At 54.0% G+C, this 71,815-nt stretch overlaps 2 protein-coding genes across 2 annotated transcripts; both read left to right on the top strand.

Annotated features, from left to right (window-relative positions):
- The first annotated feature begins 19,394 nt into the window (after positions 1–19,394).
- Positions 19,395–47,423, top strand: LOC116953361 (opsin-5-like). Its single transcript, XM_032973501.2, has 6 exons — positions 19,395–19,572; positions 25,466–25,585; positions 30,336–30,506; positions 31,157–31,515; positions 36,756–36,994; positions 47,250–47,423. The coding sequence occupies exons 1-6, from the start codon at positions 19,434–19,436 to the stop codon at positions 47,401–47,403; spliced, it is 1,182 nt and encodes a 393-aa protein (XP_032829392.1). The 5' UTR covers positions 19,395–19,433; the 3' UTR covers positions 47,404–47,423.
- A 5,079-nt stretch (positions 47,424–52,502) lies between these two features.
- Positions 52,503–68,262, top strand: LOC116953359 (solute carrier family 35 member F2-like). Its single transcript, XM_032973499.2, has 9 exons — positions 52,503–52,754; positions 53,306–53,478; positions 54,830–55,002; positions 55,873–56,000; positions 57,391–57,550; positions 58,584–58,740; positions 64,217–64,269; positions 66,153–66,307; positions 66,868–68,262. Exons 2-9 carry the CDS (start codon positions 53,327–53,329, stop codon positions 67,186–67,188), a joined length of 1,299 nt encoding a protein of 432 aa, XP_032829390.1. The 5' UTR covers positions 52,503–52,754; positions 53,306–53,326; the 3' UTR covers positions 67,189–68,262.
- Positions 68,263–71,815: the final 3,553 nt, after the last annotated feature.

Here is a 71,815-nt window from a genome sequence, read left to right as displayed (position 1 = left end):
TAGCGGTGCCCCCCCCCCACCCCCCCCCCCCGCGGTGGTCGAAGGCGGCCACAGCCGCGAGGGTGCCCTCACCCTGGGCCGCGACTCCCGTGTCCAGCGCCGCCAGTAGCGGGACACCCGTGCATGCCGCCACGACGGCCGGGCATCGCAGGGCGAGGTGAGCCTGCGTGTTGTGCGCCACAGCCAGCGAAGTTATCTGGGCCTCCTCCGGGATGGACAACACGATGCCCAGCTCAGCCGCGAGGGCCAACAACCTGTCGAGGTCTAGGGTGTGGACATGGCGGCCGACCCCGGCGTCGCACGCAACATGGTGCCCAACTCCAGTGTCGCGCCCGCCGATGAGCTGACGCCGACTCCGGATTGATCGGGAGATGAACCGGCGGGAACCCCGCGCAGCCCGTCGAACCCTGTGGCCGGTGCGGATACGCGACTCCCCACCTCGGCCATGGTGATGACGAGCTGGCCCAGCATGTGCTGGAGCAGCTCCAGCTGCCCCGCGATGGCCCGCCACGCGTCCGGCGGCGGCGCAGCAGCTCCTGCAGCCGGCTCCACGAGGCGATGTTCCGGGTCCCTCCCCGACACCCTCCTCGTCGCGGAACTCCGCCGCCGACGTGAGTCTTCGTCTCTTGCCGGGTCGTGACATTGGCGGCGAGGGACGAAGCCACTCCTGACACCAGTTGTTGCCGCGTAAATAAGGACTCGGAGGCGGGTCTTCGTGTAGGGACTTGCGCCAGTTGTTTTATTAAAGACCTCTCTCGCACACGACTCCATGTGCTGCCCACCCACTGCCTACAATCCACACCCCAAGGGAAGGGTACTGGGGATTCCCTAGCACCCCCACAGGCTACCCTAGCCTGGTGCCAATTTCCCGCTACCCTGGGTATTCCCTAGCACCCCCACAGGCTACCCTAGCCTGGTGCCAATTTCCCCCTACCCTGGGTCCCGACATTCACCCTTCACGTGTCCGGACTCTCCCCACGAGCCCCCAACACGTGATGGGTTCCAGCTTAAATCCCCCAGGGGGACACCACGTCACCGTCCCGCCCCCTGTGCATGACGTCACCATCCGTGACGTCATCGTACCAGAGGGCGAGCGTGACATGACGTCACTAACTACTACTCTACACATATATAATGTTAATGTACAACGTTACGGGATGCTATTAGCATGAATGACGCTGCCGCATTAAATGATGAGCACGGCTGAGCCGCGCGCGATGCGAAAGAAGTTCACCATACTTCTGTAGTGACCGACTTGGAGACGTAGCTTCTTGGAGGCAAATCTTTAATCAATCACCGAGCACGCCGTTACAGCCTCTCTGCTGTTACACAACGCTCTGTCCCTCTCGCCTAAATGCAACTCCACGCTGGTTGCCGGTCTACGACACACCGCGAGCCGTCTGACACTGACGGCGCTGAACTAAGACAGCCAACCGTGTCTAGCAGCGCAATTATCAAGTGGATGACGACAGCGGCGATGGCGAAGATCTTCGACAGCAGCGACAACGACGAGGGGATCCCGCCCCAAACGACGGCCCCGATCTACCGCTCGGGGTCCCCTTTTTATCCTGTTACCGTGGCCTCGCTCCGCCCCGGCCTCGACCCCCTTCTGGAACCTACAAGCGGGGCTCTCGGCGCGTCCCTTCCGTAACCTTTACCCAAGATCCCTCTCGGGTCTATCACGTGGCCTGCTGTCAATCAGGGCAGTTTCAAGCTGCAGATCCCCTTCCCCGCCAGCAGCCAGCGCTGTGCTACGTAGTGACCAATTCTACGTCACTACACATCCTTGAAAGTGTTACGACTTATTATGATGACTGTTACCGTACCGCAGGATTTTGGGGAGGCACTTCGGGGCACGCCGCCGGGCGCGCTGCGTGCCCCTTGAAGCGTGCCGCAAGAAAGTCCACAGCCCTCGTCTTTGTCGCCTCGTTGGGCACAGCGCGAGCCTACGCGGAGCGCGCAATGCCCGCTGGGGGGAACTGGGTCAGCTGACAGCCTCCGTCTGCACGCGCTCTCCGCTTGCAGACGCGTGCGGATGTTTGTACGTGCGTTGGACTTCTTTCGCGCCGTGCGTAGCCGTCCGTGCTCGTCGCAGGCGCCGTTGTTGTATCCGCATCTCCGTTCGTCTGTGTGCGTGAAGTGCTCGACTTACGAGCCGCTGTCCGTTCCCGGGGCCCGTTCGTAAGTCGAGCGGCTCGTAAGTCCGACCACAATGATGTACCGTATTTAAATGCACGTACGGTCAGTGTCATGAAGCGTGGTACGGTTCAACAAAGGGAGGCGTTGTTAAACTCGTTGAAAAGAAGAAATACTGTACATTTACATGTGACACTGTAAATCGTCCGATGGTTAAAAATAAATATCGTGTGAAAGATCGTTAGCAAGCGTGGATGTTCGTAAGTCGGCGTTCGTAAGTTGTATCTGCGTCTATATTCCTATCGGTCTGTGCTGTGTCTATATTCCCGTCCGTCTGTGTCTCTGCGTCTCTGTCGCCCATGCGGCGTGTCTCCCTGTGACTGTGTCATCTGCCTGCGCGGGGACATTGTCAGGAGATGCTGGTGCGTCCCCAGCGATTGCCAATATCGCCTCGTTCCCATCGGCCGCCGGCGACACGCGGTCATTGAACTGCGGCGGTCGTTCCGCTGCTCGGCAGTGGAAAATTCCACGCAACAAACATCGTCGTCGTATTTGTCACACGATAAACAAACTCGACGCGTCCCGTCAATGAAAACACTGCCTTTAAAATGAATAAATATATAATGGGGCTAGGCAACCGGAGAAGCGGAACGTCGAGAAGAAAACAAACAGCGGGCAGAGAGGCACTCGAGTTCGGAATCGAACGCAGGTTCTTCTTGCTGTGAGGAGCGAGTGTCAACCCTGCCCCCCAACACCACCACCATCTGCTCCGCCACACCTCCAACCACCACATCCACCACACATCCACCACCACCATCTGATCCATCACAACTCCACCACCACCATATCCACCTTAACTCCGAATAGCAGGGGTCGCTACGTACGGTGCGAAAAAAGTTTCACATACATACACCTCGACACCTCCTCCTGCACACCTCCTCCACCCCGCAGTTCTACCACCACCAGCATCTGCTCCATCACACATCCACGACTACATCCACCGGACCACCACCACCTCCACCACCACTACCTCCTCCAACCCGCACCTCCAACAGCAACTGCTCCATCACACATCCACCACCACCTCCACCACCCATCCACCACCACATCCACCGCACCTCCACCACCACCTCCTCTGCACGTCCTCCACTCCGAACCTCTATCACCTCCACCACCACCATCTGCTCCACCACACTTCCACCGCCACCTCCTCTATCACATCCACCACCATCTGCTCCACCACACCTCCACCGCCACCTTTTCCAGCCCTCCTCATCCACACCTCTGCCACCGCGACCTCCTCCTCATCCACGACCACCTCCACCACCACCACCACCACCACGACCACCACCACCACGACCACCACCACCATCACCACCTTCACAACCACCACCACCACGACCACCACCACCACCACCACCTCCACCTCCCCTGGGCCAGGTCCCGCAGTCGCTGCTGCTGCCCAGGCGACCTCCGCGCTCTGCTGGTGGCCTCGCACGACGCCACCAGATGCTGGGAATGAAAGGAGCGGGCGATGCCTCCTTCACACGCCTCTGTCCCTCCGCGTAAAGTAGATTTTTACAAAGCTCATCGGCCGCGAGGGCTTTCCTCCCCGGGAGTGCATGATTTCAGTCGGCAATCTGTCTCAGCAAAAGCAATAGCAAATAAATAAATAAACACTCCGCGACGGTTTCGATATTCAGTGTCTCATCAGCAGAGTCAACGCTTGCCTCGGAATCAACAAGAGCTCTGGTCTCGGGCTCTTCCCTCCCCCTTGCCCCCCTTGGTCGAGCCGACATTGCCCAGGGTAAAATGAAATACGTCGAAATGTTCAATAGTGATGATGGTGCGTACGATGATGATGCTGATGATGACACTGTGCATTTGACTCATTTAACCCTGGCTCTTCCTGGTGATGCCTCTGACGTGATGCTCGCCATGGCTATCGACGGGACGCGAGGCACGGATAAAGGTCGAGTTAGACGAGACAAATTAGCCTGACCCCGCACAACGCCCCCCCCCCCAAACCTCCACACTTATTCCTCCATGGGAATGAGCCCCCATCCCCCCCCCCACCACCACCCATCAACTCCGTCCGCAGCGGGATATGGTGGGGAGATGAGAGGTGAGAGAGGGCTGTGTAGAGACAGAGAGAGAGAGAGACACACAAGTTCAACTTGTTTTGTTTGGATTGAGAGATAGAACAATCGATCGAGAGGCATTTGCAGGAATTGAGCGGTTGCAGTTGAGCGAGCTGAGTTATCGGAGCGGAGCGCGTGGCACTGCGGGGGGCCGGGGTGGTGGTAGGGGGGGGGGGCTCGCGGGAAATGAACGCGATAAGAGTTGGGGGGGGGGGAGTGGTGGTGGTGGCAGACTCGAGGGACGATGGTTGCAGAGAGAGACACACACAATAACAGTGTGTGGTGGAGTGATTAGCGCCCTGCGCTATGAACCCGGCGACCCGAGTTCAAGTTCCCGGCTCGCGGCCAACGTCACTGGCGAATTTTCTACCCCGTCCCAGGCCTCTCCTAGGTCGACTCGACCTCAAGTGAGTGCGGCGTGTGAAACATCTTCCCTGCGGGGTGGGGGGTGGGGGGGGTGGCGGGTGACAAAGGCGGCCGGGAGTGGTGCTGGCCAGCCACCCCGCCTACCTTGTGCTTTGGCGGCCTTCGTAGGTGCTGCTTCTCGCTCCCAGCACTTGCCCCAACGGTCTGGTGAAGACTGCAATGGTGTGAGGAGTGTGACATAAGGTGGGGGGGGGGGGGGTGTAGCAATAAAGATGTTGGCGTCGTGGTTGTAGCGCGCCATGAAGAAGGAGCATTGCCCAAAACGTCACCCATCATATTCATTATTCTTATTATCTTCTTAAGGCCACACGGTGTTGATGACGACACGTGTAGGGCTTGCGTGGTGCACGGGGGACGCGTGTGACCGACCGCACGAGCGCCCTCATTCGCTGCCCATGAAGAGCCGTTCCGGAGTTCACGAATATATGCACGGGTTCGTAGTGCAGCGCGCTAACCACTGCGCCACCGCTCCCCACGCGTACTCTATATACAACACACATAGCCCGCCCCCCTCCCCCCCCTCCCCCCCGGGTATTCCTTAACAGACTGTTGGGGCAAGTGCTGTTAGCGAGCACCTATTCAGGCCGGCACGGCACGTGAGAGGGGGTGGGTGGCCAACACCACGCCCGGCCGCCTTTGTCTCCCCAGTGGCGATGCTTACACACCGCACCAGGTTACTCATTCGAGGCTGTCGACCGAGGGGAGGCCCAGGACCGATTCAGTTCGCCGTCACTGTTATTGCTGGAAGAGCGGAGGATCGAACTCGGGTATGCCGGGAGTGCGCTCACCACTGCGCCACCGCTCACGCACGTGAACGCGCGCGCGCGAACAGACGCCATCGTCAGCGGCCTTGCGGGCACGAGCTCGCGCGAGTCTAATCCGCTATAATTTGACGATTTCCGTCAAGGTTTTAGACGATTAGTAATTATCTGAGACGGATGCCACTTGCATTCATGTCTCGCGCAGGGGGCGGGGCAGGGGTGGGGGGGCAAGGGGAGGGGTGGGGGGCAAAATACCCCCCCTTCCCCCCTCCTTGGCGGTAACGAGTCTTAGTGGAATCCGGATAATCACCGGGAGATTATTGAGGCAGCCAATTATCGGTGCCCTTTACCCCCCCCTCCTCCCAGCCCCCCCCCCCTCCCTACCGCCCCCCACCCGCTGTTGGCCTCCCCATCACCTCTACCCCTGGGTCTCCGTTACCCCAAGGGTTCGAGTGGATGGTGCCGGGTGGGTTGAGCCTCGGCAAGGTGAGCCTTAGTTCGTAGCCTCGCAGCCACGGCCGTGTCGAGAGAGATATTACGGCTGTGGTGTGCCGGCTACGGAAATCTTTCCCGAGGCTCATGGTGGAGACTGGAGCAGGTCGCCAGCGAATCGGAAATCCACGGCCATCGCGTACTGGACGCGGCGTGCCCTGGAGCGGAAATTCACTTTCGGATTGGCTGGCGCAGCTAAAATAAAGTCAGCGATCCTCAGCCCGGGCGTGGGAAGGGCGAGTCTCGCCGTGGGACACCCACGGTTAACTTTACCCACAAATTGGTACTTACTTTATCGACCCCCCCAAAAATGTATGATGGGCTGAGTCAACCAAACGAACCAACCAACCCGGGTTTGAACTCGTAACCTTTCTGATTGCGAGCGGCTCGCTCCACCGCAGGGCTGCGTGCGAGAGAGACCTCGCACACAACTGAACCAGACTCATCGGCGAATCCCCCCAACGTAGGCAACAGACGGTCACTAAAGTCCCCTCGCGAGGCTCTGAGCAGCGATGCTAAATTATTCATGGACTCCTGCCACCCGGATTAATGAAGCCTCGAGCAGATAACAACCATTAACCAAGCAGGCGATTACACTCCTTCCCATAGCTGTCCCTAAGCATAACAATCCAGGGACTCCTCTATTCATGAACAGTGGACTTCTGAACTTTTAGATATTTGAACAAATCTGTCCGTATGTCCAGTTTGCCGGTTCAGGCTGAGAGTCGTAAGTTCAGCACCATCTACATCTGCAGAACGTGAAGAACCATTGGCATCTACATCTGCAGAACGTGAAGAACCAGTGGCATCTACATCTGCAGAACATGAAGAACCAGTGGCATCTACATCTGCAGAATGTTAAGAACCAGTGGCATCTACATCTGCAGAACGTGAAGAATCAGTGGCATCTACATCTGTAGAACGTGAAGAACCAGTGGCATCTACATCTGCAGAACATGAAGAGCCAGTGGCATCTACATCTGCAGAACGTGAAGAACCAGTGGCATCTACATCTGCAGAACGTGAAGAACCAGTGGCATCTACATCTGCAGAACGTGAAGAACCAGTGGCATCTACATTTGCAGAACTTGAAGAAACAGTGGCATCTACATCTGCAGGACGTGAAGAACCAGTGGCATCTACATCTGCAGAACGTGAAGAACCAGTGGCATCTACATCTGCAGAACGTGAAGAACCATTGGCATCTACATCTGCAGAACGTGAATAACCAGTGGCATCTACATTTACAGAACGTGAAAAACCAGTGGCATCTACATCTGCAGAACGTGAAAAACCAGTGGCATCTACATCTACAGATCGTGAAGAACCAGTGGCATCTACATCTGCAGAATGTGAAGAACCAGTGGCATCTACATCTGCAGAATATGAAGAACCAGTGGCATCTACATCTGCAGAACGTGAATAACCAGCGGCATCTACATCTGCAGAACGTGAAGAACTAGTGGCATCCACATCTGCAGAACGTGAAGAACCAGTGACATCTACATTTGCAGAACTTGAAGGAACAGTGGCATCTACATCTGCAGAACGTGAAGAACCAGTGGCATCTACATCTGCAGAACGTGAAGAACCAGTGGCATCTACATCTGCAGAACGTGAAGAACCATTGGCATCTACATCTGCAGAACGTGAAGAACCAGTGGCATCTACATCTGCAGAACGTGAAAAACCAGTGGCATCTACATCTGCAGAACGTGAAGAACCAGTGGCATCTACATCTGCAGAACATGAAGAGCCAGTGGCATCTACACCTGCAGAACGTGAAGAACCAGTGGCATCTACATCTGCAGAATGTGAAGAACCAGTGGCATCTACATCTGCAGAACGTGAAGAACCAGTGGCATCTACATCTGCAGAACGTGAAGAACCAGTGGCATCTACATCTGCAGAACGTGAAGAACCATTGGCATCTACATCTGCAGAACGTGAAGAACCAGTGGCATCTACATCTGCAGAACGTGAAAAACCAGTGGCATCTACATCTGCAGAACGTGAAGAAACAGTGGCATCTACATCTGCAGAACATGAAGAGCCAGTGGCATCTACATCTGCAGAACGTGAAGAACCATTGGCATCTACATCTGTAGAATGTGAAGAACCAGTGGCATCTACATCTGCAGAACGTGAAGAACCAGTAGCATCTACATCTGCAGAACGTGAAGAACCAGTGGCATCTACATTTGCAGAACGTGAAGAATCATTGGCATCTACATCTGCAGAACGTGAAGAACCAGTGGCATCTACATCTGCAGAACGTGAAAAACCAGTGGCATCTACATCTGCAGAACGTGAAAAACCAGTGGCATCTACATCTGCAGAACGTGAAAAACCAGTGGCATCTACATCTACAGAACGTGAAGAACCAGTGGCATCTACATCTGCAGAATATGAAGAACCAGTGGCATCTACATCTGCAGAACGTGCATAACCAGTGGCATCTACATCTACAGAACGTGAATAACCAGTGGAATCTACATCTACACAACAAGAAGAACTAGTGGCATCTACATTTACAGGAGATCATACAACCTTTAAAGCCATTCCCCGTGTTTAGTTTACATGCCGTACAACATCTTTGGAATCGACAGGAGTAAAGTTGCACTTACGAATAAATCGACTTACGATCAGACCTCTGGAACCCAACTCGTTCGTAAGTAGATGAGTCCCTGTTGTATAATCGTTGTTGTTGTTGTTGTTGTTTTATTTACACGACACATCCCATCGGGCACGAAGCCTTCTGGGAGTGCCACGCGTTCACGCTGCACTGCTTTTAGAACGCGAGCGAAACTCTGGACCGGTTTCGACATTCAGCATCTCTCATCGGCAGCGTCAGGCGTTATGTGCGTTGCGTTGCGTGCGTTGCGTTGCGTTATGTGCGTTGCGTTGCGTTTGCGTGCGTTGCATTGCATTGTATTGCGTGCGTTGCGTGCGTTACGCCTCCAAAATGAAACTCTGCACACGGGAACTTCCCCCCACGGCGTGTGGGGGTGTGAGGGGGGAGGGGCTGTGTGGAGGGTGGGGGCGCTATGGGGGGGGCTGTGTGTGGGGGGCGACACGGAGGGTCGTGAGGCACACGCCTGCGCCCGACTCATCATCATCACCTCCATCATCATCATTATCAACATCATCAACATCATCAACATCACCTCCATCATCATCATCACCTCCAACATCATCATCATCTCCATCATCATCACCTCCAACATCATCATCACCTCCATCATCATCATCACCTCCATCATCATCATCACCTCCAACATCACCATCACCTCCATCATCATCACCTCCATCATCATCACCTCCATCATCATCACCTCCAACATCATCATCATCTCCAGCATCATCACCTCCAACATCACCATCACCTCCATCATCATCATCACCTCCAACATCATCATCATCATCACCTCCAACATCATCATCACCTCCATTATCATCATCACCTCCATCATCATCACCTCCAACATCATCATCATCATCATCTCCATCATCATCACCTCCAAGATCACCTCCATCATCATCATCACCTCCAACATCATCATCATCATCACCTCCAACATCATCATCACCTCCATTATCATCATCACCTCCATCGTCATCACCTCCAACATCATCATCATCTCCATCATCATCACCCCATCATCACCTCCATCATCACCTCCAACATCATCATCACCTCCATCATCATCAACATCACCTCCATCATCATCATCACCTCCATCATCACCATCACTACTGCTCTTCGTCTTTACATCTCACGTGGTGTACCCCCCCCCCCCCCCCCCACAAGGGAGTGAAGGGGGAGGGAGTGAGGGGGAGGGAGTGAGAGGGAGGAGGGGAGTGAGAGGGAGGAGGGGGAGGGAGTGAGGGGGAGGAGGGGACTGAGGGGGAGGAGGGAGTGAGGGGGTGGAGGGAGTGAAGGGGAGGAGAGAGTGAGGGGGAGGAGGGAGTGAGGGGGTGGAGGGAGTGAGGGGGAGGAGGGAGTGAGGGGGTGGAGGGTGTGAGGGGGGGGAGGGAGTGAGAGGGAAGAGGGTGTGAGGGAGAGGAGGGAGTGAGGGGGAGGAGGAGGAGGGAGTGAGGGGGAGGAGGGAGTGAGGGGGGGAGGGAGTGAGGGGGAGGAGGGAGTGAGGGGGAGGAGAGAGTGAGGGGAGGAGGGGGGGGAGGGAGTGAGGGGGTGGAGGGAGTGAGGGGGTGGAGGGAGTGAGGGGGGAGTGAGGGGGAGGAGAGAGTGAGGGGGAGGAGGGAGTGAGGGGGGGGAGGGAGTGAGGGGGAGGAGGGAGTGAGGGGGGGGAGGGAGTGAGGGGGGGAGGGAGTGAGGGGGGGGAGGGAGTGAGGGGGAGGAGGGAGTGAGGGGGGGGAGGGAGTGAGGGGGGGGAGGGAGTGAGGGGGAGGAGGGAGTGAGGGGAGTGAGGGGGAGGAGGGAGTGAGGGGGTGGAGGGAGTGAGGGGGAGTGAGGGGAGTGAGGGAGTGAGGGGGAGTGAGGGGAGTGAGGGGGAGGAGGGAGTGAGGGAGGGGAGGGAGTGAGGGGGGGGAGGGAGTGAGGGGGAGGAGGGAGTGGGGGGAGTGAGGGGGGGAGGGAGTCAGGGGGAGGAGGGAGTGAGGGGGAGGAGGGGGAGGAGGGAGTGAGGGGGAGTGAGGGGAGTGAGGGAGTGAGGGGGAGTGAGGGGAGTGAGGGGGAGGAAGGAGTGAGGGGGGGGAGGGAGTGAGGGGGGGTAGGGAGTGAGGGGGAGGAGGGAGTGGGGGGAGTGAGGGGGGGAGGGAGTCAGGGGAGGAGGGAGGAGGGAGTGAGGGGGAGGAGGGGGAGGAGGGAGTGAGGGGAGTGAGGGAGTGGGAGTGAGGGGGAGGAGGGGAGTGAGGGGGAGTGAGGGGAGTGAGGGGGAGGAGGGAGTGAGGGGGAGTGAGGGGGAGGAGGGAGTGAGGGGAGTGAGGGGGAGGAGGGAGTGAGGGGAGTGAGGGGGAGGAGGGAGTGAGGGGAGTGAGGGGGAGGAGGGAGTGAGGGGAGTGAGGGGGAGGAGGGAGTGAGGGGAGTGAGGGGGAGGAGGGAGTGAGGTTATTTTTTGTTCAATCGCCCCGAGTTAACTTTGCGAATGGAATAAATCACCTTGTGGTAATGGTGGGGTGGGGTGGGGGCGGAGAGGGGTGGGGGGAGAGGTGGGGGCGAGGTGGGTGGGGGAGACAGAACTCGGGAAGAGGCTTGCGAGGAGTGGAGCTGTGATTCTCATCCGCGTGCGGAGAGGAGAGGCAAGAGGAGAGCGTGCCTCTTCTTCATCCTCGTCACAAGGGCTGGTGTCCGACGCCACGAGGAGTCGACGTGAGGAAGGATCCCTTGAGCACCTCTCCACACGTGCGTATTCGCGTTGTGCCGCGCGTTTGTTGTCCGACGTTTAAGCCGCACGTGCTGGGAGCGTAACACAACCGTGGCTGTCGCTGCGAAACGTCGGACATCGTGTCGATCAACGCGCAGAGCGGCACAGCCCGAAACACCCGTGGAAGAGCAGCGTTTTGCATGTGCGCTAACCACTAGCGCCACCGCTCCACTCATACGCATCACGCAAAGCCTGCTGGGGCAAATGCTGTCAGCGATCTGCGCCTATGGACGCGCGCACTGTGGCACACGCAGGGGGTCTGGGTGGCCAGCACCACGCCGGGCCGCCTTTGTCTCCCCAGTGGTGATGTTCGCACACCGCAGCCAGGTACCCATTTGAGGTCGGGTCGAGCCAGGGGCAGCGTCTGCGGTTCGCGAACGGAAGGGATCGAACTCGGGTGAGCGGCTTCGTGGCGCAGCGCGCAAACCGCGGGGCGCCCAGTCACCCACAGGCGCACACGCGTGTCAATCCACTGCTGGATGAGCGCCTTCCTGAGTGTTTTTTTTGTGTTGTGCCGACCATACGTCACCACACCGACGAGCGTTGTGTAGGCAGGAGGGGTGACGGAGGGGGAGGGGTAGCTCAGCATGGCAAATGTTGTCAGTCAGAGAAGTGCAGCGCAGCCACGGGGTTTGACGCAGAACCTTCAGCAGCCCCGTGACCTAGCCCCCGCCCCCCCTGCCCCCCCTGCCCCCCCTGCCCCCCCTGCCCCCCCTGCCCCCCTGCCCCCCCTACCCCCCCCAGCAGCCTATAGCACCTGCTTTGCATGGTGGTCGCCCATCCAAGCGTAAGCCAGGCGTTTCAGGAGAGTGCGTGGAGAGGAGTAGAGTGAGATGAGAGGGGAGAGGTAGGGGAGTGAGTGGAGGGGAGTGGAGTGAGATGAGAGGGAGAGGTAGGAGAGTGCGTGGAGGGGAGCAGAGTGAGTTGAGAGGGGACGGGATGCGGGATGCATTCGCCATGTCCGCAGGCGGCCCATTCCTTGCTCTAAGCTCCGTTTCGCGCCGCCGCAAATCGTGGGATTGATGGTCGCGACTTTAACGCGAAATGCAGAAGGGAGGAAGACGTGGATCGTCGTCATCACCGTTCTCATCATCATCATCTCGACAGTTCAAAATGTGTTATTATTGTGTTATTTTATTTTATCAATTTATTATTGTATTCTCATTCTAAGTGACTTTACCGAAAGAACCAAAGAAGAGTTCAAAATGGTTTGGAACGCGTCCAAGCGGCACGAACACCGAGGTGATGGAGCGACGAAGCCAGCTCGCGTCGAGCTGATCACAAAGATCGTCCCATCGCAGACACGTGAGAGATGGTCAGTGCTTCGCGAGGTGGGGGGGGTTGGCGGGGGAGGCCTCCATCCAGCAGTGGATCATAGCCGACGATGACGACGACGATGACGATGATGATGATAGCGGTGCAATGGGATTTGAGCAGGGGACATCCATACGGGGCGGTGGGCAGTGGATGAGACTCAGTCACGGAGTGGCAGCCCAAGGAGAGAGCGCGTCCAACGATCAGAATCGGAACAAGTATTGATAGTGGATCAATCTGATGAGGTACTACGCTCTTTGTCAGTAATTTTCACTCCTGGCCATCTGTGGATCGAGAGATTGGCAGGGCAGGAACGAGTGAAGTTGACGGCGTGAGGAGGAGGTTTTCATCCAGCAGTGGACAGACAATGCCCGCTGCTACTGCTGATCATGATGGTTAAAGGTAAAGATGATGGAACAATCATGTGGATGAAGACGATACAAATTGACGAAGATCCCCCGTGTAGCCTTAACAGACTGTTGGGGGCAAGTGCTGTTAGTGAGCAGCACCTGTGAAGGCCGGCACGGCACACGAGGGGGTGGGTGGCCAGCACCACGTCCGGCCGCCTTTGTCTCCCCAGTGGCGATCTTTTACACACCGTCACCGGGTACTCACATGAGGCAGAGTCGACCTAGGGAAGGCCCATGACCGGTTCAAATAATCGTCATCGGCGTTGGCCGTGAGCCAACGCCGGTGACGATTATGGAGGGGAGTAGAGTGAGGGGAGAGGCAGGAGAGTGAGTGGAGGGGAGCAGAGTGAGATGGGAGGGGAGAGGTAGGAGAGTGCGTGGAGGAGAGTGGAGTGAGATGAGAGGTAGGAGAGTGCGTGGAGGGGAGTGGCGTGAGATGAGAGAGAGAGGTAGGGGAGTGCGTGGAGGGGAGTGGAGTGAGATGAGAGGGGAGAGGTAGGAGAGTGAGTGGAGGGGAGTGGAGTGAGATGAGAGGGAGAGGTAGGAGAGTGCGTGGAGGGGAGCAGAGTGAGATGAGAGGGGACGGGATGCGGGATGCATTCGCCATGTCCGCAGGCGGCCCATTCTTTGCTCTAAGCTCCGTTTCGCGCCGCCGCAAATCGTGGGATTGATGGTCGCGACTTTAACGCGAAATGCAGAAGGGAGGAAGACGTGGATCGTCGTCATCACCGTTCTCATCATCATCATCATCTCGACAGTTCAAAATGGTTTGGAACGCGTCCAAGCGGCACGAACACCGAGGTGATGGAGCGACGAAGCCAGCTCGCGTCGAGCTGATCACAAAGATCGTCCCATCGCAGACACGTGAGAGATGGTCAGTGCTTCGCGAGGGGGGGGTTGGCGGGGGAGGCCTCCATCCAGCAGTGGATCATAGCCGACGATGACGACGATGATGATGATGATCATAGCGGTGCAATGGGATTTGAGCAGGGGACATCCATGGCGATACGGGGCGGTGGGCGGTGGATGAGACTCAGTCACGGAGTGGCAGCCCAAGGAGAGAGCGCGTCCAACGATTAGAATCGGAACAAGTATTGATAGTGGATCAATCTGATGAGGTACCACGCTCTTTGTCAGTAGTTTTCACTCCTGGCCATCTGTGGACCGAGAGATTGGCAGGGCAGGAACGAGTGAAGTTGACGGCGTGGGGAGGTTTTCATCCAGCAGTGGACAGACAATGCCCGCTGCTACTGCTGATCATGATGGTTAAAGGTAAAGGTGATGGAACAATCATGTGGACGAAGACGATGCAAAGAGACAAAGATCCCCCGTGTAGCCTTAACAGACTGTTGGGGGCAAGTGCTGTTAGCGAGCAGCACCTGTGAAGGCCGGCACGGCACACGAGGGGGTGGGTGGCCAGCACCACGTCCGGCCGCCTTTGTCTCCCCAGTGGCGATCTTTTACACACCGTCACCGGGTACTCACACGAGGCCGAGTCGACCTAGGGGAGGCCCCGGGACCGTCTCAGATAATCGTCACCGGCGTTGGCCGTGAGCGGGGAATCGAACTCGGGGCTTCGGGGTGTCGTAGCGATTGGCGCTGACCGCTACACTGCCGCTCCCCCCCCACTGCACGCGATGCAAAATTCACTCGCACGCACACACACACACGTGCGTGTGCGTGCGGGATGATGCGCCGTCTGGTAAACTCGGAGCCTTGCTCGATTGAGGCCAATTCTGGTTGAAATGTCACGGGAATCCCGCGAGGAGTCCCTCCCGCGACATTCGTGGTTGGCACACCTGGAACATTCGATGCATCGAGTGGTGGTTGAGTTGAATTTTACTTGTATACTTTGTTTTTTCGGTGATGCGTTTACCCGTGCCTATACTTTGCACTCCTATCGTGCGCTTTTGTTCGTATTGTTTGATGTTGTAACGTCTGTGAAAAAAAGAGCTTCATAGCTCATCGGATTGCTCTTCCGGTTAAAAAATAATAATATTCATGGTTCTGATTTCCCGGCCTCCGACGGACAAAGGGATCATTGATATTACAGATAGCAGGTCGCAGAGTGTGGTGGTGAAAAAGTAAACGTAATTTGTATGATACCAGGTAAGTTCCCATTGAGCGATGTAGCTGTTTTTCAAAAGCGACCTGGCCATCACAAATGATAGCCCAGTGAAGTGGCTTCTCATCATCATCATCACGCGGACATTTATTGCGGCCAAAACATTCTAAACGCGTGATGTTCATTCTAAATGTGGAGGGGAAACCTGGGGTGAGCCTGGTGAAAAATCCACGGGGAGAGAGAGACGGAAACTCCAAACATTCAGGCGTCAGGGTCGGGATCGAACTCACGACCTCCTGTATACCAGGCGAGGTAGTTAACATCTCCTAGCCACCTTGGCGCGGTGCCTGCTGTGACGAGCAGGGGGCGCGTGATGCAGGAGACAGAGCGAGACGTGGAGAAAGAGGGGGGGGGGGGAGAAGTGGAGAGAGAGGCGTGGAGAGAGGGGGGGGGAGAGAAGTGGAGAGAGACGTCGAGAGAGGGGGGGGGAGAAGTGGAGATAGAGGGGGGAGAAGTGGAGAGAGAGACGTGGAGAGAGAGGGGGGGGAGGCGTGGAGAGAGAGGTGGGGAGAGACGTGGAGAGAGGGGGGGAGAAGTGGAGAGAGAGAAAGGGGGTGGGGAGAAGTGGAGAGAGAGAGGGGGGGTGGGAGAAGTGGAGCGAGAGAGAGACGTGGAGAGAGAGGGGGGGGGAGAAGTGGAGAGAGACGTGGAGAGAGAGGGGGGGAGAAGTGGAGAGAGAGCGAGAGACGTGGAGAGAGAGGTGGGGAGAGAAGTGGAGAGAGGGGGGGAGAAGTGGGGAGAGAGAGAGAGACGTGGAGAGAGAGGGGGGGTGAGAAGTGGAGAGAGGGGGGGAGAAGTGGAGAGAGAGCGAGAGACGTGGAGAGAGAGGTGGGGAGAGAAGTGGAGAGAGGGGGGGAGAAGTGGAGAGAGAGAGAGAGAGAGACGTGGAGAGAGAGGTGGGGAGATAAGTGGAGAGAGGGGGGGAGAAGTGGAGAGAGAGACGTGGAGAGAGAGGGGGGGTAGAAGTGGAGAGAGAGACGTGGAGAGAGGGGGGGGCTACACTCACTCATCATACACTGACTCACTCACACATCATACACTCACACTACCACTGACTCACTCACACATCATACACTGACTCACCCATAATAAACTGACTCACTCACACATCATACACTCACTCACACTACCACTAACTCACTCACACATCATACACTGACTCACCCATAATAAACTGACTCACTCACACATCATACACTCACTCACACTACCACTGACTCGCTCACACATCGTACACTGGGAGTGCCATGCTGCCAGCTATGGCTGCAAGTTTGGCCGTATGTGTTATGAATATCGTTTATTGTTAAATTTGAATCACAGTTCTTATGATTACTATTGTTACATTGTTTTTATAGCTTTATTTTGGTGATTTCGAAAACACATGGTTAAGCCATGTTGCTTGCGGAAGTGCGGAGTTGGCCTGATAACTTGAATCTAAATTGGCTTATGGTTGTTATTGTCTGACTTGCATCACACTGGGATTTTTGCACACAGCGTTGTAATACGGTGGAGTTTTTTTTTCTTCTGGAAGATTTGCTGGTTTATCCCAGGATGTTTCTGTTGCGCATCGTCGCTTCAAGACGTTTCTCTGTTCATGTTTTGTTTGTTGCGGTTGCACCCGACTCACATGAATGAAACTTGAAACTTGAGAAGTGGGTATTTGGAGCGAGAGTTCTGGACTAGTTCGTAATTGCTCACCCAGCGGGCGCTGCAGGAGAAAGTGAATCTCTCAGCAGAGCCCCCGGGTTGCGGTGTCAGAGGAGAATGAGGAGCGACTCCCCGAAGCTTTCTGAGAAAGCAGAATGCCATTTTAGTTCCCTCTGTAGCCCGATAAATATAGCTGCCCCCACCCCCCCTACCCCACTCTCAGGCTGTGATTAAAATGATCTATTTATAGGAATAGGTTTTACCCTTTTAACTGGCACAAAAAAACTGACACCTTTATTCAAGGCATCATGTCTGCAATAATCGCAACACAAGCAGTCAAAATGCAAACAAAAAGACAACTCTGATAATAATATGCACTGTCCTTGAATTTGATTGGTCCACACGCGAGACGGCTTTCTTTAGAGCCTAGTGTCTATTGGTGTTGGACCAGAAGACGCCAAAAGGCGTACAACTCAAAAACAGCGCACTATCAGAGTATTGAGGGCTCGGGGTGAGCATTTACATTATGAGACCTCCTTTGCCAGTAACAAGATATAGTAATAGGTTTTACCCTTTGTGCCAGTTAAAAGGGTAAAACCTATTACTATCTCTTGTTACTGGCAAAGGAGGTCTCATAATGATCTATTTACTCATTAATGTAGTAAAATGTGTTGTTCACGTGGAAAGAGGAAACCGGAGCGAGGGAGCAACGCTCTATCCCCTCCCCCCCCCTCCACGTACAGATGGAAGCAACAGATGAGTCAATTCGCGCCTTCTCCTAGCCAACCAGTGGTATGGCGCCAACTCGACACCCCACTGGGTAAAAGGGAAAATCACAACATCTGTGTGTGATCAACCAACCCTCGCCTCCTCATTGGACCATAGTCTAATTCCGGCAGCTGCCTCTTTTTACATTTGAAAATTGAAATCATTGCAATGAGATGAGATGTAAGCCGCTTTGAGATGCCGGGACATTTTAAGCGCCTAATAAATACTGATCCTTATTCTTAACACCGGCGGAGAGAGGGGGGGTATAGTGGTACACAGGGAGAGAGAGAGGGGGGGGCAGGGTGGTACACAAGGAGAGAGAGGGGGGGCAGGGTGGTACACAGAGAGAGAGGGGGGCAGGGTGGTACACAGAGAGAGAGGGGGGGCAGGGTGGTACACAGGGAGAGAGAGAGAGGGGGGCAGGGTGGTACACAGGGAGAGAGAGAGGGGGGGCAGGGTGGTACACAGAGAGAGAGAGGGGGGGCAGGGTGGTACACAGGGAGAGAGAGGGGGGGCAGGGTGGTACACATGGAGAGAGAGAGAGGCGGGTAGGGTGGTACACAGGGAGAGAGAGAGGGGGCAGGGTGGTACACAGGGAGAGAGAGGGGGGCAGGGTGGTACACAGGGAGAGAGAGAGGGGGGTAGGGTGGTACACAGGGAGAGAGAGAGGGGGGCAGGGTGGTACACAAGGAGAGAGAGGGGGGCAGGGTGGTACACAGGGAGGGAGAGAGGGGGGGCAGGGTGGTACACTGGGAGAGAGAAAGGGGGGCAGGGTGGTACACAGGGAGAGAGAGAGGGGGGGCAGGGTGGTACACAGGGAGAGAGAGGGGGGGCAGGGTGGTACACAGGGAGAGAGAGAGGGGGGCAGGGTGGTACACAGAGAGAGAAAGAGGGGGGGCAGGGTGGTACACAGAGAGAGAGGGGGGCAGGGTGGTACACAGGGAGAGAGAGAGGGGGGGCAGGGTGGTACACAAGGAGAGAGAGAGGGGGGGCAGGGTGGTTCACAGAGAGAGAGGGGGGGCAGGGTGGTACACAAGGAGAGAGAGGGGGGGCAGGGTGGTACACAGAGAGAGAGAGAGGGGGGCAGGGTGGTACACAGGGAGAGAGTGAGGGGGGGCAGGGTGGTACACAGGGAGAGAGAGGGGGGGCAGGGTGGTACACAGGGAGAGAGTGAGGGGGGGCAGGGTGGTACCCAAGGAGAGAAAGAGAGGGGGGCAGGGTGGTACACAGGGAGAGAGAGAGGGGGGCAGGGTGGTACACAGGGAGAGAGGGGGGCAGGGTGGTACACAGGGAGAGAGAGAGGGGGGGCAGGGTGTTACACAGGGAGAGAGTGAGGGGGGGCAGGGTGGTACACAGAGAGAGAGGGGGGCAGGGTGGTACACAGGGAGAGAGAGGGGGGGCAGGGTGGTACACAGGGAGAGAGAGAGAGGGGGGGCAGGGTGGTACACAGGGAGAGAGAGGGGGGGCAGGGTGGTACACAGGGAGGGAGAGAGAGGGGGGCAGGGTGGTACACAGGGAGAGAGAGTGAGGGGGGGCAGGGTGGTACACAGGGAGAGAGAGAGAGGGGGGCAGGGTGGTACACAGGGAGAGAGAGAGAGAGAGAGGGGGGGCAGGGTGGTACACAGAGAGAGAGGGGGGGCAGGGTGGTACACAGAGAGAGGGGGGGGGCAGGGTGGTACACAGAGAGAGGGGGGGCAGGGTGGTACACAGAGAGAGAGGGGGGGCAGGGTGGTACACAGGGAGAGAGGGGGGGGGCAGGGTGGTACCCGCCTAACAGAGTTGTTGTCTGGTGGGATTCCTAGGACCCCCCCCCCCTCGTTCCCCCGATGGCGAACCAGTCGGACCCCGACTACGACCCCGCGGTCTCAACGCAGCACGGCCCCGACCCCCTCAGCTCGGACCCCTTCCACTCCAAGCTGTCTCCAGTGGCCGACATGGTGGCTGGCGTCTACCTTACGTCAATCTGTAAGCCAACTACCCAACTACCCACCTACCAAACTACCAAACTATCCACCTACCCACCTACCCAAGCACCCAACTACCCACCTACCCAACTACCCACCTACCCAACTACCCACCTATCCACCTACCCACCTACTCACCTACCCACCTACCCGCCTACCCACCTACCAAACTACCCACCTACCAAACTACCAAACTATCCACCTACCCACCTACCCAAGCACCCAACTACCCACCTACCCAACTACCCACCTACCCAACTACCCACCTATCCACCTACCCACCTACTCACCTACCCACCTACCCAACTACCCACCTACCAAACTACCAAACTATCCACCTACCCACCTACCCAAGCACCCAACTACCCACCTACCCAACTACCCACCTACCCAACTACCCACCTACCCACCTACCCACCTACCCAACTACCCACCTACCCACCTACCCAACTACCCACCTACCCACCTACCCACCTACGCACCTACGCACCTACCCAACTACCCACCTACCCACCCACCTACCCACCCACCTACCCACCCACCTACCCAACTACCCACCTACCCAACTACCCACCTACCCACCTACCTCCTCGCCTGTGCACCGCGTGTGTCGCTACTCTGGGGAGCGGTGGCGCTGTGGTTAGCGCAATGCAATGCTACGGAATCCTGCTACAGGCTCACGGCCAACACCAGTTGCGATTGTATCTGAACCGGTCCAGGGTCTCCTCTAAGTCTACTCAGCTTCAAATGATTACCTGGTGTGGTGTGTACTGCCCCTGCCTTAATAGGTGCTCGCTAACAACACTTTCCCCAACAGTCTGTTAAAGGCTACATCGGGGATCTTTGTTTAGTCTGTGTGTGTTGCTATTGTGTGTATGTGTGCTATGTATCAACGTGTACTGTGTGTGCTGTGTGTATGTACTCTGTCTGTATCACTATTGTGTATTCATGTGTAGCTGTGTATATGTAGTGTGTGCAATGTGCACGTACACATGGTTACGTAGTGGGTTCCACAACGACACACACTTCAATTTGGAGGCAACACGTTTATTGCTACACCCCGACAGGGCAACTGCTTAAACGTACGGAATAACAAATAGGGTGGTGACGTCCACATGTAACTAAGACCACAACTGGGTAACTACACTACAACGAGGTAACTACCTAAACGGGTCAGTCAGTAACGTACTGACTGACCCACTGACTGACCCACAAGCCGAGCGTAACGATCGAAGACCGAAGAGACGGAGCACGGCTGGTTGACTCCAGACAACAGCCCGGATCGGCTCTCGGGACCTCCCTTATATGCGCCTGAGCGTGGTATGGCTCCGCCCACAGCCACGCCCCCTCCTGGATCCGACCAGAAGGTTCTAGGCAGCATGTCACATGTCCCGCTCGCCCCCCTTGGGCTCCCCTCGCTACCCTGCCCTGGCCACGTGCCCTCTGGGGTTCACCCAGAGTATCATGTCCTGGCGTGCCCTCTCTCTGCCCGTTACCGGAACCATGTCCCCAAGGGGCCCCTTCCATGGCATATCCACCCTGGTGCCAGAGAGAGGCTCTAACACGCGTAGTTCCCCTCTCTCTTCTCAATAGCTGACGCAAAGCGCCGTAGTGACTCAATATACGTCACTACAGTTACATCCCATAGATACATCTCATAGGTATGTCCCATAGGTATGTCCCATAGGTATGTCCCATAGTTACATCCCATAGTTACGTGACATAGTTCCATCCCATAGTTACATCACATAGTTAAATCCCATAGTTGCATCCCATAGTCACGTCCCATAGTTACATCCCAACATCCTACAGTTACGTCCTATAGTTACGTTTAATAGTTCCACCCCATAGTTACGTCCCATGGTTAGATCCCATAGCTACATCCCATAGTTGCTACATCCCATAGTTATATCCCATAGTTAGGTCACATAGTTACATCCCATAGTTACGTCCCATGGTTACATCCCATAGTTACGTCCCATGGTTACATCCCATAGTTACGTACCATAGTCAGATCCAAAAGTTAAGTCACATAGCTACATCCCATAGTTACTTCACATAGTTACGTCACATGGTTAGATCCAATAGGTACATCCCATAGTTACGTCACCTAGTTACATCCCATAGTTACGTCACATAGTTGCGTCACATAGTTACGTCACATAGTTGTGTCACATGGTTACGTCACATAGTTGCGTCACATAGTTGCATCACAAAGGTACGTCACATAGTTACGTCACATAGTTACGTCACATAGTTACGTCACATAGTTACTTCACATAGTTACGTCACATAGTTACTTCACATAGTTACATCCCATAGTTACGTCACATAGTCACTCCGGTTGGGATCTTATGCCCCTACTCACCCCTCCCCCACATTGGCATTGATGTTAAGCGCCTGGAGGTGGTTTTGATGCACGGTGCGATATGAGCAGATTATATATCATGATTACTACGCTTGTGTACTATGTGGTTGTACTGTGTATGTGTATTGTGTGTGTATTGTGTATTGTGTGTGTATTGTGTGTGTACTGTGTATGTGTATTGTGTGTGTACTGTGTATGTGTATTGTGTGTGTATTGTGTATGTGTATTGTGTGTGTACTGTGTATGTGTATTGTGTGTGTACTGTGTATTGTGTGTGTACTGTGTATGTGTATTGTCTGTGTACTGTGTATGTGTATTGTGTGTGTACTGTGTATGTGTATTGTGTGTGTACTGTGTATGTACTGTGTATGTGTATTGTGTGTGTACTGTGTATGTGTATTGTGTGTGTACTGTGTGTGCCATGTGTAGGTGTGTGTGTACTGTGTGTGCTGTGTGTAGGTGTGTTTGTACTATATGTGTGTACTGTGTGTGCCGTGTTTAGGTTTTGTACTGTGTGTACTGTGTGTGTACTGTGTGTACCGGGTGTAGGTGTGTTTATACTATGTGTGTGCTGTGTGTAGGTGTGTGTGTACTGTGTGTGCTGTGTGTAGGTGTGTTTGTACTATATGTGTGTACTGTGTGTGCCGTGTTTAGGTGTTTGTACTGTGTGTACTGTGTGTGCACTGTGTGTACCGGGTGTAGGTGTGTTTGTACTATGTGTGTACTGTGTGCTGTGTGTATTGTGTGTACTGTGTGTGCTGTGTGTAGGTGTGTTTATACTATGTGTGTACTGTGTGCTGTGTGTACTGTAGGTCTGTTTGTACTATGTGTGTGCTGTGTGTAGGTGTGCTTGTAATATGTGTGTACTGTGTGTGTTGTGTGTATTGTGTGTGCTGTGTGTGCTGTGTGTAGGTGTGTTTGTACTCTGTGTGTGCTGTGTGTATTGTGTGTACTGTGTGTTGTGTGTAGGTGTGTTTGTACAATGTGTGTACTGTGTATGCTGTGTTTAGGTGTGTTTGTACTACGTATGTATTGTGTGTGCTGTGTGTAGGTGTGTTTGTATTATGTATGTACTGTGTGTGCTGTGTGTAGGTGTGTTTGTATTATGTGTGTACTGTGTATGCTGTGTCTAGGTGTGTTTGTACTATGTGTGTACTGTGTGTGCTGTGTGTAGGTGTGTGTGCTATATGTGTACTATATGTGTAATGTGTGTACTCTATGTGTACTGTGTGTACTATATGTGTGATGTGTGTACTATATGTGTACTATATCTGTACTGTGTGTGCTGTGTGTAGGTGTGTGTGCTATATGTGTACTATATGTGTACTGTGTGTACTATATGTGTACTATATCTGTACTGTGTGTGCTGTGTGTAGGTGTGTGTGCTATATGTGTACTATATGTGTACTATGTGTACTATATCTGTACTGTGTGTGCTGTGTGTAGGTGTGTGTGCTATATGTGTGCTATATGTGTACTATGTGTAATATATCTGTACTGTGTGTGCTGTGTGTAGGTGTGTGTGCTATGTGTACTATATGTGTACTGTGTGTACTATATGTGTACTATATCTGTACCGTGTGTGTTGTGTGTAGGTGTGTGTGCTATATTTGTACTATATGTGTACTGTGTGTACTATATGTGTACTATATCTGTACTGTGTGTGCTGTGTGTAGGTGTGTGTGCTATATGTGTACTATATGTGTACTGTGTGTACTATATGTGTAATATATCTGTACTGTGTGTGCTGTGTGTAGGTGTGTGTGCTATATGTGTACTATATGTGTACTGTGTGTACTATATGTGTACTATATCTGTACTGTGTGTGCTGTGTGTAGGTGTGTGTGCTATATGTGTACTATATGTGTACTGTGTGTACTATATGTGTACTATATCTGTACTGTGTGTGCTGTGTGTAGGTGTGTGTACTATATGTGTACTATGTGTACTATATGTGTACTATGTGTACTATATCTGTACTGTGTGTGCTGTGTGTAGGTGTGTGTGCTATATGTGTGCTATATGTGTACTATATGTGTACTATGTGTAATATATCTGTACTGTGTGTGCTGTGTGTAGGTGTGTGTGCTATATGTGTACTATATGTGTACTGTGTGTACTATATGTGTACTATATCTGTACCGTGTGTGCTGTGTGTAGGTGTGTGTGCTATATGTGTACTATATGTGTACTGTGTGTACTATATGTGTACTATATCTGTACTGTGTGTGCTGTGTGTAGGTGTGTGTGCTATATGTGTACTATATGTGTACTGTGTGTACTATATGTGTAATATATCTGTACTGTGTGTGCTGTGTGTAGGTGTGTGTGCTATATGTGTACTATATGTGTACTGTGTGTACTATATGTGTACTATATCTGTACTGTGTGTGCTGTGTGTAGGTGTGTGTGCTATATGTGTACTATATGTGTACTGTGTGTACTATATGTGTACTATATCTGTACTGTGTGTGCTGTGTGTAGGTGTGTGTGCTATATGTGTACTATATGTGTACTGTGTGTACTATATGTGTACTATATCTGTACTGTGTGTGCTGTGTGTAGGTGTGTGTGCTATATGTGTACTATATGTGTACTGTGTGTACTCTATGTGTACTATATCTGTACTGTGTGTGCTGTGTGTAGGTGTGTGTGCTATATGTGTACTATATGTGTACTATGTGTACTATATCTGTACTGTGTGTGCTGTGTGTAGGTGTGTGTGCTATATGTGTGCTATATGTGTACTATATGTGTACTATGTGTAATATATCTGTACTGTGTGTGCTGTGTGTAGGTGTGTGTGCTATATGTGTACTATATGTGTACTGTGTGTACTATATGTGTACTATATCTGTACCGTGTGTGCTGTGTGTAGGTGTGTGTGCTATATGTGTACTATATTTGTACTGTGTGTACTATATGTGTACTATATCTGTACTGTGTGTGCTGTGTGTAGGTGTGTGTGCTATATGTGTACTATATTTGTACTGTGTGTACTATATGTGTACTATATCTGTACTGTGTGTGCTGTGTGTAGGTGTGTGTGCTATATGTGTACTATATTTGTACTGTGTGTACTATATGTGTACTATATCTGTACTGTGTGTGCTTTGTGTAGGTGTGTGTGCTATATGTGTACTATATGTGTACTGTGTGTAATATATGTGTACTATATCTGTACTGTGTGTGCTGTGTGTAGGTGTGTGTGCTATATGTGTACTATATGTGTACTGTGTGTACTATATGTGTACTATATCTGTACTGTGTGTGCTGTGTGTAGGTGTGTGTGCTATATGTGTACTATATGTGTACTGTGTGTACTATATGTGTACTATATCTGTACTGTGTGTTCTGTGTGTAGGTGTGTGTGCTATATGTGTACTATATGTGTACTGTGTGTACTATATGTGTACTATATCTGTACTGTGTGTGCTGTGTGTAGGTGTGTGTGCTATATGTGTACTATATGTGTACTGTGTGTACTATATGTGTACTATATCTGTACTGTGTGTGCTGTGTGTAGGTGTGCTGTCTCTGTTGGGGAACGGGATGGTGCTCACGCAATGCCTCATGCGCAAACGCAAACTCAAGCCGGCGGAGATCATCACGGTCAACCTGGCCATCTCTGATTTCTGTCTCTCCGGTGAGATTTGGGGACCCCCCTGAGTGTGTACGTATCCGTGTGTGTGTGTACGTATCCGTGTGTATACGTATCCGTGAGTGTGTGTACGTATCCGTGAGTGTGTGTACGTATCCGTGAGTGTGTACGTATCCGTGTGGGTGTACGTATCCGCGTGTGTGTGCGTATCCGTGTGTGTGTACGTATCCGTGTGTGTGTGCGTATCCGTGTGTGAGTGTGTACGTATCCGTGAGTGTGTGTACGTATCCGTGAGTGTGTGTACGTATCCGTGTGTATGTGTGTGTATCCGTGTGTATGTGTGCGTATCCGTGTGTGTGTACGTATCCGTGTGTGAGTGTGTACGTATCCGTGAGTGTGTGTACGTATCTGTGTGTGTGTACGTATCCGCGTGTGTGTGTACGTATCCGTGAGTGTGTACGTATCCGTGTGTGTGTACGTATCCGTGTGTGTGTACGTATCCGTGAGTGTGTGTACGTATCCGTGTGTGTGTGTACGGATACGCGAGTGTGTGTATGTATCCGTGTGTGTGTGTGTACGGATACGCGAGTGTGTGTACGTATCCGTGAGTGTGTACGTATCCGTGAGTGTGTACGTATCCGTGTGTGTGTACGTATCCGCGTGTGTGTACGTATCCGTGTGTGAGTGTGTACATATCCGTGAGTGTACGTATCTGTGTGTGTGTATGGATCCGTGAGTGTGTGTACGTATCCGCGTGTGTGTGTACGTATCCGTGAGTGTGTACGTATCCGTGTGTGTGTGCGTATCCGTGTGTGTGTGCGTATCCGTGTGTGTGTGTACGTATCCGTGAGTGTGTGTACGTATCCGTGTGTGAGTGTGTACGTATCCGTGAGTGTGTGTACGGATCCGTGAGTGTGTGTACGTATCCGCGTGTGTGTGTACGTATCCGTGAGTGTGTACGTATCCGTGAGTGTGTGTACGTATCCGTGTGTGTGTGTACGTATCCGTGTGTGAGTGTGTACGTATCCGTGTGTATGTGTGCGTATCCGTGTGTATGTGTGCGTATCCGTGTGTGTGTACGTATCCGTGTGTGGGTGTGTACGTATCCGTGAGTGTGTGTACGTATCTGTGTGTGTACGGATCCGTGAGTGTGTGTACGTATCCGCGTGTCTGTGTACGTATCCGTGAGTGTGTGTACGTATCCGTGTGTGTGTACGTATCCGTGAGTGTGTGTACGTATCCGCGTGTGTGTGTACGTATCCGTGAGTGTGTACGTATCCGTGAGTGTGTACGTATCCGCGTGTGTGTGTACGTATCCGCGTGTGTGTACGTATCCGTGAGTGTGTACGTATCCGTGTGTGTGTACGTATCCGCGTGTGTGTACGTATCCGTGTGTGAGTGTGTACGTATCCGTGAGTGTACGTATCTGTGTGTGTGTGTACGGATCCGTGAGTGTGTGTACGTATCCGCGTGTGTGTGTACGTATCCGTGAGGGTGTACGTATCCGTGAGTGTGTGCGTATCCGTATGTGTGTGCGTATCCGTGTGTGTGTACGTATCCTTGAGTGTGTGTACGTATCCGTGAGTGTGTACGTATCCGTGTGTGTGTACGTATCCGTGAGTGAGTGTGTACGGATCCGTGAGTGTGTGTACGTATTCGCGTGTGTGTGTGTACGTATTCGCGTGTGTGTGTGTACGTATCCGTGAGAGTGTGTACGTATCCGTGAGTGTGTGTACGAATCCGTGTGTGTGTGTGTACGTATCCGTGTGTGTGTGTACGTATCCGTGAGTGTGTAAGTATCTGTGTGTGTGTGCATATACGTCTGTGTGTTTACGTCCGGCAAAACAATCCCCTACCTCCTCGTGGTGCCGGACGGGCAACGCTGTCGTGGGCAGTGCTGTGGGGGGAGGGGCAATTCCGAGTGTACTTTCCCTTCATGGCGTTTGTAACCACCACAGCGGCCAAATGGGGGCTCTGGACGGGCGTGAGAGGCTGGTAACCGCTCCACCTTCAATGAATTACCGCTAAACTACGACGACAAAATGTTATAAATAAGCTTGTGCCGGAGGCCCCGGGGGGACAGGCGTCTATGACGTCTCCTGGCCAAACCCCATTTGGCAGAGCCAGGAGATTGAATCCTTACCCTCGGGGATCCTCCAGAAACCAAAAAAAACCCACTATGTGTGGCCACATGGAATGTTCGAACGCTCACTGCGGAGGAGAGGCTGCCATGCCTCTGTCGGGAGCTGGACCGGTACTGCCTGGATCTCTGTGGCATTCAGGAGGTCCGGTGGACCGGCTCTGGCTCCTGCCACCATGAGAGGTGGCCAGTCCTCTACTCAGGGCAGGAGACTGCCAAACAACAGGGTGTTGCTCTTCTTCAGAATGAAAGAATGAAGGGGGCATGGGAATGTGGCGGTGAGGTGTGGGAAGCCATACGTCTTAGGCTACTTTGGGCTAGCCTTCCCATCAACCAGAGGTGAGGAGTGGTGGTCATGGTTACTTATGCCCCCACCGAAGACGAACATCCGATGAGTCAGTTGCCTTCTATGACCTCCTGTCACAGGTGCTAACTAAAGTGGCCCCTCGGGAAGAGTCATCTTGTTGGGTGACGTCAATGCCCGAGCTGGTCATGATGCTGGTACCTGGTCTGGAGTGATTGGAAGGCATGAGCCAGATCAGCTCAATAACAATGGCAGGAGGCTGCTCGATTTTTGTGCAGCCCATGGGATTGTAATTACCAACACGCTGTTCTGGCATCGGTGCATCCACACCACATCATGGATGCATGCCGGGTCCAAGCAATAACATCTGCTGGACTACATAGTGACGGAACAGCGGATGCGGGCCCATGTCCTTGACACCAGGACCTACCATGGAGCTGATCTGGCCACTGACCATCGACTTGTCATCTGTAAGATGCGCCTGCGATTCTTCCACTCCGGTGGTGGGTGTACACCCAGAACCCCATTCAAACACTTAGTGGCATAGTCTCAGCTAGCTGATGAAAGTTGCAAGCGAGAATTTCATCATCGCTTGTGGCTGGGGTTGGCATCGTCCCCCACTCCTCCTGACGTCGAGAAATGGGAGAGGTTTAGGACTGTGGCTCATGCAGCTGCAATGGCTGCTTTGTGTATATGGTCCAGACCTCCCCAAAGACCCTGGCTGACAGAGGAGGTGTTCAAGCTGGCTGAGAAAAAGCGACAGGCCCACTCTCATCGGCTACAGCATCCCACATTGGAGAATGAAGAGGCTTACTGCAGCCTTTGCTCGGAGGTTCGGAGAGCCGTGAGGCGCTGCAAGGATGGGTGGTGGTCGCGGGTTGCTGAGGAGATGTAGTCTGCCTCAGTGACCCGCAATCACAAATCGCTCTTTAATTCCATCTGAAAATTAACCTGCAGGGCCACACCTATTACCATAATTAGGGGAAAGAATGGTGATCCAATCTCCGACCCCCATGAACAGGTTTGCAGATTTGCTAAGCATTTCTGTGAGGTACTGGGGGAGAGGAAATCCCTCCACATGGAAAAAATCGTGGGACAAAGTGGGGATGAGCCTGCTGAGGCCAGGAAAGGCACCGGGCAGAGATGATCTCCCAAGCAAAATGCTGAGGGTGGCGTTTGTGCACAGACTGCCCTACATGACATCATAACAACAGTCTGGACCACTGGACGGGTTCCACAGGACTGGAAGGATGCCCTGGTGGTCCCCCTTTTTAAGAAGGGGGACCGCACAGACTGTAATAACTACAGGGGCATCTCACTCCTCAGTGTGCCTGGAAAAGTCCTGGCAAGGATTATTCAACACCGCCTTGCCAGGCACGCTGAGGAGAGGCTTGCGGATCCCCAATGTGGTTTCAGGAAAGGGTGGTCCTGCACAGATGCCATATTTTCTGTCCATTTTCTACAGCAGAGGTGTAGGGAATTCCAACAAGACCTAAATCTCTGCTTTATTGACCTGGTCAGTGTGCTTATGACTGGCTCCAGTTTAACAGCAGAGGTCTCACTCCGAATCAGTCGAGCGGCAATATCTTTTCATCGGTTGCGTAACGCTGTGTGGAAGCTACCTGGTCTGTCGCTCCACACTAAGCTTCAGGTCTTCTCGGCCACGGTCATTCCCTCCCTTCTCTACGCTTGCGAAACGTGGACCCCTCTAATGGAACATCTTCGCCGGTTAGAAACATTTAGGCTGGCCTGCCTACGATCCATCCTGGGTTTAACCAGACTGGATTGTCTGAGGAGCTCACAAATCCTTGAAAGATCTGGGCAAGGTCCCATCGGTGAGCTCCTCCGGCGGGCAAGGCTGCGATGGCTGGGTCATGTAGCCCGCATGCCCAGCCATCGCATGCCGAAACAGCTTTTGTTCGGCCGGATTGAGGGGGCTAAGCGAGCGCGGCACGGGCTGGAGAAGAGATGGAGTGATGTGGTACAGGAGGATGTGGAGCTGAGTGGACTTGCTGATGATTGGTACCAGCGGTGTCAAGATCGGCCTCTGTGGAGGAGGCTCGTGAAGGACGCTACTGAGCAGTTGGAGGCAGTCGCCATCCAACAACAACGGAGGGCGGAGGAGTGACGCTCACAACAACGAGCGGAGCGCTGGGTGGCTAAAGCACAGCAAGTTGGCACAGTAGGGGGCACAGGTGGTGCATCAGCCAGTCATCTCAGTCAGTCGACCCGTGGCACCTGCTGGGTCTGCCCCGTGACCTCCTGTCAGCGGGCGTTCGACACTTCACGTGCCCTTGTTGTGTGTGTAAGTATCCGTGTGTGTGCCCCCATACTCCCCCACCCCCTTGAAGTGGTGGGGAAGCCGTTCTCGGCCGCGTCGAGCTTTGCCCACGAGTGGCTCTTCGGCGGTGCCGGCTGCCGCTGGTACGGCTTCACGGGGTTCTTCTTTGGTTGCGGCAGCCTCGGCACCCTCACCACGGTCAGCTTCGAGCGCTACCTCAAGATCTGCCACCTCGCCTACAGTACGAGCCGCATCGACACCATCACAGTCGCCCTTCGCATCCAATGCTCATGTCACCCATCAGAGCCGCCATTCACTCCACCGCTCATGACACGTCTCACCCGTCCACCGTGACACCCCCCCCCCATCTGTCACCCCCCACCTGTCACCCCCCACCTGTCACCTCTCACCTGACACCTGACACCTGTCACCTGTCACCTCTCACCTGTCACCTCTCACCTGTCACCTCTCACCTGACACCCCCCACCTGACACCTCTCACCTGTCCCCTCTCACCTGACACCTCTCACCTGTCACCCCCCACCTGTCACCTCTCACCTGTCCCCTCTCACCTGACACCCCCCACCTGTCACCCCCCACCTGTCACCTCTCACCTGTCCCCTGTCACCTCTCACCTGTCACCTCTCACCTGTCCCCTCTCACCTGACACCTCTCACCTGTCACCTCCCACCTGTCACCTCTCACCTGTCACCTTTTCACCTCTCACCTGACACCCCCCACCTGACACCCCCCACCTGACACCCCCCACCTGTCACCTCTCACCTGTCACCTGTCACCTGTCACCTGACACCCCCCACCTGTCACCTCTCACCTGCCACCTCTCACCTATCCACTGTGACGACCCCCCACCCCCCCACCCCACCCCCCCCAGGCACGTGGGTGCGACGCCGCCACGCGTTCCTCTGCGTGCTCGCCGTGTGGTTGTACGCCGCCTTCTGGGCCACGATGCCGCTGCTGGGCTGGGGCAGCTACGCGCCGGAGCCCTTCGGAACGTCGTGCACCCTCGACTGGTGGCTGGCGCAGTCGTCGGCGGCGGGCCGCTCGTTCGTGCTCTGCATGCTCCTCTTCTGCCTCCTGCTGCCCGCCGCCGCCATCCTCTTTGCGTACGCGCGCATCGTGGGCGCCGTGCGCCGCAGCGCGCGCGACCTCGCCCACTTCGAGCGACGCGCGCGGGGCGGTGGCGGAGGAGGAGGAGGAGGAGGAGTCGCGCTCGAGCTGCGCATCACCAAGGTAGTGGCGGTGGTGGCGGTGCTGGTGGTGGTGGTAGTGAGTGGATGGTGGGGGTGATGATGGGGATAGGTGGTGGTGGTGGTGATGACGATGAGTGGGTGACGGTGGTGCTGGTGATGATGATGATAATGGAGGGGGAGGAAGGTAGTGGTGATGATGAGTGGGATGGTGGGGATGGAGTCGGAGGGTGGTGATGGTGGTGACGGTGATGGTGATGTTGATGTTGGTGATGATGGAAAGCTCCACCGCTTCTTGAACTTTCCCTCTACACAACCCCAAATCCAACTGTCACTCTGACCCTGATTCCTTCCTCTACCCCAACCTCTACCCCAACCTCAACCCCTACCCCAACCTCTACCCCAACCTCTACCCCAACCCCTACCCCAACCCCTACCCTAACCGCTACCCCAACCTCTACCCCAACCTCTACCCCTACCCTACCCCAACCCCTGCCCGAACCCCTACCCCTACCCCATCCCCTACCCCAACCTCTACCCCAACCTCTACCCCAACCCCTACCCCAACCCATACCCAAACCTCTACCCCACACCCCTACCCCAACGTCTACCCCAACCACTACCCCAACTTCTACCCCAACCCCTACCCTAACCTCTACCCCAACCCTTACCCCAACCTCTACCCCAACCTCTACCCCAACCCCTACCCCAACCTCCACCCCAACCCCTACCCCAACCTCTACCCCTGCCCCTACCCCAACCTCTACCCCAACCTCTACCCCAACCTCTACCCCAACCCCTACCCCAACCTCTACCCCAACCTCTACCCCAACCTCTACCCCAACCCCTACCCCAACCCCTACCCCAACCCCTACCACAACCTCTACACCAAACCCTACCCCAAACCCTACCCCAACCCCTACCCCAACCCTACCCCAACCCCTACCCCAACCTCTACCCCAACCCCTACCCCAAATTCTACCCCAACCCCTACCCCAACCTCTACCCCAACCCCTACCCCAACCCCTACCCCAACCCCAACCCCTACGCCAACCCCTACCCCAACCCCTACCCCAACCCCTACCCCAAACTCTACCCCATCCGCTACCCCAACCGCTACCCCAACCTCTACCCCAACCCCTACCCCAACCCCTACCCCAACCCTTACTCCAACCTCTACCCAAACTCTACCCCAACCTCTACCCCAACCCCTACCCCAACCTCTACCCCAACCCCTACCCCAACCCCTACCCCAACCCCTACCCTAACCCTTACCACAACCTCTACCCCATCCCCTACCCCAACCTCTACCCCAACCTCTACCCCTACCCCAACCTCTACCCCTACCCCAACCTCTACCCCAACCCCTACCCCAAACTCTACCTCAACCCCAACCTCTACCCCAACCCCTACCCCAACCTCTACCCCTACCCCAACCCTTACTCCAACCTCTACCCAAACTCTACCCCAACCTCTACCCCCACCCCTACCCCAACCCTACCCCAACCCCTACCCCAACCCCTACCCCAAACTCTACCCCATCCGCTACCCCAACCGCTACCCCAACCTCTACCCCAACCCCTACCCCAACCCCTACCCCAACCCTTACTCCAACCTCTACCCAAACTCTACCCCAACCTCTACCCCAACCCCTACCCCAACCTCTACCCCTACCCCAACCCCTACCCCAACCCCTACCCTAACCCTTACCACAACCTCTACCCCATCCCCTACCCCAACCTCTACCCCAACCTCTACCCCTACCCCAACCTCTACCCCTACCCCAACCTCTACCCCAACCCCTACCCCAAACTCTACCTCAACCCCAACCTCTACCCCAACCCCTACCCCAACCTCTACCCCTACCCCAACCCTTACTCCAACCTCTACCCAAACTCTACCCCAACCTCTACCCCAACCCCTACCCCAACCCTACCCCAATCCCTACCACAACCTCTACCCCAACCCCTACCACAAATTCTACCCCAACCCCTACCCCAACCCCTACCCCAACCCCTACCCCAACCCCTACCCCAACCCCTACCCCAACCCCTACCCCAACCCTAACCTCTACCCCAACCCTAACCTCTACCCCTACCCCAACCTCTACCCCAAATTCTACCCCAACCCCTACCCCAACCTCTACCCCAACCCCTACCCCAACCCCTACCCCAACCCCAACCTCTACCCCAACCCCTACCCCAACCTCTACCCCAACCCCTACCCCAACCCCTACCCCAACCCCTACCCCAACCCCTACCCCAAACTCTACCCCATCCCCTACCCCAACCGCTACCCCAACCCCAACCTCTACCCCAACCTCTACCCCAACCCCTACCCCAACCTATACCCCAACCCTTACTCCAACCTCTACCCAAACTCTACCCCAACCTCTACCCCAACCCCTACCCCAACCTCTACCCCAACCCCTACCCCAACCCCTACCCCAACCCTACCCCAACCCCTACCCCAACCTCTACCCCAACCCCTACCCCAAATTCTACGCCCAACCCCTACCCCAACCTCTACCCCAACCCCTACCCCAACCCCTACCCCAACCCCTACCCCAACCCCTACGCCAACCCCTACCCCAACCCCTACCCCAACCCCTACCCCAACCCCTACCCCAACCCCTACCCCAACCCCTACCCCAACCCCTACCCCAACCCTTACCCCAACCCTAACCTCTACCCCAACCCTAACCTCTACCCCTACCCCAACCTCTACCCCAAATTCTACCCCAACCCCTACCCCAACCTCTACCCCAACCCCTACCCCAACCCCTACCCCAACCCCAACCTCTACCCCAACCCCTACCCCAACCTCTACCCCAACCCCTACCCCAACCCCTACCCCAACCCCTACCCCAACCCCTACCCCAAACTCTACCCCATCCCCTACCCCAACCGCTACCCCAACCCCAACCTCTACCCCAACCTCTACCCCAACCCCTACCCCAACCTATACCCCAACCCTTACTCCAACCTCTACCCAAACTCTACCCCAACCTCTACCCCAACCCCTACCCCAACCTCTACCCCAACCCCTACCCCAACCCCTACCCCAACCCTACCCCAACCCCTACCCCAACCTCTACCCCAACCCCTACCCCAAATTCTACGCCCAACCCCTACCCCAACCTCTACCCCAACCCCTACCCCAACCCCTACCCCAACCCCTACCCCAACCCCTACGCCAACCCCTACCCCAACCCCTACCCCAACCCCTACCCCAAACTCTACCCCATCCGCTACCCCAACCGCTACCCCAACCTCTACCCCAACCCCTACCCCAACCCCTACCCCAACCCTTACTCCAACCTCTACCCAAACTCTACCCCAACCTCTACCCCAACCCCTACCCCAACCCCTACCCCAACCCCTACCCTTACCACAACCTCTACCCCATCCCCTACCCCAACCTCTACCCCAACCTCTACCCCTACCCCAACCTCTACCCCAACCCCTACCCCAAACTCTACCTCAACCCCAACCTCTACCCCAACCCCTACCCCAACCTCTACCCCTACCCCAACCCTTACTCCAACCTCTACCCAAACTCTACCCCAACCTCTACCCCAACCCCTACCCCAACCCAACCCCTACCCCAACCCCTACCCCAAACTCTACCCCATCCACTACCCCAACCGCTACCCCAACCTCTACCCCAACCCCTACCCCAACCCCTACCCCAACCCTTACTCCAACCTCTACCCAAACTCTACCCCAACCTCTACCCCAACCCCTACCCCAACCTCTACCCCTACCCCAACCCCTACCCCAACCCCTACCCTAACCCTTACCACAACCTCTACCCCATCCCCTACCCCAACCTCTACCCCAACCTCTACCCCTACCCCAACCTCTACCCCAACCTCTACCCCAACCCCTACCCCAAACTCTACCTCAACCCCAACCTCTACCCCAACCCCTACCCCAACCTCTACCCCTACCCCAACCCTTACTCCAACCTCTACCCAAACTCTACCCCAACCTCTACCCCAACCCCTACCCCAACCCTACCCCAACCCCTACCACAACCTCTACCCCAACCCCTACCACAAATTCTACCCCAACCCCTACCCCAACCCCTACCCCAACCCCTACCCCAACCCCTACCCCAACCCCTACCCCAACCCTAACCTCTACCCCTACTCCAAACTCTACCCCAACCCCTACCCCAACCTCTACCCCAAGCCCTACCCCAACCCCTACCACAACCTCTACACCAAACCCTACCCCAACCCCTACCCCAACCCTACCCCAACCCCTACCCCAACCTCTACCCCAACCCTACCTGAACCCCTACCCCAACCCATACCCCAACCTCTACCCCAACCTCTACCCCAAATTCTACCCCAACCCCTACCCCAACCTCTACCCCAACCCCTACCCCAACCCCTACCCCAACCCCAACCTCTACCCCAACCCCTACCCCAACCTCTACCCCAACCCCTACCCCTACCCCTACCCCAACCCCTACCCCAACCCCTACCCCAAACTCTACCCCATCCCCTACCCCAACCGCTACCCCAACCCCAACCTCTACCCCAACCTCTACCCCTACCCCAACCTATACCCCAACCCTTACTCCAACCTCTACCCAAACTCTACCCCAACCTCTACCCCAACCCCTACCCCAACCTCTACCCCAACCCCTACCCCAACCCCTACCCCAACCCCTACCACAACCTGTACCCCATCCCCTACCCCAACCTCTACCCCAACCCCAACCCCAACCCCTATCCCAACCTCTACCCCTACCCCAACCTCTACCCCAACCCCTATCCCAAACTCTACCCCAACCCCAACCTCTACCCCTACCCCAAACTCTACCCCAACCCCTACCCCAACCCTTACTCTAACCTCTACCCAAACTCTACCCCAACCTCTACCCCTACTCCAACCCTAACCCCTACCCCAACCCCTACCCCAACCCCTACCCCAAACTCTACCCCAACCCCTACCCCAACTTCTACCCCAACCTCTACCCCAACCTCTACCCCAACCTCTACCCCAACCCCTACCCCAACCTCTACCCCAACTTCTACCCCAACCCCTACCCCAACCCCTACCCCAACCCCTACCCCCAACCCCTACCCCAACCCCTACCCCTACCCCAACCCCTACCCCAACCCCTACCCCAACCTCTACCCCAACCCCTACCCAAACCTCTACCAAAACCCCTACCCCAACCTCTACCCCTACCCCAACCCCTACCCCCATCACCTCGGACCCCCCCCCCCCCACCCTGGTTCCCCACCGTGTGCCCGCGTGGGTGCAGGTGGCGATGATGATCTGCGCGGGCTTCCTGCTCGCGTGGATTCCGTACGCCGTGGTGAGCGTTTGGTCGGCGTTCGGCGCCCCCGACTCGGTCCCCGTCGCGGTGTCCATGGTGCCCACGATGTTCGCCAAGTCGGCCGCGATGTACAACCCCCTCATCTACCAGCTGCTCTCACGGCGCGGGACGGGGGCGCACTGCTGCCGCTGCCGCAAGGCTCGGGGCACGCTCAGGAGACCCAGGTAGCTCAGGGAGACCCAGGTAGCTCAAGGAGACCCAGGTAGCTCAGGGAGGCCCAGGTAGATCAAGGAGACCCAGGTAGCTCAGGAGACCCAGGTAGATCAAGTAGGCCCAGGTAGCTCAAGGAGACCCAGGTAGCTCAAGGAGACCCAGGTAGCTCAGGGAGGCCCAGGTAGATCAAGGAGACCCAGGTAGCTCAGGAGACCCAGGTAGATCAAGGAGACCCAGGTAGATCAAGGAGACCCAGGTAGCTCAGGAGACCCAGGTAGATCAAGGAGGCCCAGGTGGCTCAGGAGACCCAGGTAGATCAAGGAGACCCAGGTAGCTCAAGGAGACCCAGGTAGCTCAGGAGACCCAGGTAGATCAAGGAGGCCCAGGTAGCTCAAGGAGACCCAGGTAGCTCAAGGAGACCCAGGTAGCTCAGGGAGACCCAGGTAGATCAAGGAGACCCAGGTAGCTCAAGGAGACCCAGGTAGATCAAGGAGACCCAGGTAGCTAAAGGAGACCCAGGTAGCTCAAGGAGGCCCAGAGAGCTCAAGGAGACCCAGGTAGCTCAAGGAGGCCCAGGTAGATCAAGGAGACCCAGGTAGCTCATGGAGACCAAGGTAGATCAAGGAGACCCAGGTAGCTCAAGAAGACCCAGGTAGCTCAAGGAGGCCCCGGTAGCTCAAGGAGACCCAGGTAGCTCAAGGAGACCCAGGTAGATCAAGGAGACCCAGGTAGCTCAAGGAGGCCCAGGTAGCTCAAGGAGACTCAGGTAGCTCAAGGAGACCCAGGTAGATCAAGGAGACCCAGGTAGATCAAGGAAGCCCAGGTAGCTCAAGGAGACCCAGGTAGATCAAGGAAGCCCAGGTAGCTCAAGGAGACCCAGGTAGATCAAGGAAGCCCAGGTAGCTAAAGGAGACCCAGGTAGCTCAAGAAGACCCAGGTAGCTCAAGGAGGCCCAGGTAGCTCAAGAAGACCCAGGTAGCTCAAGGAGACCCAGGTAGATCAAGGAGACCCAGGTAGATCAAGGAAACCCAGGTAGCTCAAGGAGACCCAGGTAGATCAAGGAAGCCCAGGTAGCTCAAGGAGACCCAGGTAGATCAAGGAAGCCCAGGTAGCTCAAGGAGACCCAGGTAGTTCAAGGAAGCCCAGGTAGCTCAAGGAGACCCAGGTAGATCAAGGAGGCCCAGGTAGATCAAGGAGGCCCAGGTAGCTCAAGGCGATCCAGGTAGCTCAAGGAGACGCAGGTAGCTCAAGGAGACCCAGGTAGCTCAAGGAGGCCCAGGTAGCTCAAGGAGACCCAGGTAGCTCAAGGAGACCCAGGTAGATCAAGGAGGCCCAGGTAGATCAAGGAGGCCCAGGTAGCTCAAGGGGATCCAGGTAGCTCAAGGAGACGCAGGTAGCTCAAGGAGACTCAGGTAGCTCAAGGAGGCCCAGGTAGCTCAAGGAGGCCCAGGTAGCTCAAGGAGACCCAGGTAGCTCAAGGAGGCCCAGGTAGCTCAAGGAGGCCCTGGTAGCTCAAGGAGACCCAGGTAGATCAAGGAGACCCAGGTAGATTAAGGAGACCCAGGTAGATCAAGGAGACCCAGGTAGCTCAAGGAGACCCAGGTAGCTCCACCTTGGAATTCCCTCCCAGCGTCTCTTTCTCCCAAGCTCTGACCGTGACAATGTTGCTCGATTCCACAATCGCGGTGCATTCTGAAACCATGGCAACCGTGACAGTGCCGTTCATTGCAGGCCGCTTAACAATTTGTGTTAAACACGTGTTAAACATCTGGTGGCTAGGAGATGTTAACTACATCGCCTGGTATACAGGAAGTCGTGGGTTTAATCCGACCCTGACGACGCCTGCTGTATATTTGGAGTTTGCGGTGTCTCTCTCCCGCATGGTCGCGTGGATTTTTGTCCGGGTCCTCTGGGTTTTCCCTGAACATTTAAAATAAACATCACGCGTTTAGAATATTTGGCTGCTGTACATTTCCACGTGATGATGATGATGATATGCCGCTTCGTTGGTCTATCACTTGTGGCCAGGTCGCTCCTGAAAAAGAGCTGTATAGCTCAGTGAGCCTTAACTGGTAAAATAAAAGTAAGTTTAATAATAGGTGAGTGAAATCACAACACCCCTTCTTCTGCCCCTCCCCACCAGCCCCTCCCCCCAGGGTTACTCATGTGGGGGCAAAGGTAGATTGTGTCACCGGGGGTTCGTCTGCCAGACATCGTAGTTAATTAACTACTACTAAACTACAATGTAAAAACGTATTAAGCTTGTGCTGGAGGTCCCTGGGGGACAGGCATCTTTGACGTCTCCTGGACAAACCCCATTTGACAGAGCCAGGAGACTGAATACTTACCCTCGGGGCTTCACCAGAAACAGCACAAAGCCACTGTGAATGGCTACGTGGAATGTTCGAACGCTCACTGCGGAGGAGAGGCTGCCACTCCTCTGTCAGGAGCTGGACCGGTACCGCCTGGATCTCTGTGGTATTCAGGAGGCCCTGTGGACCGGCTCTGGCTCCTGCCACCATGAGTGGTGGACAGTCCGCTACTCGGGGCAGGAGGCTGCCAAACAACAGGGAGTGGCTCTTCTTCTGAAAAAAAGAAGGAAGGGGGCGTGGGAGCGTGGCGGTGAGGTGTGGGAAGCAGTAAGCCTCAGGCTACTTTGGGCTCACCTTCCCATTAACCAGAGGCAAGGAGTTGTGGTTATGGTTACTTATGCCCCCACCGAAGACGAACATCCGTGGAGGGATGTAGGCAAGGCCGATGAGTCAGATGCCTTCTATGACCTCCTGTCACAAGTGCTGGCTAAAGTGGCCCCTTGGGATCGAGTCATCTTGTTGGGTAACTTCAATGCCCGAGTTAGTTATGATGCTAGCACCAGGTCTGGAGTGATTGGAAAACATGGGCCAGATCAGCTCAATAACAACGGTAGGAGGCTGCTAGATTTTTGTGCAGCCCTTGGGCTTGTAATTACCAACACGCAGTTCCGGCATCGGCGCATCCACACAACATCATGGATGCATGCCGGGTCCAAGCAAGAACATCTGCTGGACTACATAGTGACGGAACAACGGATGCGGGCCCATGTCCTTGACACCAGGACCTACCGTGGAGCTGATCTGCCCACTGACCATCGACTTGTCTTCTCTAAGATGCGCCTGCCATTCATCCACTCCGGTGGTGGATGTACACCCAGGACCCCATTCCAACCTAAGGTGGCCTGGTCTCAGCTACAGTGAGGGAAAAAGTATTTGATCCCCTGCTAATTTTGTACGTTTGCCCACTGACAAAGAAATGATCAGTCTCTAATTTTAATGGTAGGTTTATTTGAACAGTGAGGGGCAGAATAACAACAACAAAATCCAGAAAAAATGTCAAAAATGTTATAAATTGATTTGCATTTTAATGAGGGAAATATATATTTGACCCCCTCTCAATCAGAAAGATTTCTGGCTCCCAGGTGTCTTTTATACAGGTAACAAGCTGAGATTAGGAGCACACTCTTAAAGGGAATGCTCCTAATCTCAGCTTGTTACCTGTATAAAAGACACCTGTCCACAGAAGCAATCAATCAATCAGATTCCAAACTCTCCACCATGGCCAAGACCAGAGAGCTCTCCGAGGATGTCAGGGACAAGATTGTAGACCTACACAAGGCTGGAATGGGCTACAAGATCATTGCCAAGCAGCTTGGTGAGAAGATGACAACAGTTGGTGCGATAATTCGCAAATGGAAGAAACATAATAGAACTGTCAATCTCCCTCGGCCTGGGGCTCCATGCAAGATCTCACCTCGTGGAGTTGCAATGATCATGAGAACGGTGAGGAATCAGCCCAGAACTACACGGGAGGATCTTATCAATGATCTCAAGGCAGCTGGGACCATAGTCACCAAGAAAACAATTGGCAACACACTGCGCCGTGAAGGACTGAAATCCTGCAGTGCCTGCAAGGTCCCCCTGCTCAAGAAAGCACATATACATGCCCGTCTAAAGTTTGCCAATGAACATCTGAATGATTCAGAGGACAACTGGGTGAAAGTGTTGTGGTCAGATGAGACCAAAATGGAGCTCTTTGGCATCAACTCAACTCGTCGTGTTTGGAGGAGGAGGAATGCTGCCTATGACCCCAAGAACACCATCCCCACCGTCAAACATGGAGGTCGAAACATTATGCTTTGGGGGTGTTTTTCTGCTAAGGGGACAGGACAACTTCACCGCATCAAAGGGCGATGGACGGGGACATGTACCGTCAAATCTTGGGTGAGAACCTCCTTCCCTTAGCCAGGACATTGAAAATGGGTCGTGGATGGGTATTCTAGCATGACAATGACCCAAAACACACAGCCAAGGCAACAAAGGAGTGGCTCAAGAAGAAGCACATTAAGGTCCTGGAGTGGCCTAGCCAGTCTCCAGACCTTAATCCCATAGAAAATCTGTGGAGGGAGCTGAAGATTCGAGTTGCCAAACGTCAGCGTCGAAACCTTAATGACTTGGAGAAGATCTGCAAAGAGGAGTGGGACAAAATCCCGCCTGAGATGTGTGCAAACCTGGTGGCCAACTACAAGAAACGTCTGACCTCTGTGATTGCCAACAAGGGTTTTGCCACCAAGTACTAAGTCATGTTTTGCAGAGGGGTCAAAAACTTATTTCCCTCATTAAAATGCAAATCAATTTATAACATTTTGATTTGCGTTTTTCTGGATTTTTTTGTTGTTATTCTGTCTCTCACTGTTCAAATAAACCTACCATTAAAATTATAGACTGATCATTTGTTTGTCAGTGGCCAAACGTACAAAATCAGCAGGGGATCAAATACTTTTTTCCCTCACTGTAGCTGATGAAGGTTGCAAGCGAGAATTTCATCAACGCTTGTGGCTGGGGTTGGCATCGTCCCCCACTCCTCCTGATGTCGAGGTTAAATGGGCGAGGTTTAGGACTGTGGCTCATGCAACTGCAATGCCTGCTTTGGGTACGCGGTCCAGACCTTCCCAGAGACCCTGGCTGTCAGAGGAGGTGTTCAGGCTGGCTGAGAAAAAGCGACAGGCCCACTCTCATCGTCTACACCATCCCACGTCAGAGAATGAGGAGGCTTACCGCAGCCTTCGCTCGGAGGGTCGGAGAGCCGTGAGGCGATGCAAGGATGGTTGGTGGTCGCGGGTTGCTGAGGAGATGGAGTCTGCCTCAATGGCCCACGATCACAAATCGCCCTTCAATTCCATCAAAAAATTAACCTGCAGCCCCACACCTATTACAATCATTCGGGGAAAGAACAGTGATCCAATCTCCGACCCCCAGGAACAGGTTTGCAGATTTCCTGAGTATTTATGTGAGGTCCTGGGGAGGGGAAATCCCTCAGCTTGAAAACATCATGGGGCAAAGTGGGGATGACCCTGCTGAGGCTGTGGTGCCTCAAATATGGGATGAAGAAGTCACTCCCTGTGAGTAGCTGGCTGAGGTGCCATCTGTTGAGGAAGTACGGACGGCGATCCAGAGCGTGAGACCAGGAAAGGCACGAGCAGAGATTATCTCCCAAGGGAAATGCTGAGGGAGGGTGGTGTTTGTGCACAGACTGCCCTACATGACATCATAACAACAGTCTGGACCACTGGACGGGTTCCGCAGGATTGGAAGGATGCCCTTTTTAAGAAGGCGGACCGCACAGACTGTAACAACTACAGGGGCATCTCACTCCTCAGTGCGCCGGGAAAGGTCCTGGCAAGGATTATTCAACATCGCCTTGCTAGGCACGCTGAGGAGAGGCTTGTGGAGCCCCAATACGGTTTCAGGAAATGGCGGTCCTGCACAGATGCCATATTTTATGTCCGCCTGCTACAGCAGAGGTGTAGGGAATTCCAACAAGACCAACATCTCTACTTTATCGACCTGGTCAAGGGCCTATGGTACCATCAGTAGGCCTGGGCTCTGTGTTGTTCTTCGTGCTTTCGGAGTCCGTGACCTGCTGCTCACTATCATTAAGGACCTTCATGATGGTGAGCGGGCCAGGATAAACTACGTGGCCAGGAGTCGGTGCCATTCCCTGTACACCTTGGGGTGCGACAGTGATGTCCTCTGGCTCCCACATTATTTAACATCTATTTCGACCACGCAGTTCGTGAAGCATTTGATGGCTGTACCGGAGGAATTTCAATCTGGTATAGATGCAAAGGGGGGCTGATCGATGCCTAGGTGTGGAAAAGGGATCGCTCCCGATTGCTCAACCATGTTATGTATGCCAATGATTTGGTAATTGCCGCTCACTCAGAGAAGGAGTTGAAGGTGCTGCTGCTGAACCTGGAGCGTGCCACTAGGAGGTGGGGCCTTACCATCAGCCCCACCAAAACTAAGCACCTGCCTGCGTATTTTGTAGCATTGGACACTCCACCCCACAACTCCCAATTAGTGATAGGGCAGTTGTGGAGAGAGTGGAGAGTTTCCCATACCTGGGTTGTGTGCCCATGACCGGCTCCAGTTTAACAGCAGAGGTCTTAGTCCGAATCAGTCGAGCCGCAATATCTTTTCATCGGTTGCGTCACGCTGTGTGGAAGCTACCTGGTCTGTCGCTCCGCACTTAGCTTCAGGTCTTCTCGGCCACAGTCATTCCCTCCCTTCTCTACGCTTGCAAAACGTGGACCCCCCTATTGGGGCATCTTCACCGGTTAGACACATTTAGGCTGGCCTGCCTACGATGCATCCTGGTTTTAACCAGGCTGGATTGTGTGAGCTCACAAACCCTTGAAAAATCTGGACCAAGTCCTATTGGTGAGCTCCTCCGGCAGGCAAGGCTGCGTTGGCTGGGTCATGTAGCCCACATGCCCAGCCACCGCATGCCTAAAGAGCTTTTGTTCGGCCGGATAGAGGGGGGTAAACGGGCGCGGCACGGGCTCGAGAAGAGATGCAGTGGTGTGGTACAAGAGGATGTGGAGCTGAGTGGACTGGCCGATGACTGGTACCAGCGGTGTCAAGATCGGCTTCTGTGGAGGAGGCTCGTGAAGGACGCTACTGGGTAGATGGAGGCAGTCGCCCTCCAACAACAACGGAGGGCGGAGGAGTGACGCTCACAACAACGAGCGGAGCGCTGGGTGGCTAAAGCACAGCAAGTTGGCACAGTAGGGGGCACAGGTGGTGCATCAGCCACTCATCTCAGTCAGTCGACCCGTGGCACCTTGGTCTGCCCCGTGACCTCCTGGCAGCGGGCGTTCGACACTTCACGTAGCCTCAACGTGCCAATCGCCTGGGACAAGCGTTGTGGTGATGTCACCACCACTTAGTGGTGAATGGCGGTTGTTGTTGTCTGCCAGACCCTGACAGTTTCGTCTCAGCCACACCGTGTTCAACCACCACCACACTGCAGGTCACAGCAACACACTCACCCTGCCGCACACTCACTCACTCTCCCGCTCACCCACTCACCCTGCCGCACACTCACCCACTCACTCACCTATTCACTCACTCAACCACCACACTGCAGGTCACAGCAACACACTCACCCTGCCGCACACTCACTCACTCTCCCGCTCACCCACTCACCCTGCCGCACACTCACCCACTCACTCACCTATTCACTCACTCAACCACCACACTGCAGGTCACAGCAACACACTCACCCTGCCGCACACTCACTCACCTATTAATTCACCTATTCACTCACTCAACCACCACACTGCAACTCCCAACAATGTACTCAACAACTCACCCATTCACACATTCAACCAATTACTCACTCAACCACCATACTGCAGGTCACAACAACGCATCCACTCGCTCACCTACTCGCTCACCTACTCACTCACCGACTCACCCATTCACTCACTCACTCACCCAATCACTCACCTACTCACCCACCCACCCAATCACTCACTCACTCACCCAATCACTCACCTACTCACTCACCGACTCACCCATTCACTCACGAACCCACCCACCCGCTTGATTGATGGAGTCCGAGGGAGCATTAAAAAACGTTCTAGCGAAGCCCCCTCCGTTATTTGCCTTCCCTTACAGGGACACCGGAGCTTAGGGAGACACCAGGAGACACCATGCTTGTAGGGTTTATTAAAACAGTCGATTCAAGCATGCGGGTTAGAGAGATGCAGGTTTCCATTTGCACCGTGATGCGTGATGCGTGTTGTTGCCATCCTCTGTGTTGTGATCCTCGGTCGTCGTGTTCATCATGAAATACTTTTGGAGAATACAAAAACATGGGAGCAAAGACCCGCGGTACTGCAATGCATGTTGATGCGCTGCCCTCTGCTACCTCCTGCTGCCCGCTACTGCCCTCTGCTGCCCGCTACTGCCCTCTGCTGCCCGCTACTGCCCTCTGCTGCCCGCTACTGCCCTCTGCTGGCCGCCTCTGCTGCCCTCTGCTACCTCCTGCTGCCCGCTACTGCCCTCTGCTGCCCGCTACTGCCCTCTGCTGCCCGCTACTGCCCTCTGCTGCCCGCTACTGCCCTCTGCTGCCCGCTACTGCCCTCTGCTGCCCGCTACTGCCCTCTGCTGGCCGCCTCTGCTGCCCTCTGCTACCTCCTGCTGCCCGCTACTGCCATCTTCTGCCCGCTACTGCCCTCTGCTGCCCGCTACTGCCCTCTGCTGCCCGCTACTGCCCTCTGCTGCCCGCTACTGCCCTCTGCTGCCCGCTACTGCCCTCTGCTGCCCGCTACTGCCCTCTGCTGGCCGCCTCTGCTGCCCTCTGCTACCTCCTGCTGCCCGCTACTGCCATCTTCTGCCCGCTACTGCCCTCTGCTGCCCGCTACTGCCCTCTGCTGCCCGCTACTGCCCTCTGCTGCCCGCTACTGCCCTCTGCTGCCCGCCTCTGCTGCCCGCTACTGCCCTCTGCTGCCCGCTACTGCCCTCTGCTGCCCGCCTCTGCTGCCCGCTACTGCCCTCTGCTGCCCGCTATTGCCCTCTGCTGCCCGCCTCTGCTGCCCGCTACTGCCCTCTGCTGCCCGCTACTGCCCTCTGCTGCCCGCCTCTGCTGCCCGCTATTGCCCTCTGCTGCCCGCTATTGCCCTCTGCTGCCCGCTACTGCCCTCTGCTGCCCGCCTCTGCTGCCCGCTATTGCCCTCTGCTGCTCGCTATTGCCATCTGCTGCCCGCTACTGCCCTCTGCTGCCCGCCTCTGCTGCCCGCTACTGCCCTCTTCTGCCTGCTACTGTCCTCTGCTGCCCGCCTCTGCTGCCCGCTATTGCCCTCTGCTGCCCGCTACTGCCCTCTGCTGCCCGCTACTGCCCTCTGCTGCCCGCTACTGCCCTCTGCTGCCCGCTACTGCCCTCTGCTGCCCGCTACTGCCCGCCACTAAGCCCAGCAGTAAGTGGCAGCAGCAGCGGCGGCGGCGCTCAAGAGGCCCCTGCCAAGTGTTTGCAACGAGGGTCGGACTACCGAGATACATTTATAATTCATGTATTGCTTCATTCATTCATTAATGTATTGGTTAATTAATTGCTTAATGAACTGATTCCTTGCAACTTTGTCAAATTAGACGCCATGGCACGCGCCGTGGCCTTTCGCGTTTCGAATGGCGTCACGCGATCTTTAACGTCCACCTACGAAGCGGATTTAGCACGTGCTTGTTGCTGCTGCTGTTGTATTCGTGGTTAACCCCACGCAGCGCAGCATTGACCAGGGCCGGCCTTGCCGGATACGAACCGCGAGACGCCTCTGCGGCCGTCCATAAATGACGTCACGCACCTGGGGGGGGGGGGGGGTGGTGGTCAGACATTTGTGACGATGTGTGACGACGGGGGGGTGGGCGGGGTTTGAGAAATGTGACGTCACATCAAAATTCGCAACTTTAAATAAATATAGACAACACGTTCTACTTAATTAAATTCACGTTTTAATGAATGTTTTCTCCTACAACATCAGAGTGCAGTGCCACATTCAATACGCACTACAATGACAATAGTTTAAAGCGATTTGAAGCATGGTTTTTTTTCCAAATAGAAATATATATATATTTGGGTGGGGGAGGGGCAGAGCTTTGTGACGTCATATTTGAGGGGGGGTTCTGACTTTTTGTGACGCCGTGTGACGAGGGGTGGGGGGGGGTCAAAATCGTCCAAAATCGCGTGACGTAATTTATGGACGGCCCCTTTGCAGAACAACGAGCGGCGAATCGCGCCGCTGTCAAACTCCTGCGGACCCCGTAGCAGCTGTCTGTGAAGCACACCGGCGCATTCATTAATTCCTTCATTCATTCCTTCCTTCCTCGCCCCCCCCCCCCCACCGGCGTGATGTTTGTCATTCGCGCTCCCTCTCATTCATTCGCTCGCCAGGTTCAGCAGTTCGAGTCACGTGTCGGAGGCCCAGGGAGAGGGGGGCCGGGCCTCCAATGTCGCGAGGGGGGCCGCTTCGGGGGTCCCCTTGATCGGGGGGGGGTACGCGGTGAGCGGCGATGTGACCCCCGTGACGAGCCCCGTTTCGTGCTGACAACAATGTGTGGATCGCGGTGATGGGTGGGTTGGTGGTGGGGGGTGGTGGGTGGGGTGCGGCGTGGAAGTCTTCATCTCACCGGTGGATTGTCGAGGTCTTCTGTTGTGGAGGAAGAGTCGAGGAGAAGGAGGAGGTGGGAGAATGCCGTCGTGGAGACGAACCGTGCGGGAAGATGAAGCCGCTCGTGAAGATCGCGATGTGTGAGTGATGTGTGAGTGAGTGTGAGTGATGTGTGAGTGATGTGTGAGTGATGTGTGATGTGTGAGTATGAGTCATGTGTGAGTGTTGTGTGAGTGTGAGTGATGTGTGAGTGGTGTGTGAGTGTGAGTGATGTGTGAGTGTGAGTGATGTGTGAGTGATGTGTGAGTATGAGTGATGTGTGAGTGATGTGTGAGTGTGAGTGATGTGTGAGTGTGAGTGATGTGTGAGTGATGTGTGAGTATGAGTGATGTGTGAGTGATGTGTGAGTATGAGTGATGTGTGAGTGATGTGTGAGTGGTGTGTGAGTGATGTGTGAGTGATGTGATGTGTGAGTGATGTGTGAGTGATGTGTGCGTGATGTGTGAGTGTGAGTGATGTGTGAGTGATGTGAGTGTGAGTGGTGTGTGAGTGATGTGTGAGTGTGAGTGATGTGTGAGTGATGTGTGTGTGAGTGAGGTGTGAGTGTGAGTAATGAGTGATGTGTGAGTGGGGTGTGAGTGTAAGTGATGTGTGATTGATGTGTAAGTGTGAGTGATGTGTGAGTGTGAGTAATGAGTGATGTGTGAGTGATGTGTGAGTGTGAGTGGGGTGTGAGTGTAAGTGATGTGTGATTAATGTGTGAGTGTGAGTGATGCGTGATTGATGTGTGAGTGTAAGTAATGAGTGAGTGTGAGTGATGTGTAAGTGTGAGTGATGTGTTTAACAGAGGGATAACACATAGACTCCACTCACCCACTCACTCACAATCTACATAGCAGAGGGAGAACACACAAACTCCACACACCCACTCACTCACTCTCTACATATCAGAGGGAGAACACACAAACTCCACTCACTCACACTCCCATAGGTCGACTCAGCCTCAAATGAGTACCTGGTGCGGTGTGTAATCATCGCCACTCGGGAGACAAAGGCGGCCGGGCGTGGTGTTGGCCACCCACCCCCTCGTGTGCCGTGTCGGCCTTCATAAGTGCTCGCTAACAGCACTTGCCTCATCAGTCTGTGGCAGGCTACACGGGGGATCTTTGTCTTTGTTGTTTAAAGTTCCACCCCGCGTGATAACATCCCGACCACGTGGCGACGTGACTCCACAATCGACCTGGCGTTCCCCAGGAATCAGTGCTGCGCCTGGTGAATCCTGATCGGGCAATCCGCGCCGGGTTTTCCCGGAATGACGCACGGCCGCAGCAGAGAGCACGCCGTGAAGGTTTGAACCCCGGTTAGGTGACTGTGGTCGAGCTGTGTGCAATGGATGGACTGTTTTTGTTTCTACTCAGATATATGTTTATAAATGTACGTGAATGTTATTTAATGGTACAGCGCCCTTCGCTCATCCACTGCTGGGTGAAGGGGCCGTGTCGTATGTGGGCACGGGTGGTGATAGGGGGGGGTGGGTGGGGTGTTTGACCATACTTCACCACCACGCTGCTAAGAAATGGGACCTTTTTGCCAGTATCAAAGCATGCAAAATTAATAAAGAGGTTTTACCCTTTCTGGAAATGAAACGGGAAGGTGTTAAGATGTTCAAGCACCAAATAGCTGTCTCTGATGCAGGCCAATCAGTTACAATGTCAACGCCATATATTGTTAGAGCATGTGTGTTTACATGTTCACCACAAGTATAGTGTGTGGTGAATGCAGTAAATTGATTCCTTGCTAAATGTTTATTTTTGATGTTTGATCATCTTAACAAAACTACTGCTGCTTAATTATGGCCAGAAAGGGTAAAACCTCTTCTTACTTTTTGTAACGCTCGTAAGCTTAGGGAGGGGTCTTCATCCAACAGTGGATAGATCGTAGCTCGATGTTGATGATGATGATTTAGTTTACAACGGGCAGAAGGAAGGAAGCGAATGCGTGGTGGAATCAATGATATTGGCAATTCTCGAATAAAACTCACTCGAAAATCGTCCGTCGTTCATACGTGCACGGCGCACCGCTCGTTTCTTTACTCATCAATCAAGTCAATGCTGGTAATTCCACGTTCATATGGCGGGGGTGGGGGTTGGTACAGCCTAACCCGCAGGACACCCAACCCTGGATGTCCACGCACGTTGAAGAGCGAATCGATGAAAAGTTGACCGAGAACCTGCAATTGACCTCGCGACCGACTTGACGGTTCCAATGCGCCAGCAACATTACCCGACTATAATCACCCAGAAATGTCTGTCCGTCCCGCGCGTTACGTCGCTCCACGTGAGCCCCAGCCCCCCCCCCCCCGCGTGACGTCACTCCGCATGAGGCCCACCCCCACCTCCCTCGTTAATATTCATGAGTGGGTGGATTTTTACACTAGCGCAGAGGAAGGTCGAGCTGAATTAAATAATTTATTACGCGCAAAGTCGCTTCAAATTTGACGTTTCTTGACAGAAAGTGACGGTAAAAAAATAAACCTACACAGCACAGTGCTACATCCGTGCGTGACCTCACTGCAAAAGCACCCCCCTTTCATCAATATTCATACACAGCACAGTGCTACATCCGTGCGTGACGTCACTACAAAGCCCCCCCCCCGTCATTAATATTCATGCGCGCGTGGAAATTTACACTTACGCACAAGAAGGTCGCGTACTCCACATGCCGCACCCCTCCACAATAACCATGAGCGGGTGACGTCACTCCACATACCGCACCTCTGCACAATAACCATTAGTGGGTGACGTCACTCCACATGCCGCACCCTTGCACAATAACCATTAGCGGGTGACGTCACTCCACATGTCGCACCCCTCCCCTCATTGATCATGAGCGGATGACGACACTCCACATGCCGCACCCCTCCACAATAACCATGAGCGGGCGACGTCACTCCACATGGGGCAACCCCCCCTCATTAATAATCATGAGCTGAACAATTTTTCTATTGAATATTTCAGATGTACTGCAATCTACACCCGTCCTTGGACGGGCAAAAAATCAAGTTTTATATGTTTCATATAAATGATTGTATTATTTAGAATTATTGTAGAAGTAGTATATACTTTGTGACTGATTAAGGATTTGTCTGTTACTCACTAGGCACCATTCGCGTAACTATTCGTATGACCGGTTTAAAAACTGGGCCATCAGAATAACACATTTCAAATGTAATCCTCATCATGGATCTCCCGCGGTTTAAACCCCTGCATTCTACAGGCCTGATCGTCTACTCTGTCTCGCTACTCACCTCTCTATCTGCGAAGAAGGGTCATTGTTCGAAACGTCACCTATTATATATATTCTTTACTTTCAAGGCCAGACACTGTTATTAACGAATGTCGCCAAAACTAAGTCGGTGTCATGAGTCACCACCCTCCTCCATCCCCGCCCGCCCCGTCATCGAGCAGCGGACAGAGCATGCCTGATGAGGATGTACGGTGGGAGGCAAAGCTGTAAAGTCTGCGGTGTCTCGCAACGCTCGCTCGCTCGCTCACGATCGGGCATCCAGAGGAGACCGTGCAACGGGTCCCCACGCAATGCCCCCGGTTAGGTGACTGTGGTCGAGCTGTGTGCATGAGACATCGTGGCGACGCAGCCACTCCGCCGCTTCTGACGCGGCTACACCTGGGCTTGACCACCCGAGTCTGGGAGTATAGTCGGTGCCCTGCGTCGAGTATAAATCTGCCGACACGCGACAAGAAGCAGGTGACGACTCACAATCAGCACGTGATGACTCAGCCGACACGCGTCTCTCACGTGGATAACGATCGGCCCATTGCATTCTTGATCCAGCAATGGTAGAGATCACGGCCGATTATGATGGCAATGTGTAGGGTACAATGTCTATTGTATTCCTACAGCACACATCCACTCACCCCCCCCCCCACCCCCCGTGAGTCACGACAAGGACGTGGTGTGTCACGCGGTGGTCGGATGGCTCCTTGCCACTACGCTGAACTGCAATGTAGCGACCTGGATATCACAAATGATAGCCCAACGAGGTGGCTTATCACGTGGACATTTATAGCAGCCAAATACTCTAAACGCGTGATGTTGATTCTAAATGTGGAGGGAATAACCGAAGGACCCGGAGAAGAATCCACGCAACTACGGGGAGAGAGAGAGAGAGAGAGACGGAGACTCCAAATATACAGCAGGCGTCAGGGTCGGGATCGAAACCCACGACTTCCTGTATACCAGGCGAGGTAGTTAACATCTCCTAGCCACCGTGATGATGATGATGAGAGAGAGACACACAAACTCCAAATATACAGCAGGCATCAGCATCGGAATCGAAACCCACGACCTCCTGTATACCGGGCGAGGTAGTTAACATCTCCTAGCCACCGTGATGATGATGATGAGAGAAAGACACGCAAACTCCAAATATACAGCAAGGGTCAGGGTCGGGATCGAACCCGCGACCTCCTGTATACCAGGCGATGTAGTTGACATCTCGCCACCAATCGATGGGGCCCGTGGATCGGGAGTGTGTTCGTGGCGAGAGACAATCACGCACCCTCCCGCAGACCGACAGTGTACAATTACCTATACAACCCCCGTGTCTCTGCGAACATTCGACCCTACACACCGTGCACGAGATTGTGCAGTGAACGAGGGAGCTGCCACTCCTGTCCAGTGGTCAGCGCACTAGACCCATCCCAACCTCCCACTCCCGAGACCCCCTAACCGCGTCTGTCCACCCAGCGGTGATACACCGGACGGGCCACAGCGAGTCCATAATAAAGCCTGTTCAGCGGGAGTCGGGAAAAACCGGTCATCCGTAACCGGTCGTATTAACGGTTACCCGATCCAAAAGTCGGAAAACCGGTAACCGTTTGCCGTGGAGTGTTGCGAGCGCCGACGTGCAAACAAAGCAGCACGGCGCGTGCCGGCTCTGATTGGAACCGCGTGCAGCCTCATCACTCATCCCCACCCCCTCCCTCCACCACGTGGTGCGGTCGCTTCTCGGTTCAGGGGAACATGGGGCAAAGGCGCAGCCCTGCAACTCCTCGCTCACGCCACTTGCTGGAGGAAGCGAAGGGACCTTAGCTCTCTGGCCTATCTGTGTGGGTTGAGCGTTCCCTTCTCAACTTAAATATACAACGACCCCAATACGCATCTGTTAGACAATAAACACGCGCGTCTCGCCCGCGGAGGGACGCTTAATCGAAGGGAGCGAGACAACTCTGCGTGCTCACCTACTGCCCTGCGAGAGCAATAAGCCGGTGAATGAGTGACGCCGACAAAGCCGTGTGTGCCCATCGACTCGGGCCGTGTGTGCACCCGCGCTAATGGTTAACCACGTGGCGGGCAGACGAGAGCCGGGAGACTTCTCGGGCGCTCTCTATAACCCCGCCACGGGAGTCTCGGGACCAGCCTCTTGCCCCTGGCCGCTAGCGGTGGTGGAGGTGGAATAAATAGCGTTGATGCTAATTGTTGTTGTTAGTGGTGGTGGTGGTACCTACCGGTGGTGCTGGTGGTAGTAGCAGTAGTAGGTGGTGGTGGTGGTGGTGTTGGTTGTGGTGAGATGTGCCGGTGGTGGAACTAGCACGATGTATGTATGAACTTCTTCCGCGCCGTACGTAGCCGGCCGTGCTAAGCGGAGGTGCGGGGTAGGCACAGCAAACTGATAGTGGTGGTGGTCGTGGTACAACTGGTGGTGGTGGTTGCTGCTGCTGTTGGTGGTGGTGGTATTGGTACGACTGATCGTGGTGGTGGTGGTGGTGGTTTTGGTACGACTGCTCGTGGTGGTGGTGGTGGTGGCTGCTGGTGCTAGTTGTACCGGTGGTAACCCATCATGGACCCGTGGGGAGCGAACGATTCTCAAGATCCTCCGCACGGGGGAGTGGAGGTTGCGCAATCAAGCGAGCAGCAACAGCAGAGTAAGAAGTTGACGGCGTTCCCCACGGGTCAAGAAATCCAAGTTCGTCTCCGACGGATCTTCACACGGTGAGAGATGCACCACGGAATCTCTACACCGGTGCGGTGCGCGTGGTCTGTGCCTGTTCACTCCTCTTGGTCAGGGTCCACTCTCGTCTCGTGATGCAGATGATGATGTTGATTGTGATTATTCTCAAGCTTGTCAAGCCAGGAGATTCTCACCACGTTGTCGTAGTTCGGGGTGGACGGGGATGATTGGTCATGCACCGTAAATTTCAATATGACAACAACAACAACAAAAACCTCAACGCCACTCCAAAGGGAAACATGAAAGGCGACGTTTCGGGCAATGACCCATCACACATAGATATTACAATTCAGTAATTTGCTGATTATTTTTCTCTTCAGATTCGGACTCGTCTATTGTTGCTGTGGTTTAAAAACAACAACAACAACAAAGTTAAACCAACACAACAATGTCACTAGTATTGTCCAAACATTCCCAATGCTGAAAGAACACTTCAAACTGACTCAATTGGGATCGCACAGCAACAGAAGTGGCAGCATCGCCTCCTCCACCGCCTAACCAAGCCGTTGATTTATTATTGTATTTCTTCGCGACCCGCGTGGCTAATGGACAACTGCCTAGGAATCTGTCGCCCGTTTTGTTATTAACCTAACGCGAGACTATAAACGCAACTATTTATATTAGCTTACCAGGTAAGGCCCACACAGCTGTATAGCTTCAGAAGCGACCTGGCTATCACAAATGATCGCTCAACGAAGTGGCTTCTCATCATCATCACGTGGACATTTATAGCAGCCAAATGCTCTAAACGCGTGATGTTGATTCTAAATGTGGAGGGAAAAAACCGGAGGACCCGGAGAAAAATCCACGCGACCACGGGAAGAGAGACACCGCTAACTCCAAATATACAACAGCAGGCGTTAGGGTCGAGATCGAACCCACGACCTTCTGTATACCAAGCGAGGTAGTTAACATCTAGCTACCTTGATGATGATGATGAGAGAGACACGCAGACTCCAAATATACAGCAGGCGTCAGGGTCGAGATCGAACCCACGACCACCTGCAGACTAGGCGAGGTAGTTAACATCTCATAGCCACCGTGCCCCCCCCACGCCACCCTGACCCCCCCCCCCCCCACCAACACTTACACGGCAACTCGCCAAACCCACCACTCAAGTGAGCTAAGACCCCCCACGTGCACGGCTCGTGATGACTGCGGGCTTATAGGGGGTATCACTTTTGAGGATGGGGTGCCGGCGCCCCTCTCAACAGAGCTGAGAGGTGGGTGCCGAATGACTGACGTTCATCATCATGAGCAGCAGTAGCCCTAACGGCCTGTTCAAGGCAATGCGTGGCGGGGCAGATGGTTACCCCTGTCTGTGTGTTACAGGGAACTGGCCTTTAACTTAGCCGTGGGTCAGCTGCTGTCGCTGCTCATCTGCGGTACGGGCGTGTGCAGCCAGTACCTCCAACAACACGGAGTGGACACCCCAGTGTTCCAGAGCTTCTTCAACTACGTGCTGCTGCTCCTCGTGTACTCGGGCATGCTGGCGCTGCGCCGCGGTCAGTCCAAGGCCTCTCGGGAAGGCACACTGGGAGCTGGGCCCTTTAAAGTGATCGAGTCTGAACACTCATTTCTTTAGAACTGCTTATTCGCGTTCAGTTTGTTGTCCTTCCACTCGGCTACGATGAGCACGGTTGGCTACGTACGGTGCCAAAGTCGTTCACACATACACATATGCATACACTGGAGCTTTGCACTTTGAAATCTAGATTTAAAACTCATTTATTCCCAGCGGGCCTTGCCTTGAACACTTGTATAGCTCAGTGGGCCTTACCTAGTAAAATAAAAAAAGAGTTTAGTTTATGTCGCACCAAATGGTGCAATTGCGCGCAAAGGAGCTCTCCAACACACCGCGGTGCTGAAGCAGTAACACACTGGCACGAGCAACACTTGGTTTGGCTGTGTGTCGGGTGGAGAAGGGTTAACGACACGAACAAGCACGCGGCGATCTGACCCAAACATCAACTGAGAATGGTCCGCCCGTGTTAAACTGACACCACCCCACCCACACCTCACCATCCAACTCACCCCACCCACACCTCACCATCCAACTCGCCCCACCCACACCTCACCATCCAACTCAACCCCACCCACACTTCACCATCCAACTCACCACACCCACACTTCACCATCCAACTCACCCCACCCACACCTCACCATCCAACTCACCCCACCCACACCTCACCATCCAACTCACCCCACCCACACCTCACCATCCAACTCACCCCACCCACACCTCACCATCCAACTCACCCCACCCACACCTCACCATCCAACTCACCCCACCCACACTTCACCATCCAACTCACCCCACCCACACCTCACCATCCAACTCACCCCACCCACACCTCTCACCGTCTATCGCCCAGACGACGGAAACTTGCTGGACGTGCTGAGGGCTCGCGGCTGGAAGTACGCGTTGCTGGCCCTGGTGGACGTGGAGGCGAACTACCTGGTGGTGAAGGCCTACCAGTACACCACACTCACAAGCGTGCAGGTACTACCTGGTAGTGAAGCCGTACCTGGACACCACACTCACCAGCTTGTGGGTTTCGGGAGGTGTGGGAACGGGACGAACGGAGGAGGACTTAAACGATTGAATCTAAACTATTTTTTTATTTTCGCAGGTAAGCTCCACTGACCTATGTAGCTCCTTTACTGAATGGACCTGGCCACAAGTGATAGCCCAACGAAGTGGCGTATCATCATCATCGTCGTGTGGAAATGTGTAGCAGCCAACTCCTCTAAACGCGTGTTTTTTTATTTTAAATGTGGAGGGGAAAACCGGAGGACCCGGATAAAAATCCACGCAACCACGGGGAGAGAGACACCGCAAACTCCAAATATACAGCAGCAGCAGCAGGCGTCAGGGTCGTGATCGAACCCACGACCTCCTGTAGACCAGGCGATGTAGTTAACATCTCCTAGCCATGATGGTTACTGGGCGTCTGTGAAAAAGCGCTTTATAGCTCCAAATAAAGATTCTGATTCTGAGCTGGGAGAGTAGGTGATGGCAGTGGGTCACGATGATTGGAAGAATAGAGGAGGGGGGGGGGGGAGTTGGAGTAGGGGTGGGTGGGAGGGTGGTGGTGAAAGTGTGGGTGTGCGGGAATTGGGAGACCAGAGGGGTTCGTGGTTGGGATTGGTGGAGGGTGTGGGAAGAAGGGGGGGGGCGCTGAGGGGAGGGGTGGAGGCAGGGCTGGGGGTTGGAGGGGTGCGGGGATGGGGAGGGATTGGAGTTTGGGATAGGAGGGGGGGGGCATGCCCGGAAGAGGGGGTGGGTGGGGGGGACGGAGCCACTTCGGATACCTCAGCCGTCAAGAGGTTGTCATCCCGAACTTGTCGCTCAGATTTGCCTGGGGACGCTGAGGTCCGAAGTGACGGAGCGTCGTGATTGACGCGCCGTCTTGAGCCGTGTTTTTTTTGTAGTTCAAGAAGTTTCAATCCATGTCGTTACAAACAAAGTGCACGCGGGTTTTTGCCGGGCTGAGCGCACGCGCACGTCCGGAGCGGGCGACGGAGAGTCACGGTCACGGCCACGAGTTGCTCGGTTAAGGTTGAAGTGAACATCGTGGTGTTTGAACCTCTGCCCCTCCATCACCCCCCCCCCCCCTCCATCACCCCCCCCCCTCCATCTCTATCTCCCCATCCCCCCCCTCCACCCCCCATCCACCCCCTCTCCATCCCCCCTCCACCCCCCTCCATCTCCCCATCCCCCCCCCTCCACCCCCCATCCACCCCCTCTCCATCCCCCCTCCACCCCCCTCCATCTCCCCATCCCCCCCCCTCCACCCCCCATCCACCCCCTCTCCATCCCCCCTCCACCCCCCTCCATCTCCCCATCCCCCCCCCTCCACCCCCCATCCACCCCCTCTCCATCCCCCCAGCTGCTGGACTGCATGGTCCTGCCCGTGGTGTTCGCCCTCTCGTGGTTCTTCCTGCGCGTGCGCTACCGCGCGTCTCACGTGGGCGCCGTGGCGCTCTGCCTCGTGGGCGTGGGGGCCATGGTGGGGGCCGACCGCCTCACGGGGAGGTCTCAGGGCGAAGGTGACGACAGCTGACCGGCCAACATCGTCACCATCACTATCATCACCATGGTCACCATCACCATCGTTATCACCATGGTCACCATCACTATCATCACCATGGTCACCATCACCATCGTTATCACCATGGTCACCATCACTATCATCACAATGGTCACCATCGTTATCACCATCAGCGTCACCAAGTTGATGGGACTGACATCCATGACATCTTCAGCAGCAACAGCACCACAGCCCAGTGAGGGTGTCCCTGACAACCGTCCGAAGGGAAAATTTAAACTGTCCCCCGCGTGTCCCCCGCGTGTCCCCCCGCGTGTCCCCCCCCCCCCGCGTGTCCCCCCCCCCCCGCGTGTGCCCCCCCCCGCGTGTGCCCCCGCATGTCGCTCGCGTGTCCCCCCGCGTGTCCCCCCGCGTGTCCCCCCGCGTGTCCCCCCGCGTGTCCCCCCATGTATCCACACATGTCCCCCCATGCGTCCCCTGTGCAACCCTGCATGTGCCCCATGTGACTCCCACGTGTCCCTGCATCTTCCCTCATGTATCTCCCACGTGTCCCCCATGTGACCTCCACGTATCCCCCATGTGACTCCCACGTGTCCCTGCATCTCCCCCCATGTATCTCCCACGTGTCCCCCATGTGACCTCCACGTGTCCCTCATGTGACCCCCACGTGACCCCCACGTGACCCCCACGTGTCCCCCATGTGACCCCCACGTGTTCCTGCATTTCCTCCCATGTATCTCCCACGTGTCCCCCATGTGACCGCCACGTGTCCCCCATGTGACCGCCACGTGTCCCTCATGTGACCCCCACGTGACCCCCACGTGACCCCCACATGTCCCTGCATCTTCTCCCATGTGACCCCCACGTGTCCCCCACGTGACCCCCACGTGTCCCCCACGTGTCCCCCACGTGACCCCCACGTGTCCCCCACGTGACCCCCACGTGTCCCCCACGTGTCCCCCACGTGTCCCCCACGTGACCCCCACGTGTTCCCTGTGCCCCCCCCCCCCCGTCCCACCGCCCCACCGCCCCAGCCTCTAACCGCGCGCTAGGAGACACGCTAGTGGTGGCCGGGGCCGTCCTCTACGGACTGTGCAACGTGTGCGAGGAGCAGCTGGTTCGCTCCCGGGGCCGCGTCGAGTTCCTGGGCGCAATCGGCCTGTTCGGCACCCTCATCAGCGGCGTGCAACTGTGAGTCGTGTTGGAGGGGGGGGGGGATGTTTGATTTAGTGGGGGGCGGCGGGGGGGGCTTGCTTTGAGTGGGAGTGCTGCCGTTTTGTTGATGGTTTGTGAGCCCGCTGGACTTGCAAAGCAGAAGGTGCCGGTTCGATTCCGTCTCCCGGCGTGGAATTTGAAACAATGGGGGAGGCAAGCTTCTTAAACTCCACCCGGCAGCAGTGAGAACGGGTTCGCCAAGTCACGTGCGGTGGGGTGAAGTTTGGGTACAGGTCCCGGTGTGGAAGATGACAAATCATCTCCAGACGCGCCGTCTAGAGCTCCCCCCCCCCCCCCCCCGAGTGGAAGTTCTTCCACCAACAGCGCCGTGAGGAAGCAATTGCAGGGGCTGCGTCTTTACCTTTGAGTGGTGGGGCGGCGGGGAGGGGCGTTTGAGAGAGACGGAGAGATTCTGAGCGGTGGCGAAGATTCTGATCTGACCATCGCGGCACGGCGACAGCAGGTCACGTTGCTCAGCTCAAAGGTCAACATCGCTCTGGGTGGCCCTGGGCCAGGGGTCAACATCGCTCTGGGTGGCCCTGGGCCAGGGGTCAACATCGCTCTGGGTGGCCCTGGGCCAGGGGTCAACATCGCTCTGGGTGACCCTGGGCCAGGGGTCAACATCGCTCTGGGTGGCCCTGGGCCAGGGGTCAACATCGCTCTGGGTGGCCCTGGGCCAGGGGTCAACATCGCTCTGGGTGGCTCTCGGCTAGAGGTCAACATCGCTCTGGGTGGCCCTCGGCCAGGGATCGGCGGCACGGGAGCCGCGTGCGGTGGCTTTTTGGCTTCCTCCCTTGCGGGCAGCCGTTTATTGAAGACGAGGAAGAAGATCAAGAAGAAGACGAGGAAGACGACGGAAAAGAAGGCGAAGACGACGAAGAAGGCGAAGACGAAGAAGAATCTTAAACACAATTGTACTCACAGATAATAAACAGTTTATTAAATACGATAGGGAATGGGTCACTATGGAATAAGTCACTACGGAATGTCTTGGTGACGACACACTGTGCAGTATTTTTTAAGAATTAACTTAGGAGGACAGAAACTAAATAGACGCAGTTTAGTCCATCACCTATTTTGATTAAGTCAGAATTTGTGTTGTCGTCTCCTGTATACTCGCTGCTGCTGTGTCTGTTTGTGTGTGTGTGGCTGTCTGTGTGTTTGTGTGTTTGTGTGTGTGGCTGTCTGTGTGTTTGTGTCTGTGTGTTTGTGTGTTTGTTTGTGTGGCTGTCTGTGTGTTTGTGTCTGTGTGTCTGTTTGTGTGTTTGTGTCTGTGTGTTTGTGTGTCTGTGTGTGTGTTTGTGTGTCTGTGTGTGTGTTTGTGTGTCTGTGTGTCTGTGTGTGTGTTTGTGTGTCTGTGTGTGTGGGGAGCGATGGTGTAGCGGTTAGCGCACTGCACTATGAACCTGGCGACCCGGATTCGATTCCCGCTCACGGCTAACACCAGTGACGATTATCTGAACCGGTCCCGGGCCTCCCCTAGGTCGACTCAGCCTCAAATGAGTACCTGGTGCGGTGTGTAAACATTGCCACTAGGGAGACAAAGGCGGTCGGGCGTGGTGCTGGCCACCCACCCCCTCGTGTACCGTTCCGGCCTTCATAGGTGCTCGCTAACAGCACTTGCCCCTACAGTCTGTTAAGGCTATATGGGGGATCTTTGTTTTTTTTGTTTGTGTCTGTCTGTGTGTTTGTGTGTGTGTGTGTGTCTGTCTGTGTGTTTGTGTGTGTGTGTGTTTGTGTGTCTGTTTGTGTGTGTGTTTGTGTTTGTGTGTCTGTGTGTTTGTGTGTGTGGCTGTGTGTTTGTGTGTTTGTGTGTGTGGCTGTGTGTTTGTGTGTGTGGCTGTGTGTTTGTGTGTGTGTGTGTCTGTCTGTGTGTTTGTGTATGTCTGTCTGTGTTGTGTGTGTGTGTCTGTGTGTTTGTGTCTGTCTGTGTGTTTGTGTGTGTGTGTCTGTCTGTGTGTTTGTGTGTGTGTCTGTCTGTGTACGTCTGTGTGTTTGTGTGTGTGTTTGTGTGTGTGTGTCTGTCTGTGGACGTCTGTGTGTTTGTGTGTGTATTACGTGGCTCTGTGTGTGATGCGGCTCTCTGTGAACTATTTTGGTCAAAGACAAAAACAACAACGTCTCTTATTGTTATTTTGGTAACCAACCCCTGCTCCAGACGTTTCAGTAAGTGAGAAAACCGGTTTTAATCGGTTACATGACGAGTTTATTTCATGCGGTTACCAATAATGAACAAAAAAACGGGCTGTGAGTGAGCAAACTCAACTGTGAATTACACTGTGGCCTCAAAATAAAGAATATATTCATAATAGGCGACGTTTCGGGCAACGACCCGACCTCGTAGCTTATGGATGGAGGCCAGTCGAGAGACAGGACGATAAGAGTTGGAGGACCCCTCCCCCTTGTTTACACGAAGGGGGCCTCATGATGATAATTAACATTTTAATCCGATTACCAACATTTAAATAGGCGCACCCAAGAGTTACCCAACAGTAGCCATTAAACTCCAAACTCCTTCAACGGTCACAAACGCATGCATTCCTAAACTACAGATTCACGCAAATAAAAAAAACAACGATAACACGTTGCACCTTGCTCCCGTAACTCACGGTCGTGCGTCACGAGACCCTCTTGAGCCCCCCTACTCATCCCCTACTCACGGTCGTGCGTCACGAGACCCCCTTGAGCCCCCTACTCACCCCCTACTCACGGTCGTGCGTCACGAGACCCCCTTGAGCCCCCTACTCACTCCCTACTCACGGTCCACACCACCACCGCTCCAGACAGCCTTACTACGACATCGACGCAGACAGCAGCAGCGGCAAAGGTAAAAGTGCAGCCCCGTGCTGTTGATTACTCGTGCGGCCACTTTCACACGCAGTAGCAGCAGGCTTTCCCGACCAATACCATCCATCAGGTTGTTTTGGGGTTATGTCGCTTAAATATAAACCCGCCACCACCCGACACAGCCAATTAGTAAGGTTTTTCACCTGAAACAATACATGCCAGTTGGTTAAGAATTAAAGCTTTCGTGACTGCATAAATTACTCATTTTTTTTCGGTAAAATCACGTATGTAGAAATACCATAAAATTATATTAAAATAAATCAATCACGACGTTTCGACCGCAACGCAAGCGATCTTCATCAGGTGTAAAAAAAAAACAAATAGCGAGGGAGCACATAGGGTGACATCAACGCAACACGTAGAGAGCGTTAAACTGCACGGAGGTAAATACAACAAGAAGATGAGAGACGAGAATTCAAACCTAAGAAAAAATTATGTGATGCAAAACCAGTCAGGCCACCGCTACTTTTTATTTAAGGCCTCTGTTTATTCCTCCGGCCCTTTTTCTTTGTCCTTGCTTCTCTGTCCGTCTTTCCTCTCCTTGCCTCTTGCTGTCCCTGTATATGTATTTCTGCTGACTTGTACCTCGTATTTGTTCACTCTGTCTATGCTGGTATGTTCAATCCAGAGGGTGAACACGAAATTTAGCACTTCTGAAATTCGTGGTCTGCCAGGCAAGTGTCTAACTGTGTTGTTGGCCTGACTGGTTTTGCATCACGTAATTTTTTCTTAGGTTTGTTGAATTCTCGTCTCTCATCTTCTTGTTGTATTTACCTCCGTGCAGTTTAACGCTCTCTATGTGTTGCGTTGATGTCACCCTATGTGCTCCCTCGCGATTTGTTTTTTGCACCTGATGAAGATCGCTTGTGTTGTGGTCAAAACGTCGTGATTGATTCATTTTAATATAATTTTATGGTATTTCTACATACGTGACTTTACCGAAAAAAACAATGAGTATGCCAGTTGGTTACTAGTACAGCAACACCAGGTTGTGTGGTGGAGGGTAAACCCACAACGATTTACGATTCGCAAGCCAGTCACGCCGTCTGAGAGAGCAGGAAGATTTGAAGCTTTCGTGACTGCAAGAATCAATGCTGTCTGGTTCTTTCGGTAAAGTCACGACTCTACAAAACCCCCCTCCCGTGCCTATATAAAGCCACAACAGCAGATAAAAAAATTTTCACCTGATGACGGACGCTTGTGTTGCGACCGAAACGTCGTGTTCTATTATTGTTTTCTCTATCGACGTGACTTTACCGAAAGAACCAGATGGTGTATATATATAGAGCAATAAGAGTTGAAGATTTGCCAGCAGGCCCCACCTGGAAAGCCAAAACGGCTTGCTCAGTGAGCCGCAACCATTGAGCTACCGCTGTGGGGTGGAGCGTCCGCAGGAGATGTTAACAACCTCGCCTGCTGTGCGGGAGGTCGTCGGTTCGATCCCGACCCTTGACGCCTGCTGCTGTATATTTGGAGTTTGCGTGACTCTGTCTCTAACCCCGTGGTCGAGTGAATTTCTCCGGGTTTTCCCTCCACATGAATAATCAAAATCACGCGTTCAGAGTATTTCGACTGCTCTAAACATCCACGTGACGATACGCAACTTCGCCGGGCTGTCGATAATTTGCGATGGTCAGGTCGCTTCTGAAAAAAATAGCTACGTAGCAGCTCGGCGGGACCTTAGCCGGTGAAATAAAAAAAAATGTTGTTTAATAGTTTGTATATTTTTTTGTTATATAGAGTGCACTAACGCGGCCCAGCGGTTTTGCTCTGCGCGTCTCTTCTCCGCAGCGACGCTCAAATGGTTTTATTTTGTGCGGCACGACGGTTGAGGCTGCGGGTGGGTCCCCGTGTCTGTCTGGGGGGGTGGTGTCCAGGGGCTTGATGCACGACACGCGATTTGCGGGGGGGAGGGGGTCTCTGTCCGTGGTGAGCCGCTCATCACGAGAGAGAGCGAGCGACTGAAGCGGCATGGCCAGAGACGATGCTGTCTTTAACTTTGGGTGTTGCTGGCCTTTGTAACCCCCCCCCCCCCTGCCCCTCTTCCCTATCCACCCCACACTTCACACCCCACCACCGTCCCCCCCAAACACTCACTCACACGCTCTCTCGCTCACACGCGCACACATGCACACACACCCACACACGCTCTCACACATGCATGCGCACACACGCTAACATCCACACTCTCTCGCGCACACACACACACACGTGCTCTCCAACCCACACGCACGCACACACACAACACAAACGTATATACTCTTACATGCACACTTTCACACACACGTGCTCTCCAACCCACGCGCACGTGCACACACACAACACAAACGTATATACTCTTACACGCACACTTTCACACACACACACGCACACACGTGCTCTCCAACCCACACGCACGTGCACACACACACAACACAAACGTATATACTCTTACACGCACACACGTGCACACACACACAACACAAACGTATATACTCTTACACGCACACTTTCACACACACACACGCACACACGTGCTCTCCAACCCACACGCACGTGCACACACACACACAACACAAACGTATATACTCTTACACGCACACACGTACACACACAACACACGCAGAGCCATCACCGAGCGCAACGCTCTCGCCAGCGTGGAGTGGACCTGGAGCGTTGGTTCGTATTCACGCACCCCTCGTGACGAGGAGCATCGCGCCGATGATAACAGCGATCGCGCCGGACCAAAATTCGCGTTAGCCCCTCCCATTTAAGATATACGACGTAGCGCGCAAGAGCAAGCCCAAGGGGCGGTACATAAATGACGTCACGCACCTGCGTGCGGGGGGGGGGCGGGGGGGGCGGGGTGTCAGACATTTGTGACGATGTGTGACGAGGGGGGAGGGGGTGTGAGAAATGTGACGTCACATCAAAATGCGCAACTTTGAATAACTATAGACAACACGTTCTGCTTAATTGAATAGACTTTTTATTATAAATGTTTTCTCCTACGACATCAGAGCGCAGCGCCACATTAAATACGTACTACAATGACAATAGTTTAAAGCGATTTGAAGCATGTTTTATTTTGGGGGGGGGGGGAAGCTTTGTGACGTCATATTTGAGGGGGGAGCGGTCTGACTTTTTGTAACGCCGTGTGACGAGGGGGTGGGGGTCACAAATCGTCCAAAATCGCGTGACGTCATTTATGGACGGGCCCCCAAGGCGCTGTCCATAACGTAGCTTTAAAAGCGGCAACACAAATGGAGCGATTTAGATTGCCGGGGGGGGCGGGGGGAGATGCAAGGGCCTCGGAATGAGTGACCGCGACAGAGGGCACGTGGAGGTCACGACAGAGCTCTAGGGGACGGAGTGGAGGGGCGAGGGGAGGGGAGAGGGAGGGGAATGGGCGATGGGGAGGGGGGTTGGCGAGGCTTTAAGCGTCGAGAGGTGAAGGAGGGCGACTGCCTTCATGTGCAGGGGGGCGTCGCAAGGGTTGAGGAATGATTGGGCAGCGCCTCGCATGAGCACGGTCGGCGACGTACGGTGCGAAAGAAGTTCAACGTGCATACAATTTAGGCCGTGGGGGAGTGCAAGGGTTGAGGAGTGAGTGACCATGGCAGAGAGCACATAAGGGGTCACGACAGAGCTCTAGGGGAGGGACACGACGGGGAGTGCAGGATGCACACCACTAGCGCTCCTCTCTAAAATCGATGTCTGTGTGTATCTGTGGCTCTCTTTGTCCCTCTGGGTCTGTGTCTGCTGCTGCTAATGATGATGATGATGACTGTGCCTGTATCTGCCTGCGCAGGGCTCTTCTTGTACGTGGGCTTCGCCTACTTCTGCTGCTGATGATGATACTGCTGATACTGCTGACGCTGCTGATGCTGCTGCTGCTGCTGATAATGATGATACTCATAGTAGAGTTTTTTGGGTTAGATCGCGTAAATGTATAAATGTGTCGTTAAGCCCGCCACCACCCAACACAGCCGACTAGTAAGGTTGTCACGTAAACAAAACATGCCAATCTACGCCTCTACTTAAGGAACGAAACAGGTGGACTTCTCCACAAATCTGGCTGTCACCTGATGAAGCTGGTTGTAATTACTGGCGAAACGTCGTACTCAGATTGTAAATGTTGTGGCTTGGCTCTCCAACACACAACCGGTGTGCTGTACTAGTACACTACACTATACACTACACTATACACTAAACTAAATACACTACACTATATACACTATACACCACTATACACTACTATACACTATACTATACACTATACTATACACTGCACTATACACTACACTATACACTGGTGCTGTACTAGTGACGAATTGGCCACGTTCTGTTTACGTGACAACCCTTACTAGTTGGCTGTGTCTGGTGGTGGCGGGTTTGAACGACACATTTATATTTACACGATATCACCAAAAACCACTTACGGATGATTTTGGTCGCGAAAGCCTACGACGTGTTAATGATGCCACTGCCACTGCCGCCGCTGCTGCTGACGACGACGACGACGATGATGATGACGACGCTGCGTGTCTGCGGCTGCGCAGGCCTCCTGTACGTGGGCTTCGCCTGCTGCATGTTCTCGCTCTACAGCCTCATGCCCCTGGCCCTGTGCCTCACGAGCGCCGCTTCCGTCAACTTGGCCATCCTCACGGCCGACCTCTACAGCCTCTTCCTCGGCACCTTCCTCTTCAAGTACTCGGTACGCTCCGCCACGTAGCCCGGACGCACGCAACGGGCCACGTGCACCACCACCACCACCACCACGATGGCGCGCGTCTCGCACCCGAGCGATCGGTCGCACGCAACCGAGTCGCTCTCGGCCTAAATCGATTTGTCCACAGCGCTCGTTGATTGTCCAGTAGCACCTTTTAATATCGCAGAGGATTGCAGAGCTCGGGAAATCGAGTCGTCCTCCCTCTGCCCCCCCGTCTTGGGTACCGTGCAGCGGCGGGGTGCGGAGTTCAGAGTTGCAATTCCGAGCTCCCTCTAGTGGGCGGGGGGGGGGTCCTTCCGCCAGCTCGCTGCACGAGCAAGCAATTGCACACCACACGCGGCTGCACCTATATTTCATCTTGCCACCTGATGGCCAGCGGAGGTGGGGGGGGGTCGGGCGACTCCTCCTTTAAGAATCTGCTTCGTGACGTCATTTATTAAGCACCCACCGCGTCGTGTTCACGTTGCATTGCGGCTCTTGTAACGTTGAGGTTGTTGTTGTTGTTGTTTTGGTTTCCGACTGCCGCCCCTGCACCGGCGTCGCAGTTCTCAGCCCTCTACATCGCCGCCTTCCTCATCATCACCTCCGGGCTCATCCTCTACTCCGTCAGGCCGACGGCGGAGGCCGCTGTGACCGCCCGCCCAGCCGGCCCAGCCGGCCCGGCCGGCCCGGCCATGCCTGGCGAGGAAGCGGCGGCGGCGGAGGAGGGGGGGGGTGGCAGGGGTGGGGGGAGAGGTGGCGAGGAGGTGGCGGCGGCAGCCTCCACCAGTGCCGGCGGCAGGACGGACGTCCAGTACGGAGTGAGCTGCGACTCGGTCCGAGTGATTGGCCTCGAGTTACCGACGATTCGCGGCTCCCAGGCGTAACGCGGCGCGGTGGTTTGCCGGTGGTGGTGGTGGTGGTGATGATGCTGTTGGTTGGTATTGCTGATGTTGCTGGTGGCGAGGTTCGGTGCTGCCAGTGATGGTGGTGGTGGCGCCGATGTTGCTGGTGGTCGTGGTGCCGGTTTTGCAGCTGGTGGTGGTGTTGGTGCTGCTGTTGATGGTGATACTGATGGTGGTGGTGCTGCTGCTGGTCGGTTGTGGTAACGGTGGTGGTGCTGCTGCCGCTTTGGCCTGTTGTTGATGGTGGTGGTGGTAGAGGTGGTGGCGCTGTTGGTGGTGGTGGTGCTGCTGCCGCTTTGGCCTGGGCACTGAGACGGTGGCACGGTGGTACCGTCGAGCCGTAGAGCGTTTGCCGAGCGTTGCAGAGGTTTGTGGTTCGAGCCCCACGGCCGCCCTGGTTAATACCGCGGGTCAATTAACCATAAATAGTACGTGCCGTCCGCTTCACAGTTCATGTGAGAGATCCCGTGGTATAATTCTGAATATTTGCCCATTGTGTGCTGGTGTCACGGTGAATATTTGGCAAATTCAACTGAACTTGAAATCACCGCAAATTACCAAATTGGGAATAACCACACAGCACCGACGCCCCCCCCCCCACCCGCCGCCACCCTATCGTGAGACTCATGCAGACTGCGTGTGTGAAGCATAGCGTATTTTGTAGATAGCCCCGTGCTATAATGATTTGGCAATTACCAAATGTACTCATGATTTGGTGATGCAGCTGCCCCGCCGCCGCCACGTTGGCAGCGGTGCGCGAAAAACGACCCTCGACGCGTTCCTCAATGACAACATCGTGGCCCGAGCCCCAGAAGATATCTACACGCGGCAAAACCCTCGCCCAACGCGGTGGGTCTGGGTCACGTCTCTTTGAAAATCGCCGCCATCGGCAAATCCGCGATCCGCAAAGCTCAAAGGCAAATGTGAGAGCTCGGGCGTTTGGTTTGTGGTTCATAATACGCCACCCACACCCGCCCACCCCCTCCCCGTCCTTCTGTTTCACGTCGCCCTGCATCAACGCAACCACATTAAAGAGGAAGTATTTTCAGTGAAAAATTTGTCTTTTTTTTTCGAGCGTTCGTTCATAACTCGTGCGGCGAATGCATAGAATGAAAGGGAAAATGTCGCGCCGTGTACGATGCCGTAGACCAGGGGTCTCAAACTCGCGGCCCGCGGGCCAATTGCGGCCCGTGGAACGATATTCTGCAGCGCCCTACTTGACATCAATTTTTTAGTTTAAAAAATTTTTTTTTACCATAGCTCAGGCTCGTGACAGCCACCGGTGTTTGTTGACAAGTTAGCCAACGCGAATTAGCAACGTTAGTCACTTGGTTGAAACGTGATTCTGGAGTGACACCAAGTGGAAGGAAAATATATATATCCTGTCACCCAGTACAAGGTACAGAGGACTTAGGAAGTGGGCGGACTCTACAAGAGTAATCGGTGACCTAATAAAGACAACAGAGTGTTGCAATAGGAAAAGGAAAATAATTACATGGATAGCAAATAGCATGAGATGGGTGGCAAGAACAATAGCCAAATGGTGGTTAGAACCTGAATATTATAAAGAAGAAGTTATAGATTATTATTACAAGAGAAACAAAGACAAGGAAAAAGGACAGATATGTGCAATCGCAAAAAAAACGAATTTACCAAGAACAATTTAATCAAAAAGAGCAAGAAATTTAAAGATATAAAACATGAGACAATGCACTTGATGTTAAGAATTAAGACAGGTGGAGTAACATGGACACCAGAGTTAGCTCGATGGCATCCAGAGAGATTTGGAAGAGCAGAAGGATATGTAGGATGTAAACAAAAAGAAGAAAATCTATATCACTTTATTTATGAATGTGAAAGGTATAAACACCTGAGAGAGAAGACGATTGATACATTTAATAATGATAAGAAAAACGAAGTGCTCAAAAAAAAGCTATGAACACTGATAAAGTTTTCAAATACCTCTCAGAATATATAGAAAGGGCATGCTAAATAAGATCCCAAATACTCAGGTATTGGGATAAAAACATGTAAATATATCACAATGGAAAGCCCGCCTTAAGGGTGACCAAAGCGCTGTAAAAGTGCATGGTAGGCAGACGCCAAAGCATTGATAGTACCGTAATTATCTGGACTATTGAGCGCACCTGATTATAAGCCGCACCCACTAACTTTAAAAATAAAAATAAAGTTGTACATATATAGGCCGCATTTGTCTATAAGCCGCAGGTGTCCACGTTGTAACATGAGATAGTTACACAGAAATATATATATTTTTTACTTTTAATTAAATAGTACCGGTAACATAGTAGCCAACCAGGAACAGTCCATCAATTTTCTATCTCCGCTTTGTCCTAATCAGGTTCGCGGGGGGGGGGGGGGGCTGCTGCCTATCCCATCTGCTTTTTTTTTACCTCTGAAAGCTTTTGTCGTCTTTTTTCATTGAGTCGGTTCTTCACGCTGCCGTCTACAACGTCTCACCATTGATTCATCGATGCCAAGCTTACGTGCAGCAGCTCCGATTCCTTCTTTGACAGCCAGATCGACCGACCTTCAACTTGAAAGCTGCATCATGTGCATTCCTTCGCGTGTTTCCCGTGATGACGGTGTGTGCATGAAGCGCAAAATGACTGATCTGAAGAATTTAGCGTGAGTGCATTTGATTGGTCCACTGTGGCCTGTTCGGTAATTGAATTGGTCTGATGTGACGGTAAATGTTTTTGGCGGCATGAAGCTTGTGTAAAAAAAAAACATAAATTAGCCGCATCATTGTTTAAGCCACAGTGTTCAAAGCGTGTAAAAAAAAGTAGCGGCTTATAGTCCGGAAATTACGTTAGTTTTTTTATTAACTTTTTTTCTATTTTTATTAAATGTTTTTTTTTTGTCACCCAGCCCCAATCATGTCTTTCTCAAAACCTGCCGTGAAGAGAAAGGTTGGCGACGAGCACAAACAATTTCAGGAAAAGTGGGAGACGGAATATTTTTGTTTGTTGAGCCACAGGGGCACCCCGACGTGTCTTATATGCACAGAGAAAGTTGCGGTGCACAAGGAATACAACATCAGACGTCATTACTTAACTAGACATACTGAGGAGTATGCAAAATACCAGGGAGATGAGAGAGAGAGGACCGGGTCGACAATCTTAAAAACACGTCTACTGAGGCAACAAGATTTTTTCAAGAAAGCAAGCAAAGAGAGTGATGCAGCGGTCGAAGCTAGCTACGTGGTGAGTGAGATGATTGCCAAGGCGGGAAAGCCATTCAAAGACGGCGAGTTCATCAAAAAGTGCGTGTTACAGGCTGTAAGTATAGTCTGTCTGGAAAAGAAGGGTCAGTTTAGCAGCATCGGCCTTTCAGCCAACACAGTGGCAGAGCGCAATTCTGACCTGTCGGGTAACATATACGATCAACTGCGTGAGAAAGCCAACACATTTCCATGCATACTCAGTCGCTCTTGATGAGAGCACAGACATCACTGACACTGCGCAGCTCGCAATGTATGTCCGTGCTGTTGACGGCAATTTTGAAGTGACGGAGGAGTTGCTCACAGTGAATCCGATGCATGGCCAGACAACTGCTCAGGAGATATTCCGCCAGCCGTGCGATGCCATTGTGGATGCCGGTTTACCATGGAAGAGGTTTGCTGGAATAACAACCGACGGAGCGCCATCAATGACAGGGAGGAGAAATGGACTGGGGGGCACTTGTTCAAAGAAAACTGGAAGAGGAGGGTGTGGAGGAGGCCATTGCTCTGCACTGCATTATCCATCGGCAGGCCCTTTGCAGCAAATGCCTGAAGTTTGACAATGTGATGTTTGTCGTTCAGGGGCTTAAAGAACCGGCAGTTCTGCGCCTTTTTAGAGGAAATAGAGTCAGCATATGAGGATGTGCTCTACTTCACCGAGGTACGTTGGCTCAGCAGGGGAAACGTCTTGAAGAGGTTTTTTGAGTTGAGAGCAGAAGTGAAAGCTATCATGGAGAAGGATGGGATGGCTGTTCCTGTGATAAGTGATCCCAAATGGCTCATGGACTTAGCTTTTCTTGTTGACATCACACAGGAGTTTCGATTTAAAGCTTTCGTGACTGCAATGATTCATCTTCTTTGGTTCTTTCGGTAAAGTCACGTAGAATGAGAATACAATAATAAATTGATAAAATAAAATAACACAATAATATTCTCACGACGTTTCGGCCACAACACAAGCGGCCTTCATCAGGTGAAGGGACGAGACTGTCTGGTAGGACAGCGCTGGAGTGAAAGAGCCACGTTCAGATCACGACCTTTAAGCTGTGTGAGAGGAAACAAAGTTCCTTGACAAAGGAATTAGCATATAATTTAGCATTGAAATGGCTGAGTTATTAGCTTGTGACTGGTCACAGAAATAGCTATGTTAAAAGTTAAAGCATACGCATCCGCAGAGGCACCCCTTGATAAAGGAATTAGCATAGAATTTAGCATTGAAATAGCTAAGTTAAAGCATACACATCCGCAGAGGCACCCCTTAACAAAGGAATTAGCATAGAATTTAGCATTGAAATAGCTGAGTGATTAGCTTGTAACTGGTCACAGAAATAGCTACGTTAAAGTCAGAGCATACACATTCACCGA

This window comes from Petromyzon marinus, chromosome 51 (assembly GCF_048934315.1).
Source record: "Petromyzon marinus isolate PM22_M1 ecotype Great Lakes invasive population chromosome 51, UKy_Petmar_22M1.pri1.0, whole genome shotgun sequence".
Classification (NCBI taxonomy): domain Eukaryota; kingdom Metazoa; phylum Chordata; class Hyperoartia; order Petromyzontiformes; family Petromyzontidae; genus Petromyzon; species Petromyzon marinus.
The sequence above is the reverse complement of the archived record's forward strand: the minus strand, read 5'-3'. Positions and strand labels throughout refer to the sequence as shown.

Coding starts and splice junctions, on each gene's coding strand:
- LOC116953361 (XM_032973501.2), top strand. CDS start 19,434: ATGGCGAACCAGTCGGACCCCGACTACGACCCCGCGGTCTCAACGCAG. Junction 19,573..25,465: donor CGTCTACCTTACGTCAATCT/GTAAGCCAACTA, acceptor TGCTGTGTGTAG/GTGTGCTGTCTCTGTTGGGG. Junction 30,507..31,156: donor GATCTGCCACCTCGCCTACA/GTACGAGCCGCA, acceptor CACCCCCCCCAG/GCACGTGGGTGCGACGCCGC.
- LOC116953359 (XM_032973499.2), top strand. CDS start 53,327: ATGGACCCGTGGGGAGCGAACGATTCTCAAGATCCTCCGCACGGGGGA. Junction 53,479..54,829: donor CTCCGACGGATCTTCACACG/GTGAGAGATGCA, acceptor TGTGTGTTACAG/GGAACTGGCCTTTAACTTAG. Junction 57,551..58,583: donor GGGGAGGTCTCAGGGCGAAG/GTGACGACAGCT, acceptor CCACCGCCCCAG/CCTCTAACCGCGCGCTAGGA.